The 52,402-nt window shown below is 47.5% G+C and overlaps 3 protein-coding genes and 1 long non-coding RNA gene across 16 annotated transcripts in view; 2 read left to right on the forward strand and 2 right to left on the reverse strand.

Annotated features, from left to right (window-relative positions):
• Positions 1-12,348, forward strand: part of NDRG3 (NDRG family member 3) — a 69,977-nt gene extending 57,629 nt beyond the window's left edge. For 7 of the 10 annotated variants that reach the window (XM_057701292.1, XM_057701298.1, XM_057701296.1 and 4 more), the window contains 8 exons: positions 191-294; positions 1,662-1,727; positions 1,847-1,898; positions 5,906-5,953; positions 8,284-8,319; positions 8,404-8,455; positions 9,647-9,685; positions 10,761-12,348. In XM_057701292.1, coding sequence (XP_057557275.1) covers positions 191-294; positions 1,662-1,727; positions 1,847-1,898; positions 5,906-5,953; positions 8,284-8,319; positions 8,404-8,455; positions 9,647-9,685; positions 10,761-10,942 — 579 coding nt within the window. In that variant the 3' untranslated portion in view covers positions 10,943-12,348. The remainder of the gene's footprint in view (positions 1-190; positions 295-1,661; positions 1,728-1,846; positions 1,899-5,905; positions 5,954-8,283; positions 8,320-8,403; positions 8,456-9,646; positions 9,686-10,760) is intronic. The other 3 variants (XM_057701295.1, XM_057701300.1, XM_057701299.1) reach the window with 1 other exon arrangement.
• On the reverse strand, positions 669-4,596 carry LOC130832677 (uncharacterized). Its single transcript, XR_009048351.1, has 3 exons — positions 4,523-4,596; positions 1,099-1,154; positions 669-737 (listed from the first exon to the last, which is right to left on the reverse strand). It is a non-coding gene; the product is annotated as an uncharacterized LOC130832677 (long non-coding RNA).
• A 9,863-nt stretch (positions 12,349-22,211) lies between the features above and the next one.
• Positions 22,212-40,285, forward strand: SLA2 (Src like adaptor 2). The gene is made up of 7 exons (XM_057704049.1): positions 22,212-22,293; positions 22,632-22,731; positions 23,119-23,205; positions 24,919-25,022; positions 37,687-37,836; positions 38,595-38,727; positions 39,118-40,285. Exons 1-7 carry the CDS (start codon positions 22,212-22,214, stop codon positions 39,266-39,268), a joined length of 807 nt encoding a protein of 268 aa, XP_057560032.1. The 3' UTR covers positions 39,269-40,285.
• Positions 40,278-48,758, reverse strand: RAB5IF (RAB5 interacting factor). Of its 4 annotated transcripts, none has more exons than XM_057702193.1 (5): positions 48,404-48,758; positions 47,102-47,131; positions 46,800-46,903; positions 42,027-42,156; positions 40,278-40,825 (listed from the first exon to the last, which is right to left on the reverse strand). In XM_057702193.1, exons 1-5 carry the CDS (start codon positions 48,515-48,517, stop codon positions 40,784-40,786), a joined length of 420 nt encoding a protein of 139 aa, XP_057558176.1. In that variant the 5' UTR covers positions 48,518-48,758; the 3' UTR covers positions 40,278-40,783. The 4 variants fall into 4 exon arrangements, with proteins under 4 accessions (XP_057558176.1, XP_057558180.1, XP_057558177.1 ...); XM_057702197.1 differs by lacking the exon at positions 48,404-48,758 and adding an exon at positions 47,868-48,359; XM_057702194.1 differs by lacking the exon at positions 47,102-47,131 and having other exon boundaries at positions 48,389-48,758.
• Between the last annotated feature and the right edge of the window lie 3,644 nt (positions 48,759-52,402).

Below are 52,402 nucleotides of genomic sequence, written 5' to 3' on the forward strand. Positions count from 1 at the left end.
GCACTGAACCACTCACATGCAAATAAATTAAAAAGAAGCCATTCAGCCTACCACTACATCAGTAGGCCCCCTGGCTCTGCCCCATCCCCCATGATGGGCAGGGAGCTTTGGCTTTGGGCATTGAGAATGCAAACTAAATAAAATAGACTTGTAGCTCAGAAGTTCACCTGTTTTCTTTTCATTGTTCTAGGAAGAGTTGCAGGCCAACCTGGACCTGATTCAAACCTACAGACTGCATATTGCCCAAGATATCAACCAAGAAAACCTACAGCTCTTCCTGGCTTCCTATAATGGGTGCAGTTGTTTCTATTCCTTCATTTAAATGTAGACTAGGTCTAAAAAAGATAATGGATATTTAAGAGAGAAGGGGAAGGGAAAATACACTACTTCTTCCAGTATTGTGTGATGGGATTGCTTTCATACTTTTCACCACAGTAGAAGAGGAAGGGCTTTCAGACAGATATGAAAATAGCTGTCTTTTTTTTTTTTTTTTTTTTTTTTTTTTTTTTTTTTTTTGCTGTGTTGGGTTTTTGTTGTTGCATACTGGCTTTCTTTAGTTGTGGCCAGTGGGGGCTATTCTTCATTGCAGTGTGGTGGCTTCTCTTGTTGCAGAGCGTGGGCTCTAGGCATGTGAACTTCAGTAGTTGCAGCACGTGGGCTCAGTAGTTGTGGTGCATGGGCTTAATTGCTCTTTGGCATGTGGAATCATCCTGGACCAGGAATCGAGCCCGTGTCCCCTGCATTGGCAAGAAGATTCTTAACCACTGAGCCACCAGGGAAGTCCCAAAAACAGCTTTCAAGAGGAATGAATGAAGGCCATTTTAGGCATGTTCAACTACCAGCTGTACTTTTAAGATATTTTGAGACCTAAAGTACCTAAAGTTATGTACACACACAAAAACATACAAGTTGAGGTGGCACAGAAAAATGCATGTAGAGGAGACAAAGTATAGAAGCCTTGGGTCTTAATTCAGTCTCTCTGCTGATATCCTGTCATCAGGCAGAAGTGACACATGAACAGTAGTAAATTTGCTTTTGTTTGTGTATTCCCAAACCTGTCACATCTTCCCCAATCACTGAGAGAAGCCTAATTCTTACCTTGGGACCAGCTTCTCCAAGGTGAAAATGTTAGTTTCTTCTAGCTTTATGGGTACCTGGAAAAAGATGGAGGAAATGGGTCAGCTGTAACTTACCCAGAGTTAACACAGCTAGTCAGGAGCAAAGCCAGATTTTGAACCCAGTCTCTCTAGTTCTTTCCTCTGTATAACAGAGCCTCCTTATTTTTAGTTGAAATCAGAAAGGTTATTAAGTACTGCACTAAACTGTTAATTACCAGGAAAACATTCCCCCCAAAAATTCCCCTTAAGAAATTATTCCTATAAACTAGTCGGAAAATTAAACACTTAGGACTTGAGGATTTCAGTAGCATTGCTGTTAAATTTGGAAGTTGCCTCCTTTTAGCATTCCACAGAGTCCCTTTTTCCTGCTCTGTACCACTCAGGATGCCACTGACCAAAGGGCACAAGGACCCCTTTCCTCATCGGGTATGAAGGAAAGATAGTTTTCGGATTCCTTGATACATTTTGGTTTTCACAACCAGGAAGTAACCGGAGTTGCCATGATTTTACCTGAAAAGTGTATTGTTTCCTTTCTTTCTCTAGACGCAGAGACCTGGAGATCGAAAGACCCATTCTGGGACAAGATGGTAACAAATCAAAGACATTAAAGTAAGTCCCTCAGCCTTCCCACTAAGCTGCTAAACATCTTTGCCTTTCGTAGACAAAGTCAGTGTTCAGTGGAGTACATGTGCTGCTTGCTGAGTGTCCTCTTATTTGCCTTTCCCCAGGTGTTCTACTTTATTGGTGGTAGGTGACAATTCACCTGCAGTTGAGGCTGTGGTAAGTATGACCTGGTGTTGTGAAGGTGAATAAGATGAAATGCAATAAAGTGTGTGCAGCTGATGCGCTAGAAACAGTTGGTAGATACTAGTTTTTGTTATTTCTGATTACACATAGCAAGGTTTGTGCTTTGTTATGCAGTTTGGAAAAAGACTTCCTAATTGATCACGAGGTTTCATCAGAAGGGATCAATATTGCCCTTGACTGCTTTGAGTGGTGCGGTTCACTCTGTGGCAAGTAGTATAGCTAAACACCATTTGCTTATCGTCAGATTTCTCACAGCCTTGGCCTTCTGCATCTACCACAGATATAGAAGGTTGCTGAGAGCCTGTATACTTTTCTCTACCTCCTTCTCAAGCACATAACACGTTGGTAAAAATAATATATGCTCATTGTAGAAAATTGGTAAATAAAAGGACAAGAGGAGAAATCATGATCCCATTACTCAAAGACAAGCCATTATGTTTTTCTTCAACATAGATTGGATGATATTAAATACATAAGGTTTCAGGACCTCATTACTTAACACTGTTGATAGCATTTTTCCATATTATAAAGTATGTCTGTATAATATTCAGTCTTGTAAATGTACCTTTGTTTATGTAACCTTGCTCTCCTGTTGATTATTTCTGATTTTGCACTATAATGTTTCTGTTGAACATCCTTATAGAATCTTTGCCTGAATCTTTGGTCATTTCCCTGGGATGAGATGGAAATAATATTCGTGAACCTTTGTAAGGTTTTTAATACATTTTGCCAGATTCCTTTCCAGGAAAAACTTAACAGTGTATTGCCACTGACACTGTATGAGAGTGCCTGTTTCACAGCATGCTGGTCAACATTAGACTTTCAGATTTTATTAGTAGTTAATTTGATTAAAAATAGTAACCCACTGTTTTAATTTGCACTTCTTTAATTACAGATGAAACTGACAGTTTCTCATAAGTCTTATTATCTGCTTGTCTTTCCCACAGCATATATAACTTAAAAAGTGTCTGCATGAAATTATCTGGTTTTCTTTGGCCACCTTCACTTACGCCCTGCTTAGAGCAAAACACTAGGAAGTAAGGCTTTTGGAAAGGGAATCTAATAATTAATTCAGAGATGCAGACATAGACGAGAAGGTTGGTGGGCAAGGGGAGTGTTTGTAGGGTGAGATAGGTGTGACAATAGAATATATTCACACTTCACTGAGTTACCCTGTAAAACATTATGTGTCTTGTGTGAAATACGTAGTGTGGCTTGAGCACAGAGGCAAATAACTCTCCAACTCAAAAAAAAGAATCCCCAAATGTAATAAAGTTACAGTGATGATCCCAATTCATCAAGAAGGAGTTTTGTAAAGGTCAGTCTGTCAGTCTTTTTTGGGTAAAAAGGTAGATACATGCTACAAAATATCAAAAACTTTTTTTCATAAATGTGTATTTAACACAGGAAAATAGTATCGTTTATAGAAAATACCATTAATCAGAATTCTCTAATAATGTTGAGTTGTTTTTTTGAAATTACATGGACTTTAAAGCAACATTACCAATTACAATATTTTTCAAGATTGTGGGCTTCCTAGGTGGCACAGTGGTTGAGAGTCTGCCTGCCAATGCAGGGGACACGGGTTCAATCCCTGCTCCAGGAGGATCCCACATGCCACGGAGCAACTAAGTGCCACAACTGTTGAGCCTGCACTTTAGAGCCCGTGAGCCACAACTATTGAGCCCATGTGCTGCAACTACTGAGGCCTGTGCGCCTGGGGCCCATGTTCCGCGGTGGGAGAGACCACGGCAGTGAGGAGCCTGCGCGCCACAATGAAGAGTGGCCCCCACTCACCGCAACTAAAAGAAAGCCCACACACAGCGAAGAAGACCCAACACAGCCAATAAAATAGATTGATTGATTAATTAATTAATTTTAAGAAAGAACTTATAAAAAAGATTGTATAAGTTGGCCGATACAGATAAGATCTTTTTCTCTTTCTGATTTCCACACCTTCAGTATTTATAGAGAAGAACTTCAGGAACCCCATCTGTACCACAAACTAGATGTTCCTCTAGACACATTCAGAACTAGGTCCCCTGCCCTAGCCTTTTATCCCCTAAATTGGTAGGGATTAGAGGGCTACCCACACATGGAAGAACAGGAAGAAACTCCACAAGTTCTGGTCACTATTGCTACTAGCTATTCTGCTCACTTATACATTCAGCATCTTTTTTTTTTTTTTAGGATTTTTTTTTTGGATGTGGACCGTTTTTAAAGTCTTTATTGAATTTGTTACAATATTGCTTCTGTTTCATGGTTAGGTTTTTTGGCCTCCAGGCATGTGGGATCTTAGCTCCCTGACCAGGGATCAAACCCGCACCCCCAGCATTGGAAGGCAAAGTCTTAACCACTGGACCACCAGGGAAGTCCCCTCAGCATCGTTTTTTTGAACATCTCCTATTTGCTCAATGCTGTGGAGAATACAAAAGTGATTAAGATGGAGTCTCTGCATTTGGACCTGGGGAGAGAGTAGACATGTCAGAAACCAACTGTTGTTCTTGGCCTACCAGATACTGAGCCTTCTTATAAAGTCACAGAAATTACAAAGTGTTGAACCAAGGAAAGCATGCTTTATTATATTAAGTACCGACCTGGGAGTTCACTCTTCCAGAAGATATTTATTGTGTGTCTGCTGTGTTCTCAGCACTGTGCCTGGCAGTTTAGGGATCCAATTTTTACATCCTACCCTTTAGAGCACATTCTGTAGTAAATAAACAGGTACATTTGTTTGTCACTGCCTGCATTGTCACCTGTATAGAGCAAAAACTTTGATTTGGTGATTCTGGCTTTTAGATCATCCCCTGATTTTAAGAGTTTTGAATACCTACTCATCAGCAATCCCCAGAGTAAACGTTCAGCTGCATTACTGGTTCTTACCTAGGTAATTTTAATAACTCCCTGACTGGCTGCTGCCTCTGCAGTCTGTGTCACTGCTGGTTATTTTCCTAAAACAACTCACATCCTGTCACCTCAGAAACCGTTTCTCTGTGGCTTCTTGCCTTCCACACTCAGTTCAAGTCTCCCAGCTTCTCCCTCACACCATGCTTGTCTCTGTACCCCTCACATGCCCTGAACATTCCCTTCGCATCCCCTGGGTCTTTGCAAGCCTTCAAATGCCCACCCCTTCTTACTCTAGCTATAGAAATCCTACTCATCCTTCTATTCTCACTCAGCTCAGAAGTGAGATTTTCAAGTGGTCTCCTGCCTTGTATTACATGTTTTCGCCCCACTGGATTCCATGCTCTTAGCACAGTGTTTTATATGTGTGCTTGAGCAAGCATGTAAAGAAGAGATCCAGTTGATCAGGTTAACCATAAAACATTGTTGAACCTGGAGATTATCTCCCCAGAACATTTTCTTTGAGATCCCTGCCTTTGTGGATACAAAGGTATGAGATACCAAACGTGTAAATATACAAGATTGTAATTCTTAATTGTGATGACTTCCATGAGAGAGAAACCGTAGAGGGGTTCAACTTTTGATGGGATAGCCAAAGATCTTGAGGCAGAAGAGTCAGGGTGGAGGAATGGCAAACCCACTACCTCCAGGACACAGGAAGGGGGTGAGAAAATGGGTAGGGGGCAGTGTAAGGGCCCAGTCATAAGGGCCAGTTTGTGCTGGGAAATCATCGGGACACCAGCAGGTGAGGGCCATGGTGCAGTTCACTTTTTAAAGAAGTAGGTAACTTGTTCCCCTGTTATGTAGCCAGTTGGAGGAATTAGATTCAACATGTAGTTCTTTAAAGACTCTACTTGTAACAGATTCAGAAAGTGAACTTATTAGCTAGATTTTTAGATCTACTAAGAAATATAAGGTATAAAGTGTGTCATACAACTATATCTCCCATTTTTTATTTTGGTGATTTCTTTGGATGATTCAGCCATCTCCAGACTGAGCTTTTTGAAAGATAATTCTCATGCCAAGCTATTTCTTATTTAGCAATTCATAAAATTCTCTCTCTTTTTTTTTTTAAGGTTGAATGCAATTCTCGCCTAAATCCTGTAAATACAACTTTGCTAAAGGTAATGTGTCTTCTTTCCTCATTGCCAACTTATTAGTGAGTAAATTATATATGGTTCAGATAACTTTATTTCTGGAGTAGTTACCCAGAAAGAAGAAAAGCTTCTTTTTCTCTTTCTCATTCTCTTTTAAAAAAATATATTTTCCTGAACATATTCTCATTATAGAAAATTGAAAAATAGAAAAAAGAATGGAAATATAGAAAGAATAAAATAAGTAAAAGTTACCCCTAATCATACCACTCAAAGGTAACCTCTGGTAAAAATATTGGTCTTTTTCCTATACATTTTAAAATCTTTAAGATCAGAGGCTGTTACTTGCCCCGTGTCTTTCTCAACTTTTTAACATATAAACATCTTGCCATGTCATTAAAAACTTCATAAGCATTATTTAATGTTGTTGTGAGAAATTAGATAATGGGTGGAAACTCTCTACACGCTAAATCCCCTTGTATGGAGAAGGAAGCTTCCAATAACATCCTCATGATGAGGGTAGATGCTATTTTCTTTCTCTTAGGGCAAATGGAGAGCAACTCTTGTACTAAATTTCTAGGAATAGTATCAAGTTTCTCCCCCTTTTGATTGTACCCCAGACTCACATTATCTGGAGCCTGTAGTGAAATATTTAAGGGCCTGACATCCTGGTTTGAATTTGGATTGCAATAGACTTAAGTGCTGATCTTATGTTACTTACTGTTACTTTCTCAGCCTGAAAGATGTCTGCTTCCTTCCCTTTGTCTTTGAAGTGAGGTTAAAAGGAAAGTGCTGCCACCAGAAGCAGCCCATAGTTCCTGGAAATATAACATGAGGTTAATGCTCTGAGGTGACAAAACTCAGAGTGTCCTGGGGTCCAGGTGATTGATGAACTAGTCTAAAATATGAATTTTTTTTTTTAAGTACGTGGTTTCAAATTAGCTTTTTACTGCAGGTTTGAATCAGTTTTCCAAAAGCACAAAACTGAATTTTACAGTAGCCATAGATGTGCTTGTTTCTGGGCAAAAATGCCCATCCACAACAGCATGATGGAACTGATTCTGTGTTTGATAGGTAGCAAGGTTGGAAATAGCCTTTCCCAATATTCTCTCTGCCTGTGGAAACTGTTTTACAGTTCTAATCAGATTTTGACTTCTAAACTTCTTGAAAACACAGCCTGGGTCAGTTCAGTCTGTTTTATACTTAAATCAGGTTAAACGTTTGTTCCTGTTCTTACACTTAGAATTTTCAGGGGACTGACTGTTCCTTGTTAACCTCAAATTCCTGTGCCTCCTGTGGCATTCCCATCTGCTGAATAACAGTCCACCCTCAAAGAAAGTCTTCATGTTAGAGAAGGGAGACCATGAATTTCATGTCTCTTTTTAAAAAATGCCAGTCAGCCTGAATAGGCTACTCTCTGAGTATGGAATGCATAACAGCTGGAAGGAAGAGGGTGGCCTCATGGTTGGCCATCATGCCCTAGAAGCAGTGTTCTCTGCGGATTGGCAAAATATGCATCACCTGGGCTTGTTAGACCTGTACGCTCTTAAGCCCCACTCCAAACCTGTTAACTTAGAATCTCCAGGGCAGGATCTCAAGAATCTGAGTTTTAACAAGTCCTCCTGGTATTTCCAATGCATGTTAACAAAACCCTGCTCCTGAAATCTTTGCACAGGTGAGAGTAACCAACTGTAAAGATTTACGGAGAATTCCCCAGCGGTCCAGTGGTTAGGACTCCACGCTTTCCCTGCCAGGCATCCAGGTTCAGTCCCTGGTTGGGGAACTATGATCCCGTGCCCTATGGTGTGGCCAAAAAAGGGAAAGAAAGAAATCATGAAGTGAGAGAGAGCCTCACCAAATCCAGCTAAGAAGTGAAAGTGGCTGACCAGGCAGGTTGGCTGCATTCAGCATCGGTGCCTGACTGGAGACATCCCCTTAGTCGTGAAGACAGTGTAGAGTTGAGAGGGAACTTTAAAAGCATGGTACCCTGAGAAGTTAGGGTTACAGTGTTTGAGGACTTTGAAAGTAACATACTGCAGGTGGAGGCAGAACCATGGTTGAAGGTAGTGGTTAACTTCACTGTCACCCAAATGGAAAATTCCCTACATGGGCCTGAAAGCCAAGCCCTGCACTACTGCACTACTAATAAATATTGAATACTCTTTCAGAATTATAGCCAAGGTTATTGCTAGGATTTAAGTCTTTTGTATAAGAGTACACTGAGGAGGTGGACACTTGGATGCAGTTAAACATTAAGGAACCTAAAACGTGATCTTGTCCCATTTGAAAGGACTCATGGATGTTCAGAACATTTCCCTAGTGTCAGTCTCAGCTGACTTACCTATTTTTTTCTCTTCTAGATGGCAGACTGTGGTGGGCTACCCCAAGTAGTTCAGGTAAGGAGATTTTTGTAAAAGGACCCATTTGATCCCAGCTCTTTGTCTTTGCAAAGATTAATACCTTCTTGTTTTGTCCCTCAGCCCGGGAAGCTCACCGAGGCCTTCAAGTACTTTTTGCAGGGAATGGGCTACAGTGAGTAGTACACAACTTTCTATACTAGCAAACATTTATTGATAATGGGGTCATTTTAGCATCTGGGGAGCGCTCAGTTCTCAGGGCTCAGTTCTCTGTGCTGGCCAGCCTGAAGTCAAGTAGAAACCAAAATGTTTATGGAACATTCATCTGTGCACGTATAGAAAGATGAGCGAATGCTTATTAAGCACTTACTTTGTGCCAGGCACTCTATATTCTTCACCTTAAGAGGTAAGTTCTGTTATTAGTCCCATTTTATAGAAGAGGAAACTGAGGCTCAAAGAGGCTAAGCACCTTTCCCAAGGTAACAATTCAGCTGCAGAGCCATGATTCAAAGCCTGGCACTCTGACTCCAGAGCCCACATTTTCAACCACTGAAGGTTAGGCAGTCTTAGCTGTGAACCTAAAGAAGTTGTTTGCATTTGAACTCAGCTGCTTAATGACTTCTGGCCTAGAGAAACAAAATGGAGACTCCAGAAGAAAAGGAGTTAATCAGTTAAATCTGCTCCACCACAGGAGATGAACTTGCAGAGTATTTGAGAGTGAATCCAAGGATGTGTTTGTATCATGTGCCACTGTCCCGGTCTCTTGTATTGTGAGACCCTGAGCTTTCTCATTTGTCACAGAATATCCACAGTTGCTCCTTTCTTGGAGTTTTAAAAAGGAAAACCCTTCTACCCAGGTACAGAGCTCTTTATCCAGTAGGGTGATTTTTCTACTATCTTTGGTATCAGTGTGATTAATGACCATTGGGCAGCTGCTCTGGGCAGCAGCTGGGCCCCTGGGTGCAGCCCTGTACCTGGCAAGCAGCCCGTGTATGTCTCGTCTAGAGTGGCTGTGTCATCCCCATCTGTGAGCCACTACCAACCGAGCCCACACCCATGTCCCTCTGGCTCGCTGGGAAGAGCAGAAGTCCCTCTCCTTTCCTAGGAAGCAGCTGATCTTCCAGCTCATTTCTGATCCAAGCAGGTTGGCTATTTATAGTGGAGGGGAAAACAGTTGCCTTTGACTAGCTGAGAGAAGCAACATCCAAGACGTTATTGAAGCATCAGTTGCCCTCGCCTCCTTTCTGGGACCTTAAAATAAAACTTCACCTCTGGCTTAGAGTGTTCTGTCAGTGTCTGCTAGGCAACCGAGGTTGCCACTTGGCACTCTCGGGTCACTAACCTGCCTTTTCCATCCTGCTTTCAGTCCCGTATGTGCAGCTCAGTCACCTGAGCACCGAGTCAGGTACCTTCCTCTGTGCTGGCCCCGCCCCTGCCTCCCAGCCATGCTCTCCTGGCTGCATTGGCTGTCCGCAGCATGTCCGCGGTTTTCCTGTGCAAGTGAGAGCCCGATAGAACGTGGCTCATTGTGCCCCGAGAGAGTTAGCCTGCAGGTTCAGCCCTGGTGCCCCTGGAGTAAAGGAGCGGGTTGTAACAGCCAGGGTCACAGCAGCAGCTGAAACTTTATAGGCAGGGCCGCTCTTCAACCACCACCTACTTTACTGATCCTTGAGTTAACCCCAGACATAGGATTCTCAATTATGAGTGTCAGAGCCTGTGCCTGGAAAATTGCAGGTGATGGCATCTTCTGACTCCAGCGTTGAAATGACAGCTGGAGGAGTGGCTCGTGTTTCAGAAAGACAGGCAGGGAGGTATGCCAGGTGAGGCCCTTTCCTGGCCAAGCCGGAAGGATCTTACAGTGAAAGCAGTGACAGAACAGGAGTCTGAGTTAAACAGCCACTCCCAGTGCTCTTTCTCGCAGGCAGCCTGTACCTCACCACCTATGCAGAGGCCAGCTCCAGGCCCACCTGCCCTCCCTTACACCTCACCTTCCTATAAGTCTCCTCCCCAGGTAGCAAGGGTCACCTGTGGACACGGATGGTAGTCTTGTTGTATCGGGCTTGCACTGTGTTTGTGAAACACCTTCATACATGCGTGATGTGGTTTGTCTTTCTTTGGTTTAGTCTTGCATGCACTTCAGGCTTTGGTTACCTATTTGGGTTCCCAAAGCCTCTGGAATTCCTAATCACTTTACAGGTGGCATGGGCATAGTTAAGAGGCTACACTCTGGACTTAGGTTTCCCCTTGTTCTGTTGTGGACTAGAATCGGCTGAGATTCCAACCAGATCCAGAGGATTAAAACAGCCTTGCCTATCGCCCCTCACCTAGGCCAGTAATGCAAAGTGGGGATGGCTGTGTCTTGTCCTGATGTCACCTTAAATGGGTTGAGAAAGCTAAATGTAAAGCCTTTGGTGAAACTTGTAAATTAGCTGAGCTTACCCAGGGCTCCATCCTATAGTCCTCTTGGTTCTTTCTTACAGTCCCATCTGCCAGCATGACCCGGCTCGCCCGATCACGGACCCACTCCACCTCGAGTAGCATCGGCTCTGGAGAAAGTGCCTTCAGCCGATCTGTCACCAGCAATCATTCAGATGGAACTCAAGAATCCTCTGAGTCCCCTGATGTTCTGGACAGACACCAGACCATGGAGGTGTCCTGCTAAGCAGATGCTCCTCCCCTGGACCATGCAAGTCCATCCTCCTTCAGACAACCCCTCCATAATATTACACTTCATCCAACAAACTGGCATCTGTCTTTAACTCCTGCATGGCCATTGACTCTCTTTCTGGTATCCTGGATTTATCATCCTCTCTGCCTGCCCACACGCCTTTTTGTATGTACCGAGAACCACTTCCATGCCATCACTGTAACATTCCAACATCTTTAGCTGATCAGATCTCCATATCTTCTCTTGCCAGGTTTTCCCTGTGCTTTCCCAACTATGTAGCTACGATTCTTTGATCCTGACGTATGTGTGAGCACGTGTGTCTGTGTTTATGTGTGCATAGTTCTGTGATTTTAGACATGCTTTCTTGTAGAGCTTCTGCAAAGAAACAAAAAAGGGATTTTTTTTTTTTTTTTTTTTTGCATTTTCAGTGGTGTTTTTAGGGGAAATTTGTAGAACAGTTTTCTAGGGTGGGTCGACTGCTGCATTCTCTTTCAGTTCCAAATTGGTCAACAAGATTTGCAAAGTGACTTGAGGAGAGAGCAGCTCTGAGGAATATGGGAGGTGATAATTCTGTTTGGACTGTTGAAGGGAGCCTGTTACGTAGAGAAGCAGGCCGGGTGACCAGCCACCCTCCCCTGTCCAAATGAGTTCACATGTACTATTCTATAAATAAAAGGGAGGGCTATGTTCTCGGAGAAGCCCGTGAACGATGAGGTTCTGATGCAACGTGGAGTTTTTCTCAAGGAGTGAGTATGGCTTAATTACTGGACTCTCTTAGCACAGGAAGGTGAAAAATGAAATTCCAGGCCTCTGCTCTGTCAGAGCAAAACTGATGTCTCTGCAGTTTCTGATACCACATACCAGACGTCCACAGGAAGCGCCTCTCAGGAGAAACACTCTCCATCCCTTAATCCCCCCCAGAAGGGAGAGGTACAGCCTGAAAACCATGTAGATGATGAGAAAATGGCTGTGGAGAGAGGAACAGACATTAACACAATATGATGCTTAATAAGTATAGCCTTGATTTCGGCAGACTTCACGGAACCTGAGTGAAATTCAGATAGAACCCATTTCTCAGCAAGTTAATTCTGTGAACTCTCTTTTGTAGGAGGAAAGGGGCCAACCTGTAAGGGCAGCCTGTCCAGGTAGAACTGTGTTCAGTCCACTACCATGTGAGGGGGTCACAGCCACCCAGAGAGTGTCACCAGGAGGAGGGTGAAAGCAGCTGCCACCCCGTAAGGGCCCAGCTTGGCGATGTCAGCTCAGGGTTACACAGTTCCGATCTTAGGAGGGGCTTTCACACATAGCGTTCGCTTCCTGCTGAGATAGGGAATGCGCCACTCTGCCGGAGTACGACTTTTTACAGATGATGAAATAAAGCTATATATGTCTCCTTGTTACCTGGTGGCTGCTGTGACTTCGCTCAAGCCACTTCCTGGGGGCGGGGGTGGGGGGGTCCATGCTGGGCACACTCACATGCCTGGTGGTTGTCCACCCAGCGACACCGGCCATGTACAGGGAGGAAGCAGAGGCCCGGGATAAATCATTTGCCCAAGGGCATACCAGTAAGCCAGCCGGGCTGGAACCCTGCGTCCATCTGACACACCTCTGTTCCCCTCAAACCAGAAACCGTGAGAAGCCTGACTGTGGTTTGTGATGGGGGAGAAGCCGAGATCTTGGAAAGCCGTCCTGCACCTCGGCTCTGCCCTCTGTGTGCAGGTGCCACGTCCCACCCCGTCGTGTAGTAATCTGCAGCCACCTGCCAGGGCTCCTCCAACAGACCTGGCTGTATTTCTCCAGAAAGGGCCATCTTTGTACCCACCAGGGATAATTTCAGGAGGCAGCCATCTCAGGTCAGTTTAGAGTGGTCCAGGGGCTGCGGCTACCAGTACACCAAGGTTTCTGTGTCTGTGCGAGATGCTTGTAAGATGACTTGACCCGGCCCATCCTGGTAGAGGACAGGAAACGAATGCACGTGAAAAGATACAGGTCACTGCTGAGTTCCTGACAAAATGCCAGAACAGAGTTCCGGAGCTGGAGGTGGTCTGATGGCCCCAGCTGCTCTAAGAACCCACCTTGCTCCAGCTGTCTTGGCTCTTTCCCACCTTGCTCCAGCTGTCTTGGCTCTTTCCCACCTTGACTTTGTGCCTGGAATCGGGCCCCAGCTGACTACACCTGACTGGTCCTTACCACACTCATCCTCCTCTTGTTTTCATTTTCTTTCTTCCTATTCAGTGTATCCAAAAAAATAATAAATTGGGGTGTCTGCTTTGTGAGAGGCAAGGAAGTGGCCAGGTAGATGCTACACAAGATGATTGTGTAAAGCTTTCCCATGTAAATTGTCTCACCCAGTTCTCATGGCAACTCGGCAAAGTGGGCAGTGTGTTTTACAGAGAAAGAACAGCTGAGGAAAGTTAAGTGATTTGGCCAAGGATACCTAGCTAGAAAAATCAATGCATTTTCATATTTTATTAAGCCTTTTATTGAGCACCTACTACAAGTCGAGCCCTTACACCTTCCTTTATGTTCCTCCTACTCCTCCAATAAGGTAGACCCGATTCCAGTTTTATGGATGAGAAAACAGGCCCAGAGGTAACCAGTTTACAAATAGTCAAGAAACGAATAAAGCAGCAGATCTAGGCTTTAAACTCTAAATCTCTGGTGCCTCCCTGAGTGGAACAGGAGAGGATATGGTGAGGTTCTTTTTTTTTTTTCTTTTTTTTTTTTTTTGAGACCAGAGACGGTCATTCCCTACTTCCTTCTTTGTTCATGACCTCTCCTTAAGGCCAGTCTGACAATCCTCTTGTCAAATGAAAAGATGGACATTGCAGTGGTGTGGAGGCAAGGGCAGGGGGGTGGGCCTGTGATCAGTCCCCTCCCAGCCACAGGCCACATCCTTGAGGGGCTGTCACCCACTCTAACATCCTGGTTAGGACTTTCTTAAAGAGGATGTGCCTCTACTCTGGCCCCCTCAGCTCTCCATGCCAGATACCACAGGAGTTAAATCTCAAACCAGGCTTCCTTATGCTCTGGGCCCCAGAAAAGGCTGCATTGTCCGAAATAGCAGTTTTGTATCAAAAGCATGTATCTCCAGGATTGCTAAGCCCCCTAACGGGGAGGCAGCAAGTGGGTGTAGTTATTTAGATACTAACGAGCTGAGATTTTTATTAATTTAAATTTAAATCTTAATGACTGATTTAAACACACCAATCAAACGCAGTTCTATCAGATTCTTTATCGTAGCTGAGTAATTCTCAAGTTTAGCATGTGCATCAGAAGCACCAGGAGGGCTTATGAAAACAGGTTGGCTGTCTCCCCGCGCCATGGAGTTTCTGATTTGATAGATCTGAGATGGGGCCTGAGAATTTGCATCTCAAACAATTTCCCAGATGTTCCTGAGGCTGCTGGCCTGGGGACCACACGTGAAGAACCATTGTCCAGGTCCTGCTACATAAAGTGTGGTTCCCAGACCAGCAACGTGGTTTATCTCCTGGGAGTTGTTAGCAATGCAGAATCTTGATCCACCCAGACCCACAGAACCAGAATCTGCTGTTTAACAAGATCCTCGGGGGGTTCCTGTGCACATTAAAGGTTGGGACACATCACTCCAAGGCAGTGCTTCCCATGCTTGGCAGTCAAAGGAAGTGTTTAAGACACATTTTTGGACTGCTCCTCTGGTGACTTGGATTCAGAAGATGTGGGAGGATCCCAGGAATCTGTTACTAACAAGCCCCTCAGGTGATGACTGTGGTCGGGTAAGCATGGGAAACTGCAGCTCACTTACCTTGGTTCTGTTCCTTGGACCAGACCAAGCCACAAAGCCCGAGAGAATCCTCTCCCTCCAGGATCATGGTGAGGCAGCTACTTCTCCCCCACAAACAGGAACTTGGGGAAGGTGGCTCCTCGATGGTCTGTGATGCCGTCAGAGGAAACGGGTGGTTGTGAGAACCACAGAGCCTGCAGGTGTGAGCCAGGAGCCCCAAGGACCCTGTGACAGCTCAGAGAGCCCTGGGCCTGCTTCCCGGCCTGGCTGTGCTTGGGAGAGCCACCCCGTCGGAGGTCTCTAAGGAGCACGGGGCTCCTGTCCCATCCCAGGGGTACAGACTGCTGACCACAGGCAGATGCCGACCTCCCCAAAGCAGTATCGAGAGCCTCTCCCTGAAGACTCTCGCAGGCCAAGAGGGTTCTAGGTGGCCTGGGACTAAGGACATCAGCAGACTTCCAGAAGGGCCCCCCCCCCCCAAAGCCCTAACCTCTTCAACTTAAAGCATGCGTCTTAGCCAAGCCCCCGCCCCAAGCCTCTGATGACAGGAAACCTGTAAGTATGCTTGGTTTTGTTTTTGTTTTCCGATCGCCTTGGGACTGTGAGGAAGGATGGAGCTCCCAAGACTGGGGGTGGGCTTTACAGTTGGGAAACAAGCTCAAGGAGAAGGGGAAGTGGTTCTGCTGAGGCTGTGAGGGGAGGTTTCTTGAGGGTCCTCTTCTACTCCGTTGCCTGTCCCCTGGGGAATGACATTGTTCCCTCCAGCTGGTCTTCATGCCCATTCTGGTCCCATCTCAGTTACCAACTTGCTGTGTGACTTTGGGACCCTCTGGGCTATAGCCTTACAGCGTCAATGGATAAGAGGAGTCTAGTTTATAATCTCTGAAGACACATTCGGCTCTAGAGTCTACAGACTCAAAAGGGTGACCTTTCTCAGCTGGAAGAGAGGGAGGTCTCCGTTTATGTCAATCCAAATTTATCACTTACCTCCACCGCTGAGAGATCATCTTCAGAAGCACAAAAACACAAAAGACGCAAATTGTAGACCCGGCTCTGCACTAACCAGCTACAGAACAGTGAGCACGGTGTCCGTCTCCCCGGGCCCTGGTCATTGTTTTGAAAGGTATTCAAAGCCTCTCAAAAGGCTCAGGTGCGATGATCAAAACACCATGTGGGCCCTGTGCTGACTTCAGCTGCCTTTAACCCTCCTTCCACCAATGGCTGGGTCCCCCAGAAAGTGCCTAATGTGGAGTAAGTTGTTCAAATACTTACACAATTATGATTACATTCTCTTAAAAGTCTGGGCCAATAACACCGCCTCCTCCTAGGGCTGCCCACTCACGGTCTTCATTTTGCCCCCCTAAGTCTTCCTGACCTTGACCCGAGCAGGTGAAGGTTGCTGGCAGAGTGCTGGGGGGCTGCCAGCCTGAGTGCAGTGTTCTCCTGCCTCCCTCGGGCCCAGCCCCCAGCTCCACCTGCAGCGGGGAGAAGTCTTTGGGTTTAGTGTGGTTGGTGTCTGTGGTGACTTTGTCTTTTGCTGAAGGAGGGGAAAGGAAACTAACCTTTACTGAGCATGCACTCCATACCAGGCGCCTTGTCTTCTCTCAACCCTGTGGAGTCAGTATTATCCCAGATTCACAGATGAGACTCAGAGAAGCTAACATGCTTTGCCAGAGCTTGGTTGGTCTGAATCACTCATGCTACCCGGGAATAATCTCTCCCAGGGCTTTTCTGGACCCACGACTGCATAGTTAAGCATAGAGCCTGTACCTCATGCCCAAGGGGGAAAAGAAAGGCCGGGGACTAGCAAACCTGACCATGAAGGGGTGCCTTGGCCTTGAGGGAAGCAGAGACTCCAGGAGGCAGCAGCACCATCTAGGCTGCCAAGGCTTCAGGATCCTGAAGTCTGAGGTGAAAGTGGCTGCCAGGAGCCATTCCTAATTGGTGGGCCTGTTTTGTATTAAAGAGGTCCTGTCCCGTGAATACTGAACTCCCTGGGAGGCAGCAGCAAACAGACACTTTTATCCGCATGTCGATGGCACGAGACTACAGATAGTTGTTCCATCCTCTAAGACTGGATCTTTACTCCTCAGACAGGAAGGCCTGTGAGGCCATGGGAGTTACTCCGTGATCCTGACGGACACCCGTCCTCACCCAGGGGTGGGAAAAGGTTCAAAGGCAAGGATGGAGCCTGCTGTCCCTAAACTGGTGTAATTATGCCTTCTCTCTAATGAAGAGACTGAAAACCGTCTGAAAGAATGAAACTACTTCCCTACAACATTTTAATATATATAGTGTTGAAAAAACCAGCATTACCCTGGAAACCTGGGAATTAAATTATTCTAAGGATAAAACACCTGTCCAAAGAGCTGATCATGACTTTGTCCTTTTAGAAATTGTGCATCAAGAGCCTTCTCTGGGTGAAATGCTGAGGAAATGGGCACAGAGGCCCTTTTTCTCAACAAGCTATCAAACAATGGCTGATTAAACAAGCACCCCATAGGTGAATAATTAAAACTTGAGGAGAGCACAGCAGGGAGCCGAGAGGGAGAAGCGGGAAGGCCCCCAGGAACGGCCTCCGGTGAAGTGACACTTGGGGCGTGAAAAAGGAAAAGCAGGCCCTGGCCAGGTTCTTCACATGCGTTCTCTCTCAGACCCGTATGATGGCAAGTGTTATCCCCATTTTTCAGATAAGGGAATGGAGGCAGGGAGGGAAGTGGTTCCGACAACCAATCCTATAAAGCCTTGCAAGTCATCACTGCGTCATACAGTCTCCCAGGCATCTTACTTTGCCCTGCGACACCAGTAACTGTGTTCCGTGTCACCTTAGCTTGTAAGACATGCCAGCTCCCAAGCCCCATTCAGATCCCCTTGCCCACCTGGCCATGGGTCCTGGTGTGCCGGGTGGAACTCTGTCCTGTCATTGGCCCCTGCTACCCAGTGGCAGAATGTGATCCCAGGTCAGGCAATGGTTCTGAGAAGCCATAGGAATGATCGCTACGGCTGGGGGATTCAGGGAAACGCTTCCTGAGGACAAGGAGGATCCAGACAGGCCCGAAGTGGGAAAAGGGTCTTCCAGCCAGTGGGAGGGGGCTTCACACACACAAAGGCCCAGAAAAAGAATGGAGCATGGCTGCAGCACAGAAGAAATGGGATGCAAAGAAAACAGGGTCTGGTTTGCAGAAAGCGTTCAGAGTCTGGCGGAGGGCCTGGAGCCTGCTCCTGATGGGAGGGGTCTCATCCCCTTGGGTCAGCAAGGTCAGCAGGGCTGAGCTGGGGAGGGAGGGTGTCTGGGCACCAGGCTGGGAGCCACGGCTCTGTCCCCATCACAGCATCTCTTTCAGATTTCTCTTGGTGATGCGCTTCTGAGTGTTCTGCCGAGGAACGATGGGAAGTCAGCCCAGCAGGGGGAAAGCCCTTCCAAGCCCAAGCTTGAGCCCCTGTGTGCAAGGCCAGGGTCCTGAACACATACAAGCAGGTAGGCCATGGGCCCCGGGGCAGCCAGGCCCTTCCTGACCAGCCATTCCAATACAGCTTCAAGTATCAACGAGGACCTGCTGTGTACCAGGCCCTCCCCATGAACCACACAGCCAGGGTCCCTGCCCCTGGGGAGCTTGCATTTTAGTGGTCAGAACATTAAACCAGAGAAACTAGAAAATGTGAGAGTGACAGGAGCTAACCAGGAGGGCGTGATGGTCCGCCGGGCATCTACCACGGCTTCTCTCCTCCTAAACCAGTTTACCCAGAGACTGAGGTGTAACCCTAAGACCAGCCCACTTCCATAGCTCTCCAAAGTTACGATAGCCACTACCCTTATGCAGCTATTTCAGTTTAAACTGAAACTAATTAAAAAGAAATAAATTTAAATATTCAGCTCAGTCACACCCGCCATATTTTTTTTTTAAAGGGGACAGGGCTGTGTACAGCAAAACTGGCACAGCAGTGTAAAGCAATTATATTCCAATAAAGAACTTAAAAGAAAAATAAAGGGGACAGGGCTGGTGGGTGGTGAGCTGACCTTGCCTGCCACACTTTTTTTTATTTTTTTAATTTATTTTATTTTTGGCTGTGTTGAGTGTTTGTTTCTGTGCGCAGGCTTTCTCTAGTTGCAGCGAGCAGGGGCTACTCTTTGTTGCGGTGTGTGGGTTTCTCAGTGCAGTGGCTTCTCTTATTGCAGAGCACGGGCTCTAGGTGCATGGGCATCAGTAATTGTGGCACACAGGCTCAGTAGTGTGGCTCACAGGCTCTAGAGCGCAGGCTCGGTAGTTGTGGCGCACGAGCTTAGTTGCTCCATGGCATGTGGGATCTTCCCGGACCAGGGCTCGAACCCATGTCCCCTGCATTGGCAGACGGATTCTTAACCACTGTGCCACCAGGGAAACCCACACCAGCCGTATTTTAAGTGCTCACCAGCCACATATGGCTGGTGACTGCCTTATTGGACAACACAATTACAGAACATTTCCATCATCACAAAAAGTTCTACTGGATGGTGATGCTCTTATCCTGAGAGGTGCTGTGAAATAACTTGAAGCAAAACAGCTATGATGACTGGAAAAAATGAGTTCATACAATGCATGGGCTGAACCGATAATTGTGGTTTTAGTCCTGACTAAAAATGCCAGTTTTTAGGGCGATTAGACAATCAAAATATCCTTCAGTATCTCATACTTTGATGGTAGAGCTATAGCCCCAAGTTTGCTTCTTGTTCCTTAAAGCAGCCCACAAATCCTTTCTAAAATCACTTTCTGATCCGGGGTTTTGATAATGTATTTGTCAGCGTTCCCCAGAGAGACAAAACCAGTAGGGTGTGTGTGTGTGCATGTGTAAGAGAGAATTTATTTTAAGAAATTGGCTCACACAGTTGTGGGGTGGCCAGTCTGAAGTCTGCAGGGCAGGCCAGCGGGCTGGAGGCCCAGGGAAGAGTTGATGCTGCAGAATTCCAGAGTGGAGTCTGGAGGCAGGCTTCCTTCTTCCTTGAAGGAGCTCAGTCTTTTTCTCTTAGCCTTCACCTGACTGGAGAAGGTCCACTCGCATCGTGGAGAGTAATCTGCTTTATTCAAAGGCTACTGGTTTAAATGTTAATCTCAACAATAGCATCACAGCAACACCTAGCCTGGTGTTTGACCAAATATCTGGGCACTGTGGGCTAGCCGCATTGACACATAAAATTAATCATCACAGATAACAAGACTACCCTAAAGCAAGCAGCACTTTGAGGAGGAAGAACACGGCCACACAGTGAAACAGAAGTAGGAGATGCAGAGCCACGAACTGGATATCTGTGTTTGGCAGGTGCTGTCCCCAACCTGAAAAGCCCTCTACAATGGCTAGGGCTTCCTTTCCACTCCTCAGCCCCCAGCTCCAGCATCCTCATTTCTCTCTTTTTTTTTTTTTCTTTTTAAAAAAATATTTTTTATTATTATTTTTTTCTTTCTGGTCGCACTGCACAGCACGTGGGGTCTTAGTTCCCCTACGAGGGATCAAACCCGCACCACCTGCATTGGAAGCATAGAGTCTTAACCACTGGACCACCAGGGAAATCCCAATATCCTCCTTTGTTTAATACCAGCCTCCCCCAGGCCCCACAGTCATCGACACCCTGGGCCCTGTAGACTCCTGTTGGGGAGGGAGTTGCCTCCTTTTAGCCATTCGATGTGCACCAAGAGCCTGGGGCCCAGCAGGCCCTGCAGGAAGCGATCTGGAAACCACACAGACCTTCACCTCATTTCCTCTGAATCTATCCACAGGCAGCGGCCCCAAGGCTGCTCTGAGTCATGCCCGGGCTGCTGAGGGGGTGACCCCCCGGCAGTTGTCCTGGGGCCCTCCCCGCCTGTGGGAACTGAGGGGAACTGTGTTCCCCCCTCTGCCAGGCTCTCCCGGGGAAGGATGGGCCTCTCTCAGTACTTCTACCCCTGATCCCAGCAGGAGCATGGATTTTAGGCAACTCCTTTGTCCATCAGCCTTGCATCCATCCAAAATCTACCAAGGCTCTACCACAGGCCAGGCCTTGTGTCAGGACTAGGGGACACAGCAGTGGACAAGACAGGCACATTCCGTGTCTTCAGGGACAGTCAGGCCCCAGAGACAGGTGCTAAACCAGTAATCAATTACAATTGTGTTAGATTTTTGTGGCAGTGTTTTAAGGGACTCTGACCAAGAATGTGTGCTGAGGAGCTTGTCAGGGAAGGGACATTTCATCCGAAGAGTGAAGGATGAAGGTCACTTGGCCACCGGAGGGGACCTGTCAGGGAAACAGCACATGCAGCTCGGTGGTTCCTGGGGGTGCAAGGCCAGGGCTTCCTTCTGGCCACCTGGTTCCATTCTTGTCACTGGACTTGCTAACACCGTGTACTCGGGCATCAGGCAACTCCCTGCACCGTGGGATGGCCCGGCCCTGAGGTCTGAGGAGCTCCAGCCTGGGGTCACCAGAGGAATCTCCACGTGTGTCTGGGAGGCCATGTAGGGACCAGTCCATTTCCAGAATCCCAGTCTCATTCTGCCCATGTCCTATGAAAGCAGAGGCCCTCAGCCCACAGAACGTCCCCTGGGTCCTTGTCTGTCCTTTCGCTCTCCCTTCCTCACCTCCTGGGGCCCCAGCTCTGTGCAGAGGGCCTCTCAGAGGTCTCTCAGGCTCTGAGGAGCATCTGTGAGCCACGTAAGCCTTTCTTGTTGACCTCGATTTCTTCTCATCGCTCAGTGCAGAGACCCCTACTGAGATGGGATGAGGAGGAAGAGAAGGGAGGGCGCTGGGGTGTGGTGAAGGGCTCTCAGCCGCCCGTGTTTTCCCGGGACAAGCAGGCCTGGACACACGTCAGGAGGTCGAGAGAGACGGGCCGGGCTGGTCCCTGAGTGTGGGACCGGGGGATGGGCTCCCCATGCTAGGGGAGCTGCTTGCCACCTGCTCTCCAGCCTCAGATTTGGGCCTCTAGGCCCCCACGTGCTCAGAACCAGCACTGGTGTGATGGGGTGGGGGTGAGGGTGGCGTGGCGTCCTGTTCCTTTGACTCCCTCACTGAACGTCAGCCTCCCAGGGAGTCTGGGCCTTTCAGAGGTGTGCCGCTGCTGTCCAGGGCCCGTGAGCAGTGCCCCAAGGGCGGAGAGGGACAGGGAGGTGTGGCCTAGAGCGATGCCCTCCCTTCCCAGGGGGAGTCCCCGCGGAGCCTCGGTGGCCTTGCCGTGTGATGGGGCTGAGCACAGACGACGCATGCAGCACCCAGGCAGGGCCTGGCACACCACAGGCGCTCAGGAAGAGGTGGCAGGCGTGTGACCGGGACACTTGACTGAGCCACACGCTCCTGCTGAGCGCCTGCTCTGGGCCAGGCCTGTCACAGTGGGCCCTGGGGCTGCACCTCTTCTTAGGGGGCAGCACAGTCCTATACCTGCCGCTCTGGACAAACGTCACGGAAGAGCCACTCTGCCCACGTGCACGGCTCTCCAGGGCTACAGAGCCCGTCCAGGTCAGTGATTTCCTGGGCCCCTCCAGGAACCCTCCCCCGCCATGTGCACCTCCCAGCCCCTCAAACCTAGTGCATCTGGTGGCCACCTCATCAATGCCTTTCAGAAGCTGAGCTCAGATCCAGGCTGATACTTGCTTAGAGCCATCCGTTGTAAGTTTGCTGAACAGCAGAATTCCTTTATCAAAATCTCCTGTGATGATCTGTATAAAAATGGGATTGTAGCCAGGAGCCCCACTCTTCTTGCCACATCAATCCTTTCTTTAGGGGACCCCAAGAGATGTCTGGGCACCCCCAGGGCTCTCTAGAGCCCTATGAGAAAGCATCAGATTCCAGGTTGCCAACCTGGGATCCCAGCAGACATGCCACCCTAGGGAACCTGTGGGAGGACTGATGGTGGGAGCCCAGCCTCCACTGGCACGCATGTCTGGCCAGAGGGTGACCATCTCTGTCCCTCCATCCAGAGAGCAGCAAGGCCAAAGCTGTGGCCTTGGGCAGTTTCCCAGTAGGCGAGCAGGCAGAGCTGTCGCTGAGACTGGGGGAGCCACTGACCATCGTCTCTGAGTAAGTCCCTCTGAGGGTGCTGTGTGGGGTGCTTTGTCCCCTCCCCCAGTCCCTTAAGATACATTAATGGGAGGAGGGGCCCCTTCCAGGACAAAAGAGCACGGCCTTCAATGCCGAGCTCACCCTGGGCTCTTATGGTGGGACTTTAGGCAGCTTGACAAACCTGCAGGGAGAAGCAGTGGGTGGGCAGGGCCTTGCAGGGGGCCCTGAATCAGGCCATCCACCACCCAGGAGGGATCCAGACTGGCTGGCGCAAGGAAACCTGGGAAACTCAGGTGGGATAGGTAGCCATAGGACCCAGCCTGGAGGGTCCTTGTGAATCCCAAATGAGCAGTGCCCAGGGCCTTGGCCCTGCTGAGAGGGGTCCCCTCACCCTTCTCTCTCCAGGGATGGAGACTGGTGGACGGTGCTGTCGGACGTCTCAGGCAGAAAGTACAGCATCCCCAGCATCCATGTGGCCAAGGTCTCCCACAGGTGAGTTCACACCCCAGGCCCTGCCTCGGGGGAGCTTCCTGCTTTCTCCTCCCGCGGGTGTAGTTCTTTACACCCAGTCTTATGCTGAGCAAAGCTGGGGGCAGGGGAGAATCAGGCCCAGACCCTGCCCTCAACAGGAGCTGAGAACTGACTCTCTCAGGTCAGCCTTTGAGACTTGGGAGCCCAGAGGAGGGGGCTCAGGAAGGCCTCACGGAGACGCGTTGCCCAGGCTTCAGAGGGTGGCCGGGACGCTGGTGGTGGAGAATGCTGAAAGGGACTTGCAGGAGGCGGGGGCAGCCGGCATAAATGTCCCCAGGAAGTCCTCAGGCTGCCCTTCAAAGAAGCATTTCCTCTCAAGGGCTGGACTCAGGGACGCAGCATCTCTTACAAAGCTGAGCCATCTCTTGCCAAGACTAAGTGACAAACTGACTCCAGAGCAAATTCTATGTTGAGAGAGAAAGGCAGTGAATAACCTGGAGCCAGGAACGTGTCGCTGTGTGTGCTGTGACAGCCGCTCTTCAGTTCTGAGCAAAAGCTCGACTCCCACACTGGATGGCCTTCCTTTCTGAAGCTCACGGTGCACCTGGCTCTGTTGAAAGTAACACAGGATCTTCGGACATGTGGACACCTCACAGAATCGGCTCACACAGAGGTCATGTGTCTCCCAGTGGCCTGGGCCTGCTGGGCAGAGGAAACACTGACTACCTCTAAGAGTCCCCTTTCCTTGCCACTGCTTCTTTTATAGCCTCAATTTTCATGAGTCATATGAATGATGTGTTTTATTTACTATAAAACTAGGCTCAGTTTGCGGCTGGCACCAAGAGAATCACAGCTTCTCTACTTTATTTACTCGGAATCAACTCAACCCTGACTCTGGCTTTGACTGGAATTTCACAAAATGACAGGGAGGCAGCCATTTCCATCAAACTGGCTTCTGGAGGTTTTGCCTGGGACCCCAGGGCGTGACTCTGGAGACAGTAAGAGGCTGATGGACTAGTAAGCCAAGAGATTCCTGCACAACTTCCTTGAACTTTCCATTGCAGTAAAGTCCTTCATGGACATATACAGGAGAAGGATTAAGTGAAGAAAGGAAGGAAAATGTGGGCTCAGAGTTATCAACAATCCCAGCATTGGAAGAGGCGCGTACGGCCATCGGTGGGGCACATGATTTTTTCCAAAGTTTTGGAATGTCTTGAACATTCTAGTTCCAAACTTTCTACCCACAGATAAGCACCAGTGGGAGTTAGATTTCAGTGATGGCGCGTAAATGTTCACCTGCATGCCTTTTGGCTACAAAGTTAAACTTTAAACTGTTGAAATAAAATATTTACTAAACTTTTTTTTAAAAGTAGGGGCAATTCCTGGAGAGGTGGAGGCTTGGAAATGTGAGTGGATGGCGTAGGGACGCCGGGGGAACGGGGCAATGATAGGAAAGGGTCTGGGATCACCTGACCTGCCCCCAGACCCTGGCCACTTTGGAATGAGGTCTTCAGTCGGAAAAGGCTGGGGCTGACCCCATCAGATTGTCCTCTGAGGCCCCTGGAGTCAAGACCAGGACAAAGCTGGGGGGCTTGAGAGACCCCAGGCCAGCTCTTTATGGGACACTGGGAACTCTGAGGCCCACAGAGAGAGGAGAGTTTCCAGTAAAGTCTTGGCCCAGCCCCCCCCCAGGCTGACCCCTGACCCTCTCTGCTTCCCACCCCCACTCCACAGGTGGCTGTATGAGGGCCTGAGCCGGGAGAAAGCTGAGGAGCTGCTGCTGCTGCCTGGAAACCCCGGAGGGGCCTTCCTCATCCGGGAGAGCCAGACCAGGAAAGGTGGGTAGGCTCAGCCCCACTCTGGGCTCGTCCCTTTCATGCCGAGAGCCGGGTGTGATGTGACTTGGGGTAGAGGTAGGAGGCCACATGTGAAGGGCTGGAGACCTGGCCTTGAACTCAAGCAGTCTGGCTGACCAACCACATGTTGCTGCCATGAGAACCCATCAACAACGGGGCAAGAACCTGCATTTCTAAAAGTGGGTGTGAGTTGCCCACAGGAGGAATCCAGGCTCCGCCAACACTTTGGCAACTGGGACTTGTAATATAGTCGCAGGATTTCCCTGCCTTGACCAGCAATGATTTCTCCCTCCCCAAGACACAACAGCAGCCTGATCTCTTGGCAAAATGTTGACAAGGTCTCTGTGTTTTGGGTCACCAGCCAGTGACCAGAAAACTAAGAGTCACCTCACGTTCTTCCTCTCTCTGCTGTGCAGATGGGGAAACTGAGGCCCACAGAAGGATAGGGACATGTCATCCTGCATGTTCATGTGGGACTTCTCCCTCCCCAGGTGCAGGGCCTTTGCAAACAAAATACAAAGCTGAGTCTGTCTCTGTGCCCCTGCTGCTCTTTGAGTTGCCACCATGAGTCTCTCTCTCACTTTTTAAAAATATTTATTTATGTATGTATTTATTTGGCTGAGACAGGTCTTAGTTGCGGCACTTGGGATCTTTACTTACGGCACGTGGGGTCTAGTTTCCAGACCAGGGATCAAACCCAGGCCCCCTGCATTGGGAGCATGGAGTCTTGGCCACTCGACCACCAGGGAAGTCCCCGCCCTGAGTCTTTTACAGCAGGGACAGAGGGGACATTGAAGGGGTCGCAGTGCCCATGTTTATGTGAGGCCCTTTACGTGCCTTCAAACAACACCGTGGGGATTGTACTTCCAATGGCCCCATTTTACAGATGGGGAAACTGAGACTTTGGAGAAGAGAAACAACTTGCCTGGGGAGACACAGCTAATAAGTACAGAGCTGCGATTCATACCCAGCTGAGGTTCATCTCACTTCAGACACCCAAGAGAGCCCCACCTGTGACGATACTGGTGGCATTATAATCACAGGGGTGGACTAGGGAGAAGCTATTCAGGAGTGAGGACGGACCCCCTGTGCCTGCCCTAAACTGAACTAACTTTGGTGCGTTGTTCTACTCAGCTCTCCACTCAGTCTCCCTGCTGGGGTCTTTGCCTCTCCTTCCCTTCCTTTGGGAGCCTTGGGGTTGACCTCTCCCCAGCCCCTCCTACCATTTTCCAGGCAGCGCCCGCATCCCATGCTCACACACACCCGTATGCTGGCCAGGGTGGGGGGCTGGCTCAAGTGCAGCAGATACAAACAGGAAACCATAGCGGTGCTACTGGGGGCAGAGGTGCTGCAGACCGGGCCCCAGTGAGCCTGAGAAGCCACAGGAAGCGCTCCGAGCTCAGCTGCCCCACCCCCACCCCTTCTCTGACCCCGTTCAACCCCAAGAGCATAGTGACCAGAACTTAATGCCACTTTGCAAAGTTCTAAGAGGGCACATGTACAAGAGGAACTTGTGGAGCAAGAAAGGAGAAAGCAGAGCAGATAAGAATGCATAGGGTGCTTTTTTTCCCTTCCAGTTGTATTGAGACATAATTGATATGCAGCACTGTGTAAGTTTAAGGTGTAAAGAATCCATAGGATCTTTAAGGATCCACAAAATTGCTGGGATTAAGATTAGATTTGACTCTGAGGTTCCCCATAGCAACACCAAAAGGGGAGAGAACAGAATGCAGCTCTCATTATCAAAAAAGGAAGGAATTTGCCAATTCTGCAGGAGAGGCAAGTCTCCTGACACTAATTTCTAATCTCTTCAACTGGGGCTTCCTTTCAGAAAATGTTTGTCAAGTTTCAGGTCACGACCCATTGTGGACCAAGAAATCGGGTTAATGCAGTGGTTATAGACCAGTGGGTCTCGAGCCTGGGTGGGCATCAGGATCACCTGGAGGGTTGGTTAAACCTGGTCCAGCCAGTTCTCATTTGGTGAGTCTGGGGCCTGAGAATTTGTCTTTCCAACAAGTTCGCAGGTGATGCTTGCTGCTGTTAGTCTGGGGACCGCACTTTAAGAACCACGGATCTAGACCTTGGCTGTGTGTCTGAATCACTTGGGGAAGATTTATAAATTACTGATGGATGCACCCTACCCCCAGAGTTTCTGATTTAATTGGTCAGGGGTGTGACCTGCGCCCTGGAAGCTACAAAAGCCCCCCAGGTGACTCTGATGTGCAGTCAAGGTTGAGACCCATTGATTTAGTGGATCTGGACCAGTGAGTGTTTAAAGTGAAATACAGGACTTCCTAGGTGGCGCAGTGGTTAAGAATCTGCCTGCCAATGCAGGGGACACGGGATCGAGCCCTGCTCTGGGAAGATCCCACATGCCACGGAGCAACTAAGCCCGTGCGCCACAACTATGGAACCTGCGCTTTAGAGCCCGTATGCCGCAACGAAGACCCAACGCAGCCCATAAGTAAAATAATTTATTTAAAAAAAAATAAAGTGAAATACAGCTGAAAACATTAGGGTGCATCACTGGAGTTGGGGAAAATATTGCTTCATCAAACTTTTGTTTTTGATAATTTTAAGTGTGTCCTGGGTCACAGTGTAAAATTTCATACTGTGGTTTGTGGTTAAAAAATGTTTGACACTATAAGAAGCTGTAGGGGCCCGAGTGACGCCATAGAATGGTGGTTTTGAGACCTGAGTGTACAGGAATTGTCAGGGGAACATCTTGCCAACGCACTCTTGGGCCCCACCGCAGATCTGCCGAATCAGACTGTTGGGCACAGAGGTCAGAAATCTGCTTCCTTCACAAGCTCTCTGGATGGTTCTCATGTTCTTTTAAGTTTGAAAACACAGTTCCAATCTAGGGAACACAAAGTCAAGGAATGAGAGACGTTTTTCATGTTTACATAATGCATCTTGTCATATATAACAGTAATTAACTGTTGACTGAGTGTGTGATATCAGGATCAATATTTCTTTGGCCCAAGATCCAGATGTACCTCTGGGAAGGGAATTCTGCAAGGGCTTTGAGACTGTGGGTGGACCAAGGAGGAAGGCCTGGGGCCACTGAGCTCCCCAAAACACTCCTCAGAGTCTGGAGCGGAGAGGGGACGATCCCCCATCTTCCCCCGAGTCCCTCTGACATACCTGATTGTGTTCTAGGCCTGGGGGGAACCATGGCAGGGCCCAAGTCCAGCTGAAAACCTTGGTCTATGAAGGAGCATGAAGAGTTTGTGGAGGTCCCAGGAGCGCTCCAGAGGTCAACACCAGGGCCAGACCCCAATAGCATCACCCTCTTGCCTTCCTGATGTCCTACTGTGTGTGTATACTGTGTTGAGCGTGAGCGAGACCTGCTTCCTGCCCCTGAGGGGCTCACCTCTGTCCTTTCTGTCAGCTGAGAAACACTTAGAAGCATCTCCTCTGAGTCAGGCCTGCCAAGTTGTGTTTCCTATCCTCAGGCTTCAGTCGAGGGTCCAAGCTGCAGCATCCTTGAGGGTATCAGCTTCTCAGAGGTCTTAGTAGACGTTCAGAGGGTCCTGCTTGGTCTACCTCCCGTGCAGAGTTTTGGGGTTTTTTTTTCTAAATTTATTTATTGGCTGCATTGGGTCTTCGTTGATGTGCACGGGCTTTCTCTAGTTGCAGCGAGCGGGGGCTACTCTTCATTGCGGTGCACAGGCTTCTCAGTGCAGTGGCTTCTCTTGTTGCAGAGCACGGGCTCTAGGTGCATGGACTTTAGTAGTTGTGGCACACGGGCTCAGCTGCTCTGTGGCATGTGGGATCAAACCCATGACCACTGCATTGCCAGGCAGATTCTTAACAAGTTTACCACCAGGGAAGTCCCCCATGCCCCATTTTTAATCTACTCCCTCACACCACTGTGGACCCCTCTCCTCCTCCCCTCATCACCATCAGAACACCTGAGAGGATGTGGTGCCGGACCCCACAGGTCACTGCAGGCCAAGGTGTGATATTGGCTAAGCCTGCTGGGCTTTCTGGAATCTGGGACCTAGTACTTTCCTTGCCTTTGTTCCAATGGTCACCCTCTAGGCCCTGCACGCAGCCACAGCTCCCACCATTCCTTCCCACAGCCTGCCTTCTGGCCCACTGCCCACCAGAACACTCCATGAGTGAGCACACCTTGTTCTTTCCACTGCTGCATCCCTGCATACGAGCTTCCCTCAGCCTAGAAAGCCCTCTCCTCCATTCCTCCACTTGGCCAACTCACACTGATCCTTTATGACCCATTGCAATGTCACTTCCCCAGGTTATGTGTCACTCTTTGCTCTTACCTCCCATAGCATCCTCAAAAGACCCCTTCAGTAGCTGCAATAAATGTATTCCTTAAAACAAAGTCAGGGTATGTGGTCTAAGAGCAGGGGAACTAAATACTTGAGAATGAGGACCATAAAGGAAAATTCTGGCTGAGGGATGTGCTGGAGGGACAGGACTTCTTTCTTCAGAATACAAAGATATGATTACCTGTCTGGAGCTAGTGCAGTGCCAGCTTGTAGCTAGTGCTCAACAGATGTTTACTGTATACATGGGTAAGTGGATGAATTCATGTATGTACACTGAGGGGAGGAGAGAGGATGAGGAGCTGGGGTAGGGTAGACTGGCCCCCAACATCCTCTGTGTTCACAGCAGTAGGAGTGCAAATGGTGGCAAAGACTCCTCAAGTCTGCTTGTAATCATGGCTGTGTCCAGTGTTTATCACAGAGATTCGGTAATTCATTCAACAAATAAATATTGCATGGTGACTCTGCATCAGCTACTGTTCTAAATGCTGGGGATTCAACAATATAAAAAGCAAAATCCCTGCCCACAATCTAGCTGGCAGTGTGGACAGTGAACAAATAGTAATTAAGCATCTGATCATGACAAGTGCCACAAAGAAACAATAAAGCAGCAGTTAAGAGGAAGAGAGTTAACAGGTGCATCCTCAGCAGGAGGCAGGTGTGCCTGGAGCAGGTCCAAGGTCACCAGAAGTTGGGTCATGCAAGGCCTTTCCAGCGGGGGAGGGCTTTGGATTTATTTTATATGTGACAGGGAGGGTTCTAAGTATGGGAGTGACATGATCGGATCCCTCTGCTGTGCAAAGAGAGGATTTGGCAGGGGATGAGGCGGAAGTGGGAAGCCACATGGGAAGTTGTTGCAGGGTAAGAAGTGGTTGGATTCCGGATATGTTTGGAATGTAGCCAGTAGGGTTTTCTGTGGGGCTGGATGGGAGGCGAGAGAGAATGGAAGCTGTCAGGGATGATGCCAGGGTTAAGAGCTTAGTAATGGATGAATTGTGCTGCTGTTTTCTGAGACAGGAAGATGGTGAGCAGATAAATTAGAACCATCCCCCGTGAGGCTCACAGTTGGTTGTATGGTAGGGTGGGGTAGTGGTGAGGGACAGACGATGGGAGAATAGGACTTTTGGTGCTAGCATTTGTGTCTGGGCAAGCCTGGAGCTGGGGCTTCACCCAGGCAGAGAAGGTGCTCTGGAGAGGAGCTGTCTGAGCAGGAAATGGGTTGTGAAAGAAAGGCTGGTGGTTACTCAGGTGGAAGAGTGTTCCACATAAAAGGAACAGTGTGAGCAAAGGACCAGGGAACTGACGAGGAGTACTAGAGGCTTGCTGCATGTCAGATGCTGCTAAATGCTCTACCTGCTCTACTACCTGAATCCTTGTGCTAGTCTACTGAGATGGCGACAATAATTATCCCCTTTTACAGATGAAGAAACAGATCCAAGAGGTCAAATAATGCATCTTAGAGACACAGCCAGGGTTATAGTATGCAGGGGTGTTATAGTGTGTGACTCTGTGTGGGATGTGAGCCCAGGGAGTCTGAGTTTAAAAGAAGATGTCCTGGGACTTCCCTGGTGGTGCAGTGGTGAAGAATCTGCCTGCCAATGCAGGGGACATGGGTTCGAGCCCTGGTCTAGGAAGATCCCACGTGCGTCCGGAGCAACTAAGCCCACGAGCCACAATTACTGATCCCATGTGCCGCAACTACTGAAGCTCATGCTCTAGGGCCCAAATGCCACAACTACTGAGCCCACATGCTATAATTACTGCAGCCTGCCCACATAGAGCCCGTTCTCTGAAACAAGAGAAGCCACCACAATGAGAAGCGCATGCACCGCCACAGAGGAGCCCCCACTTGCCACAATTAGAGAAAGCCCGCATGCAGCAACAAAGACCCAACACAGCCAAATTAATTAATTAATTAATTAAAAATAAATAAAATAAAAGATGTCCTGGAACTGGGAGACAGCGGCAGATGTTTGGGACTGGCTGGAGCATGCAGTGAGAAGGAACAGCAGGATACCAGGCAAATAGGGCAGTCACAGATGGCCTTGGTAGGTGACTGCCCCCACAATGGGATAGACACCCCCACATGGGGCTGACAGAGCTTGCTTATCTCTCTGAGTCTACCAGTCAGATCCTCGGTGTAGCTGTGTGGACCCTTCCTGGTTCTAGTAACCGTAGTGACAGTGGCCGGGGGGGGGTGGCTGGAGAACCAGGCCCCATAGAGGGACCTGGTCACTTCATTCAGCTGATTAGTTGGCTGCCAGGGCCTATGTTCAGATATGTAGCCCTTTCCCAACCACAGAGCTTTTTCAGGGTCACAGCACATTTCCAGAAGAGATTCTTCTTAAAGGTACAGAGTCAAGGGGTCTCCAGAATCAGGTAGGCAACAAGGAAAAGGAAGCAGGGACCCTACCCCAGACTTCTCAAAATATATTGACTTTGTATCCTGTAGCCTTGCTAAATTCACTTCTTAGTTCTAGTAGCTTTTTTGTAGGTTCCTTAGGATTTTCTACGTGTGGTCACACATTATGTATAGATATAGTTTACTTATTTTCCAGTGCAGATACCTTTCATTTTTTTCTTGCCTTATTGCACTGATGTTATACTCTAGTATAACAAGTAAAGTGGAAAGAACATTCTTGCTTTGTTCTTTTTTAATTTTACTTTATTTTAAAAAATTTATTTTTTTGTTTTTTGGCTGTGTTGGGTCTTTGTTGTGCGCACAGGCTTTTCTCTGGTTGCAGCAAGTGGGGGCTACTCTTCATTGTGGTGCATGGGCTTCTCACTGCGGTGGCTTCTCTTGTTGCAAAGCATGGGCTTTAGGCGTGCGGGCTTCAGCAGTAGCGGCATGCGGGATCAGCAGTTGTGGCGCATGGGCTTAGTGGCTTCACGGCATGTGGGATCTTCCCAGACCAGGGATTGAACCCGTGTCCCCTACATTGGCAGGCAGATTCTTAACCACTGCACCACCAGGGAAGTCCCTGTTCTTTTTTTAAGTTTTTTTTTGATATGGACCATTTTTAAAGTCTTTATTGAATTTGTCACAATATTGCTTATGCTTTATGCTTGTTTTTTGGCCTTGAGGCATGTGGCTTCCTAGCTCCCTGACCAGGGATCAAACCTGCACCCCCTGCATTGGAAGGCGAAGTCTCAACCACTGGACTGCAAGGGACGTCCCATGTTCTTAATCTTAGAAGGAAAAATTCAGTCTTTCCTATTAAGTATGACGTTACTTACAGATTTTTCACAGATTCTCTATGTCAGGGTTAGAGGCAGTACCCTTCTGTGGTAGGCAGGATAGCCCCCCAGCGATGTCCAGGTCCTAATCCCTGAAACCTGTCAATATGAACTATCTTACATTGCAAAAGAGAGTTTGTAGACATGATGAAGGATTTTGAGATGGGGATTACCCCATCTGGTCACTTAGTTCAGCGGGTTAATTGGCCAGCTGATGGATTACCCAGATGAACCCAATGAAATCACAAGGGTCTTTTCAAGAAGGAGGTAAGAGGGTAAGAGTTTGAGAGAGATTGGAAGATACTACGCTGCTGGCTTTCAAGACGGAGTAAGGGGCCAAGAGCTAAGGAATGCAGGTGGCTTGTAGAAACTGAGAAGGCAAAGAAATGGATTCTCCTCTAGAGCATGTAGAAGAAATACAGGCCTGCTGATACCTTGATTTTAGTTTAGTGAAACCCATTTCAGATTTATGATCCCCCAAATTGTAAGATAATACATTTTTATTTTAAACCACTAAATATATTGCCATTTGTTACAGCAGCAATAGGAAATTATTACACCTTCTATTTGTAGTTTTTTCTTTTTTTACAAATCATGATGGGTGTTGAATTTTATCAAATTATTTTTCTACATTTCTCTAGGTGATCATGTTTTTTCTCCTTTATTCTACTAATATAGTGAGTTAACATTGATGTTCAAGTTTTAAATCAACTTGTATTTCTGGGATAAAGCCAATTTAGTCATAATGTATTATCTTTTTTATATATTGCTGGATTCAGTTTGCTAATAGTGTGTTAAGGATTTTTTGTGTCTACATATAGAGAGATACTGATCTATAGTTTTCTCATAATGTTTTTTGCCTGGTTTTTATAGCAAGTTAATTGCTGGCCTCAAAAATGGGTGGGGAAATATTACCCTCTCTATTTTCTTAAAGAGTTTCTTTAAAATTGGTATTATTTCTTCTTTAAATGTTTGACAGAAAGCACTAGTCAAGCCATCTGGACGCAGAGCTGTCTTTGAGGCAAGTTTTAAAATTATGAATTCAATTTCTGCAATAGAAATAAGTCTCTTCAAATTTTCTATTTCTTATGTCAGTTTTGATCACTTGTGTCTTTTAAGGAATTTGTCCATTTCATCCAAGTTGTGGAATTTATTGGCATAAAGTTGTTCATAATATGCCCTTATCCTTTTAATGTGTGTAGGAAATATAGTGATGTCCCCTCTTCATTCCTGATATTGGTAATTTGTGGGGTGGGGGTGGGGGGTTGTTTCTTGATCAGTCTAGTTTGAGCTTTATAAATTTTCTCAAACTTTTCAAGATTGATAAAAATCAGCATTTGATTTTTCTTTACTGTTTTCTATTTCTTTTATTTTCGCATTATCTTTATTTCCTTCCTTCTACTTAAATTTATTCTTTTTTCAGCTTTTGAAAGTAGAAACTTAGGGACTTCCATGGTTAAGACTCGCCCTCCACTGCAGGTGTGGGTTTGATCCCTTGTTGGGGAGCTAAGATCCCACACGTTTCCTGGCCAAAAAACCAAAACATGAAGCAGAAGCAACACTGTAACAAATTCAATAAAGACTTTAAAAATGGTCCACATCAAAGAAAGAAAATCTTAAAAAAAGAAAATTCACTTCATGCCTTTTTTTCAAATGTAAGATTTTTTTTCCAAATTTATTTATTTATTATTGGCTGTGTTGGGTCTTCATTACTGCACACGGGCTTTCTCTAGTTGCAGTGAGCGGGGGCTACTCTTCATTGTGGTGTGTGGGCTCCTCATTGTGGTGGCTTCTCTTTTGGAGAGCACAGGCTCTAGGCACGTGGGCTTCAGTAGTTGCAGCACATGGGCTCAATATTTGTGGCTCATGGGCTCTAGAGCACAGGCCCAATAGTTGTGGCACACGGGGTTAGTTGCTCTGCAGCATGTGGTATCTTCCTGGGGCAGGGATTGAATCCATGTTCCCTGCATTGGCAGGCAGATTCTTAACCACTGCGCCACCTAGGAAGTCCTAAATGTTAAGATTTAAAACTACAAATGTACCTTTAAGTCCTGATTTAGCTGAGCTCACAAATTTTTATTATTAGTTAAAAATATTTTCTAATTTTGTTGGTGATTTCTTCTTTGATCCCTGGGTTATTTCCAAGTATCAGATCTTTTTGTTATTAATTTATAACTTAATTCTGTTGTGGTCAGAAAACATACCTTTGTTTCAATCCTTTTAAATTTCTGTTTTTACGGCCCAGTCTCTAGTCTGCCTTGAATATTCCATGTGCACTTGTTGAACCAATGTTTGTTAATTAAGGGCTGATTGCATTGTTGAACTCTTCTATAGCCCTACTGATTTTTTTCTTTTTTAAAAAATATATTTATTTATTTATTTATTTATTGGCTGCGTTGGGTGGCCACAGGCACACGGGCTTTCTCTAGTTGCGGTGAGCGGGGGCTACTCTTCGTTGTAGTTCACGGGCTTCTCATTGCGGTGGCTTCTCTTCTTGTGGAGCACAGGTTCTAGGCACGTGGGCTTCAGCAGTTGTGGCACATGGGCTCAATAGTTGTAGCTCATGGGCTATAGAGCACAGGCTCAGTAGTTGTGGCACACGGGCTTAGTTGCTCCAAGGATCTTCCTGGCTTAGGGCTCAAACCTGTGTCCCCTGCATTGGCAGGCTGATTCTTTTTTTTTTTTTTTTTTTGAGATTTCTCTTTTCTTGGCAGGCTGATTCTTAACCACTGTGCCACCAGAGAAGTCCCTAGCTTATTGATTTTTCTCTCCTATCAAGTACTGAGAGAAGAGTGTTGAAATCTCCAGTTATAATTATGCACATCTATTTCTTCTGTTAATACTGTTGGCTTTGCTACTATATTTTGAATCTCTGGGTGCATACAAATTCAGGATATCCTTTTATCTCTGGTAATACTCTTGGTCTTGAACTCTACTTTTCTGATATTAACATAATCATTCCAGCTTTCCTATGATTAATGTTTGCATGATACACATTTTTCCATCTTTTTACTTTTAGCCAGCGTTTTAATATTCAAAGTGTGTTTATCACGTACCTGGGTCTTGCTTTTTACAACAGAGTTTGAAAATCTCTGCCTTTTAATGGAGTATTTAGATCATTTCCTCAAAGTAAAAGCTTCCTAAAACTGAGCAGTACCTGTGGTTTGGGAAATTGACTCCTGAATTTTGTCAGCATCCCACAGGGAAAGGTAAAGTGACAGGGTCGCTGCCTCTTCTTCCAGGTTCTCTGTGCCAGCTTTGTTATCTGTAAGGTGGGGATAACTGTATCCGCGTCATGGGGTGGCAATGAGAGTTAGATGAGATAATGCATGTAGAAAGCGCGTAGTGGCGCTCAGTAAACCAAAGCTGCAGGAGGCCTCAGGTCAGCAGACGGTGATAACAGGCCATTACTATCATTTCACCAAGCACCCTTTTCCCATTCGGCTGTGATGAAGTGTTGACTTAAGAAATGAATCCCAGTTTACAGTCATAAAGAGCTCTCATGTGCATCCTTATCTGCTGAAAACTACTATTGGAGGCCTAGCTTTATATAGTTATATAGTTATGATTTTATTTATTTTTTTAATTTTTTTTTTTTTTTGGCTGTGTGTAGGCTTTCTCTAGTTGTGGTGAACAGGGGCTAGTCTTTGTTGTGGTGCACAGGCTTCTCAGTGAGGTGGCTTCTCTTGTTGCAGAGCACAGACTCTAGGTGCTCAGGCTTCAGTAGTTGTGGCAGGTGGGCTCAGTAGTTGTGGCACACAGGCTTAGTTGCTCCATGGCATGTGGATCTTCCCAGACCAGGGATTGAACCCGTGTCCCCAGCATTGGCACGTGAATTCTCAACCACTGGGCCACCAGGGAGGTTCAGTTACGATTTTATATAGTCGTTTTTCTCTATTCATTTTTCAACCATGTGCTTTTCCTCTTCTAGCCAGTTATCCTTTTTTTTTTCCTTTTTTTTAAAGTAAAATTTTTGTTGAAACCTATCAAACTGTACAGTTAAAATATATGCATTTTATTTTATACAAATTATACCTCAATAAAGTTGATTTTAAAAACTAAAACAGGGAGTTCTCTGGTAGCTAGTGGTTAGGATTCTAGGCTTTCACTACCATGGCCTGGGTTCAGTCCCTGGTCTCAGACCTGAGATCGCAAGTGACATGGCATGGCCAAAAAAAAAACCAAAAACCTAAAACAAAACTGAAAAATTCTTTCACATGCATCAGTATATATAATATTCAGGTATAGGTTAAAGACTAATAATAAGACCAACATCCATATGCCCAACTACCAGCTTAAGAAATTGTGCAACAGTCCCTTTGAAGCCCCGGCCTGCTTCACTGTGTTAATTAGCTATTTTTCTTCACAGTTTTGCCAAACATGCATCTCTGTGCAATAGCCTTGGCTGCCTCTGAGCTTCAAATAGAATCATACTGAACATACGCGTCTGTGACTTGCCGTTTCTGCTTATTATTTTAAACATTTATCTGTGCTTGTGTGTGTGGTGGTTATTAACTTTTACTGCTGAGTAGTGTTACATTCTAGAATCTACCATTCTCTTGAGTGCATATGGGCTGTTTGCAGTTTGGGGCTTTTCTCAACAACGCTGCTATGAATATTTTTGTTCGTGTATTTGCAAGGTGTCATGCTGGGATGGAACTGCTGGGTTGTGAGGTATGAGCATGTTCAACTCGACTAGTTGGTGCCAACTGTTTCCAAAGTGGCTTATACTAATTTATCTTTCCACCAGCACGGCAAGAATTCCTCTTTCTCCACGTCCTTGCTGACGTCTACTGACACATGTTCACATGCCAACACTTCTGTCCACTTGAGTCTCTATAACAGCAGCCAACACTTAATGGCCACTAACGTGAGGCAGGCCCTGTTCTGAGTCCTCTGTGTGCGTTATCTCATTTCATCCTCACAAGAGCCCTAGCTATTATGCATGTGTGTCATTTACGACCAAGAGAGCAAGTCTTTGTCCCGTCCCCTTTCCTTTCCATCTGGGCCCGGTGGCCACTCTCTGTGGCCACTTCATGTCTTCCTTCTTCCATCCTGGGCTGGGCTGGGTCTCAGCAGGGCCTTAGTCCTACCCCAGACCCTTTCCTCCTCAGGCTGTTACTCCCTGTCAGTCCGCCTCAGCCGCCCTGCATCCTGGGACAAGGTCAAACACTACAGGATCCAGCGCCTTGACAATGGATGGCTGTACATCTCACCACGCCTCACCTTCCCCTCACTCCAGGCCCTGGTGGACCATTACTCCGGTATGGCTGTCCCCTGCCTCTACGAGAGTGGGCTGGGATGTGGGGTCTGGGGGGGGGCAGTTAGTCATGCCCTTGGACATTTTGCCTGCTGGACAATATCCAAACAGGAGAAGGCCCTCCCCTTTCTCCATGCCAGTCCCTGTGCCAAGAAACACAGCCTGGGAGCCCTAACTTGATCTCATGCCCACAGAGCCACACAGATGTCCCGTGTAAGTGCAGGCCAGTACCTCACCCACCACTGTGGTTCTGAGTCAGGGTCCCCGGTGGCTGGCACAGTTCTCTCCACAGGAACTAGGTCCAGAGCTGTTGCTCGTGTGGAATTCAGTTGATCCTCAGCATTTTCTGGCGCCGGTCCTGTACCAGGCACTGGAGGATGCAGCCACTGCAGCACAGCGTCAAAGAGGCAGCGAGCAGAGGTCACTACTGGGAAAACTGATCAGGGGATTTCTGCATGGTCATTCCATGCAGCAGATACTGACAGAACAAGTCATTCCTTAGCTTTCTTCTTTCTAAAGCACTTCCTTAACCAGAAACCGGGGCTCAAAGAGGTCCAGCAATGTACCCAAAATCACACGGTAAATTTAAGTCTCCCCAAACCTAGCCCAGAATGACCTGTGACTGCATCTCAGCTCCCAGATTAACAGCTTGGAGTGCAAGCTCTCACCTGCCAAGAGTAGAAAGCTGTCAGTGTGAGGGTAGGTTAGGGAGGAAAGCAGGGCTGGAGTCAGCCATGTCAAAGGTCTAGGTCTCTTCCTCAGAGCTGGCGGATGACATCTGCTGCCTCCTCAAGGAGCCCTGTGCCCTGCGGAGGGCTGGCCCACTCTCTGGCAAGTCCATACCCCTACCTGTGACTGTGCAGACGACACCACTCAATTGGAAAGAGCTGGACAGGTGAGGGGCCCCTGGAACATGCAGGCAGAACAAAGGAGAGTCAGAAGGACCCACCCCTGGGAACCTGGAATGGGCTTGTCACCTTCAGGGAGGTCATCTTCCTGGGAGCCAGTAAGCACAGACTGAACTCATACAGAGCCAGCAGTTCTGCTGGGGTGGGCATGGATGTAGGGCATGCCTGGGCACCAGGGTGGCCAGGGTGGAAGGCCAGACAAGATGGGGTACAACAGAGAGCACCAGTCCTGAGTGAAGTCAAGGAGGGGTCTGATTTGACATGGAACAGGGAACCACTGTGAGTTTTTCAGCAGGTTTTGGGAACAGGGAACTGTGTGGCAGGGACAGGGAAGAGGGTGAGGCTCCCTGACCCAACTCTTTTCCCCCTCTCCACAGCTCTCTCCTGTTCTCTGAAGCATCTGCCACAAGGGAGGAGTCCCTCCTCAGTGAGGGGCTCCGGGAGGCCATTAGCTCCTACATCAGCCTGACTGATGACAACTCCTTGGACGATACCAAGGCCCAAAGCAGAGGCCGAAAGGGGAACTAAGGCTGCAGCACCTAGAACCCCAACTCAGCTCAGCCTGACTGAGCACCCCAGAGGCAAGGCTGCACAGAGCGAGGGGAGGGCTGGGACACAGAGGCACATCCAGAGTCCCACCTGTATCCTCTGTTCCTTCTCTCTCAGCCCTAAGAAGTCACTTAACCTCCTCCCAGTGCCATGACCCGACCTATAATCTCTAGTTCGAGTATGGACCAGTTAAGAGCAGGGCCAGGACTCCAAAAAAAAAAGACTCCTCAGTCTGACCCAGTCAGTTCCTGAGTTTGGGATTCCCAGTACCATCTTCCTCCCTCTGCCTGTTGAGAGTCTCATTCTACATCCCCACAACCCCTCCCACAAGGTAGAAAACAACCACCTGCACCAAGGAGAAAAAAAATAATCATTTAAAGAAAACTGACCAGTCTCACTCAGAATGCCACCACACCTCAGAAGGTAGGACTCTGGCCTAGAAGGGATAGGAAAGCAGAGGGGATGGGTGGCTTAAATGGTAGCAGAACCTGGGCTGTCAACTTCTACCTGACCGCCACAGCAAAGAGCAGGACCTCTGACGGTCCAGGTCCTCCACGCCCCCATTAAGCCCCTTCTCTGGACAGTCCTAGCTCAGATCTTTCATTCTGTGGCTCACTGGACTCTGGCTAAGCTTTCCTGGCTACAACAGCCTCGCCATCTTGTGGCCAAATGCAAAATGACACCATTTGAGCTAGCATGCTGCAGTGAGGTCCGTGATGGCCCTCAGTGCTGTGCAGGGGCAGCAGGGCACCAGAAGGTGGTAAGCCCTCTCTCCACAAAGCCAAGGCCACAGCCTATACCAACTCCAGCCCTCGATTTCCCTGCTGCCAGTTAAGGGAAAGAAGCCTGGCTGGAGCTGCTAAGGGAGCATGGAGAGCAGGGAGAGGGAGGAGGGAAGGGGAGGGGAGGGCGCCACCCCTATTGCTCCTACTGGGTTCTGAGGCTAGAGGTGAGGTGGGAAAGGCTTCACCAGGTATCATCAACAGGGTCTCAGTTAAAGATCTGATTTATTCAAGTATCTGAAAACATTCTACAATGAAAACTGTTATTAGATGCTGCTTGTACTGTGCTATGGACCACGCACATACTGCCATACTGTTTTCAGACGACTTGAAATGCCAATGATTGATAGTTTAAAAACTGTACACCTGATGGAGAAGGAAGACAATTTAATGTTTCATCCGGATCCAGAGGTGCACCAAATTATAGGACAGCTCCAGTCGGCAAACAGGTGTTTCATGATGGTATCCAAGAAGAAATGGTTGGTGATGGACGATTCAGAAATGCTTCCCCAAAAGGTGGATGGTTCTTTAAAAAGTTTCAGGTCACAACCCTTGCAGAAAACACTGACGCCCAACACACTGATTCTTGGTCCAGGAAACGTGGGTCTTCCAGGTTCCATGTGGCTGGGCTGCCCCTAATAATCATGTTTCCGTGGTGTAACTAAGAGGGTCCTTTGGAGCGGACCGGGAGCAGGTGGGGGCCATGCACCGATCAGTCATAGTGGATGGCAGTGTAAAAGATGATCCAGATGACCTGGAGAGGAAACAAGCAATGTTCACAGGTCCCCTCACCAACAGGGTCAACACAGGCTCTTATTCTACAAAACAAAAGCGTCCTAAGAACGTGTGCACAGTGGACTTCCTGGGGGCTATCCAATGCCTAAGCTGCTTGGAGGCCTACATCATTTCACTGAATTCAATCTAATAGAGCCCAGGACCACCTTCCTGTGTTCCCAAAGGGACCCTGGACAAGTCTCTCTCCCTGCCAAACAGTGACCAGAGGGCGAGGGCTTAGACTTATAGGTGTGGAACGGATATAGGTAAAGCAAACTGTACTGCAAGTGTTAGTATTAGCAACAAACACGAAAATGAAACCACTGTCATGTCCTGTCAGCTTTCATATCAAATAAAGCAAAGGTTCTCAAAGCTGACTGTCCTTTGCAGTCTCGGGGGACCTTTAAAAACATACAGAGAAATGCCCGGGCACCACCTCCCAGAGATTTTGATTTTATTGGTTTGGGCTAGGGTCTACAATTTTAAAAAATTAACTTTGAGATACAATTCATATTTCATAAAGTTTACTCTTTTAAAGTATACAATTCAGAGGTTTTTAGTGTACTCAGAGTTGTAAAAACATTTTGGAGCATTTTCATCACCCTGAAAACAAAACCTACTCCCATTTTCCCATTTCCCCACGACCCCTGCCACCGGCAACCACTAATCTACTTTTTATCCATATGGATTTGCCTATTCTGAACATTTCACATAAATGGAATCACACGATTTGTGGTCTTTTGTGTCTGGATTGGTTCACCTAACATCCTTGTTGTAGCATGTACCAGTACTTCATTCCTCTTTATGGGCAAGTAATATTCTACTACTTGGGTATACAATATTTCATCTAGCCATTCATCAGGTGATGGTTGTTTGCATTTTTTTGGCTATTATGAATATATTTTTAAATGTTTCCCAGTTTTTAATATGCAGCCAGAGTTGAGTATTAGATCTAGAAACTGACAACGAGCCTTGGTTTTGCACACTACAGGGAGGCTACACAGTGTATCACATCACACCTTTTGGGACATTAACTCAGGAAAGGATATGCCCTTCAGCCTCAGAAGTCTTGAAAAATGGTACCCAAATCACATAGTGTAACTCAGTCAAGGGGCTCCCCCTGAATAACTGATGTCTCTGGAAATGCCAAAACTTGCTGTAAAATTATCAGCTACACATACCATGAACAAGGCAAACGATGTCATAAACCCTTCTTTTGTGAGCTCCCACGTGCCGCCATATTCTTCCTCATCTATCTGCAGGTAGTTGCTAAAGTAGAGGTACAGGACGCCTGCATTGATCAGGCAGAATCTGAAGCGAGAGAGGACAAGCACTAAACATACATTGTAAGCTTGGAAGACTCACAACTCCCACCAACATGATCCAGCTCTATGGGGCACCTGCTGTTGCAGTTAACTGTTTGTATTATGGGGGCAAACGAAATAATACGTGAAAACACCTAGGCCCTCAATGGAGCTGCCCACTTAGTTGTGCTAGAGATGTAAAAAAGGAGCAACTCTTTTTAGTTGACCAGCAAAAGCAAAAAATAAATATAAAGCACACCTCAGTTCTCCAAGTCCCCTTGAAGTAACAGAAGGCTGCTGAAAAATCCCAAACAGGACCAGTACCTGACATGGGCCTCCAGGTAGCTCCAGCTTGGGTAGGGGGTGGCCATGGGAAAAACACATGTTAAGTGGCTGCTTCATGGCCTACTTAAGCAAGCAAGAGCATAGTAAAGCAGCCCCTGCATAATTCCCAATGGGAGACAACTTCTGAATGTCCACTGTCCGCTAGTGAACTTGATGCAGATGAACATGACAGTTCCTGCCCTCAGCCCACCATCTATCAGGGCGCCAACAACAGCAATCAGAGTGGAATTGAAACCAGAGGTTTATGAACACTTCCAAGAAGGTCTTTGGTCCCCATCATGTATGATTTAACTGATGCAGGAATCCAAATACCATAAGGAGTAACATATCACTCTTTCTACTGATCTCTTGGTACTGTCATTGTGTAAAAGTAATATAAAGTGATCAAAACTTTCTTCATAATCTTTCCAGGTACAGCACCTAATCTAATGGGAGACTTTGATGCCTTAAGCCACATCCCTTCTGAAGGCTGCAGTGGAAAATGCAAAGAGAACAGGCTCCTCCTAGTGGATGAAGTGTGGGCTAGTGCAGGGCAGGGCAGTAAGACGGTGGTGAGGAGTGTAAATCAGGATGGGGCAGGTGGGTGGCAGAACAGACCCTGAGGCTGTCTGAGCAAGGTAACAATGAGGTAGGGTGTGCATACACCAGGAAGTCTAGTGTAGACAGAGTACGGGCTTTCTCATGAGTGGAAGGAGCAGGAGCTGGGACTGGTTTAAACCTGTTTCGGGACATAAGTACAAATAAAGTTTGAGGACAGGGACTGGGAAAATGGCTGAATGGGGAGGCAAGAAGCCCCAAAAGCTTTAAGTCTAAGGGCCTGGGAGAACCACAGGTCCAGTAACAAACAGGGAGTCAGGAAGGACCGACAGTTTTTCTTGGATTTCACACGAAATACAGTCCTTGGCTTGGCTATGTCATGGCCACATCCTTATTGTCTACTAGAAATCTTGGGACCCAGCCAATCTGACTACCTCCCCCTGATAGGAGTTCCATTTTGGACAAGCTGAGTTAGTGGCTCTAGACAGAGCCTGCTAATGGGATTTAGAAATGTCACTCTGGGGCTCAGCTAATAAGCTACGGCTGGAGAGTGACTGGAGACTCATTGAGAGTCTCCAGCTGTAAAAGTGGTTGCTTAGCGAGATGGGAAAGGGAAAGACATAAAGGATGACAGGGAGAGAGAAAAGGGCTGACACAGGCCCTGCCTTCCAAGGTCACACATTAAGTAGAAAGTGGTCATAGAAACAAATGCATTTAAATGCCTGGTGGTCAAGGGGGAGGGGTCAGGAAAGGACTGGAAGGGCTCACATGAAGCTTTAAGGATGGGCATAAATTCTATATTGTAAACAGGAGAACTACACAGCAAATGTGTGGACAAAGAAATGAACATGCTGGGGAGTTCCCTGGCGGTCCAGTGGTGAAGACTCTATGCTTCCACTGCAGGGGGCCGCGGATTCGATCCCTGGTAGGGGAACTAAGATCCTGTACGCTGCGCAGCCAAAAAAGAGGGCGAAAAAAAGACTGACTCTCAAATGGATTTTTTTTTTCATTGTTCATTTATTTAATTTTTGGTTGCATCAGGTCTTAGCTGCAGCATGCAGGATCTTTGTTGTGGCATGTGGGATCTTTTGTTGTGGCACACGGGCTTCGCTCTAGTTGTGGCCCGCATGATCAGTAGTTGTGGCGCACGCAGGCTTAGTTGCCCCCAAGGCACGTGGGATCTTAGTTCCCTGACCAGGGTTCGAACCCATGTTCCCTGCACTTAAGGCAGATTCTTAACCACTGGACCACCAGGGAAGTCCCTCAAATAGATTTCTAACAATTCTATCTTAAAAACTCCAGTCAAAATTTTAACAAAATAATACATCTCTAACAAGTACTGACTTCAGGGCTGGAAGGTAATATACGAATCTGCTTCCAAGGGTCAATGGGAATTTGTTTCAGCTTTTCAAAAATTTTAACAAGCATTCACTGAGCACCTCTTAATCATGTGCCAAGCTCTGTGGGAGACAGAGAGCCAGAGATGGAGGAACAGAGCCCCTCTCCAATAATGCAAAACCTTAGCAGACAGAGCAGAACCATCACACTCAGTTCCCAGACAAATTTTAAATAATGATACCCAAGGAAATGGCTTCACCTTAATAGGCCCTAACTGGTGGCGACACCAGAAACGAAGAGAAGTCAAGCGGGAGTCCAGACAGGGGGCAGCGAAGGCAGGAAGTGAGGAGGAGATGGTCACCAGAACTGAGCACCAGGCAGCTGAGTCAGACAGATGGAGGAGAAGGGGTGTGTGTGGAAAAATCAATGTCCTTGGGCACTTTCCAAGAGCAGGGGAAGAGGTGCCAACCAAAGGAGGGAAGGGATTCCTCTGGAGTGAGAGAAACGCTCTGGCAGGACAGAGTGGGACCGAATCCTAGAAAACAGGTAGTCCTGAGAAAGTGGCATGATGGGTAAGCCACTCCAAGGTGAATTCACTACAAACACCCCGTTTGTCTTCTCAATAGCCAGCCATACTTTATCACTCTTTGTAAAGCTAATCATATGATTGCAGTTAACCCCTGATGGAGTACCTATGATGTACTAAGCCCTACATTTAGCAATGTACTTGTACCATCTCAATTAATTCACACAACAATCTCACGAGGAAGGTACTTCTCTACTGCCCCGATTTTAATGAGGAAACTGAGTCTCAGAAAGTGAGCTCCAAATTACATAGCTTGAAAGTGGCAGAGCTGGAACTTGAATCCAGAGCTTTCTATAAAGTTTAAAAAAAAATCTGTTTGGGCAGCCTTACCCATTTGCCACAGTGGGAAGGATACTAGATTAGCTCTAGTCTTTGCAATATTATTCCCAGATTAGGTGACTTCAGAGAAATCCCGCAGGACTCCTGCAAGACCAGATAGGTGCAGGGGGTTTGAACCAGTGTCATCCTCTCCTAGAAAAGTGATCTGGGGAAGATAGGAGACTGACTACCTTTTGCCTTTAGATTGCCTTCTGCCTTCTCTGGCATCTTCTTTGTATCTGCCTCTTTTCTCACAGAAAAGCTCAAACAGGGTGACCAACGTTCTAAAAGTGTATCTACATACCACTTCCACCCCGAGAAGACCTCTGTGAACCCCAGGTCCTGCCTGTGTCTCATCACCCTCAATGAGTCTTCATCAAAAGTCCACTCCATGGGCTTCCTAGGTGGCGCAGTGGTTAAGAATCCGCCTGCCAATGCAGGGGACACAGGTTCGATCCCTGCTCCAGGAAGATCCCACATGCCACGGAGCAACTAAGCCCGTGTGCCAAAAAAAAAAAAAAACAAAACAAACAAACAAAAGTCCACTCCGTCAAAGTCAGTCAGAGGATAAACCCTTATGGCTTCCTTGGACAAACACTTTGCTCAGCAACATAAATCAAAAACCTCCTTTTGGGTTATCTTCTGAGCAAACAGGCAACTCAAATGGGTTTGAAACGATTTCACACTTTTCACCCCAGAGTAAGGGAATAATAAGAGATGTGATCACGGTTAAAACAATCTATGTGATTTTCCATGGATGAGTATGACAGTTTGTATTCTCTGTGTGAAAAGAGAAAAGGCCAGAGGCCTGCCTGTCCATTTGTATCACAACTTGCCCACAACTCCTATCATAAGACAATTCCCACAAATCCTTTTAATTCAACCTGGCAGGCATGCAGACTCACTTTTGGTGACTTGTTAACAAGCTTACCCATGACCAGGGGCTGGTGTCAACTGCTGCCACAGTACATAATAAAAAGACGGAGGGCCCAATCTCCTACTTTTTCACTGCCTTTAAAGTGTAGGGACCTGAGACTTCCCTGGTGGTCCAGTGGTTAAGACCTTGCACTTCCACTGCAGGGGACACAAGTTCAATCCCTGTTCAGGGAACTAAAGATCCCACACGCCAGGAGGTGCAACCAAAAAAAAAAAAAGGCAGGGACTTAAAACAACTTCTGCCAAAGCCAAGATTCAGGACATCCAGCACAGAGCACAAGGAAGTGGTCATCAAGCACAGAAGCTCTTCCACTTTCCAAACTTCCATAGGCAACAAAGATCACGTCAGAACTAGATGCCTGCTACCAACAGGCAACATGACAACCTCTCCTATGAGGTCACTATGGACCCACGAATGAACAAACTAACCCAGATCTCCGTAAAGGTAGCATGCCTGACCCAAGATGCTCCCAGGCCTGTTGAACTGAGAAGTGCTGCATCAGACCCAGGAGTGCCATCATGGGGCTGTTTTTTTCACCTTAGTCATTACACACACACACACACACACAAAACCAAAAATCAAGACTTACCCTGCTATTCCCAAGAAACCTCGCAACGGTAACACTCCCCAAATGACACCTAGGACCACAGCAATGATCTGTCGGAACCAGTAGATCACATCTAAAAATTCATCCTGTTGAAAAGAGAGAGAATGTGTGCATTATCTGGAGTGGGTGCCACAAAAGAACCTCTCGTAATAGGTGTGGAACAGAAAAGCTTTCTGCTAAATGCATCTTCCAGAGAAATTTTCCCCAAAAGTAATGATATATGGTTCTCAAATCTCCACATCTTCTTATACTAAAATATGGTAAAAAATGATGTATTTAGTTACCTTAAGTGATGACTTCCAGGGTGTTGTGCTCTACATAAAAATTTTTAGAAAAATCATTTTTTTCAGAAGCTACAAAAATGACATTGCTATGATAGTAATTGAGCTACTGGCCTGTTATCTGACCTGGGGAGACCTGGACAGACTATCTGCAGGCAGAAGGGCTGACTGTTAACCATTTCAGAATCACCTTCCCACACACTGAATTTTGAGTAAGTCACAAAAGAGAGATCAGATTAGAAACAAAAATGCTGGAGGCAGGTGCCAGCATATCTAATTTTCATACAAGAACACGGAAGACTCAGGTTTCTGACCTCCCCTGGACTGCAGAAACCAGTCCGTCCTTACACAAGAAAAGAAAGAAATGACACAGCAAATCAGAAAGGTTTTACAAGAGCTGGGCAGGACTGGGGGCAGGACAAAGGGCACCTTCAGGAAGTGCCTCCCATCCCCCCTTACAGGAGCTCCAGGAACACCGACTTCATCAATCCAAAACAAACAAACAAACAAGGAAAAGATCGCAAATCTAACATTCTTTTCAGGCCCACTGGAATCAAGCTCTGTGTGATGGTTCCTTCCACACCATGGAGCAGGGCTGGGGAAGTGCTTACACGCAGATCTTCTGAATGCGTGTGACCAGTAAGGACATCCTGAAGTCCCCCCACCATTCCTCACACACATTCGCTGGTTTCTCCCCCGCTCCCTCGCGCGCACACACGCTCACCCCTGACAGGCGGTCTCCGTCTCCCCTCTCAACTCTCACACTTACCAGGGTAGTGGGTTTTCTCATTCAGCGGCGAAGCGCTGGCAGCTCACCTCTGGCGAGCCTCGCGATGCGCTAAGCGCTCTACCGCACCTCGGTACCCCACATCACCGATGCACAGAGAGCGCCTGACACACAGCAAGTGTTCAGTAGAAGTCTGCTACCGTCACCGTGCGTGCTAACCACAGGGGCAAGTAGTTAACTCGACAAGCTAAGTCACTTACTCAAGCTCCCCCTGGCAGTAAAAGGCGGAGATCTACCCGAGTCCAGCCCACTCTCGCAGTTGAGGCGCCCGACCTGCCCGCGGGGGGCAACTCCTCCGCCTCCTCCTTGCTGTTTCCTGCGTGACCCAGGCGACTTCACCCTTAGGCCACTCCGTGCTGAGCCCCGAGCCCGACACCCCCGGGCCACCCGCCCCACCACCCCGAACATTCGGCCGCGCCCGGACGGGGGCAGGGGCAGGGGCAGACTCGGGCCTGTCCATTCGTCCCCGAGTCCCAGCCGGCTCCTCGGACGTGCGCCCTCACCAAGCCCCACCGCACCTTGTCCTCCCAGGCCGCGTCGCTCCGCAGCACCTTGCTCCAGACAGAGACTTTGAGGGCCCCGTTGGCCAGCTGCGGCTGAGACGGCTCCTCCTTCCGCCGCCCGCCGCTCATCCTCCCGCCGCGCCGCCCGGACCGGGCTTGGGGCGCGCGGGCCGATCGGAAAGGGGTCGGGGTCTGGGGTCGCGGGTCACGGCGCACGGGGCGGCGGCGGCGGCGGCAGCAGCAGCAGCAGCGGCGGCGACTGGCTCAGCGGATCAGTTCGGCGGCGGGCCGAAAGCTGCCCCCACTTGGCCAATGACCCCAGTTCTGCGGGCTCGGCCGAGACCAGGAGCGCCGGGGGCGGAGCAACGCAGCGCCGCGCGTCTTCCCGTCGACGTGCCCACGCAGCCAATCGGCGGCCGCGCACCCGTCCGAGCGCAAGAACAGCCGTCGCTTTGGCGCAAGCGCTCTACGCGCGGGGAAGTGACGGCGCGTTTCCGCCAGCCCCGCGGTAGGGTGAGAGGGAAGGGACAATCTTGGTAGGGACAGCGACACGAACGCGGGGAGGCGCTGCGGAGACGAAAAACCGCTTCTGAGGCAAAGAACCGCTTCTGAGGCAAAAGCGGAGGTTGGAGCGGAGCGTTGTCCGGGTCGCAACAGCTTGTCCACTCCAGCGGCAGGGCAGAACGCGACCCTGCCTTCCCCGCGGCATCCTTTAGAGCCCAAACCTTGCTCCCCGGGAGCCCCAAGTTGCCCCCCAGGATTTAGTCCTTGCTCGTTTTGTCCCCAACCCTGCAAGTCCCGTAGGACCTTGCTCACAAAGTTGTCTTTTGTGTCATAACTTAGTATCTCCTCATGCCTAACACCCTCTTTTGACAAATGTGAGCCCCAAGAAGGGAAATGACTTTTTAGGCTATACATATAGCATGTTGGAACCAACTGAGGACTCGTCAGGGGAGTAAAGTGGCGAGCGTACTTTACTGGGTATCAGAATATCTGGGTATTCATCTATTGTGTCCTCGCCGTGGGCTTGGTTAGTGGTTCACAACGTGTGTTTCTGGACCAGCAGCTGTATCATCTGGGAACTTGATGATAGATTCAGATTCTCAGACCCCATCCCAGACCTACTGAATCAGAAATTCTGGGGGTGCGGTCCATAATCAGCGTTTCGGTCAGCCCTCCAGGTGGTGCCTGGCGCACTGCGCTGTGTAACAAGACCCCTGAATGCTGCACGGTGGGTTTATAGAGGCAAAGTAACTTGCTCGGAATCACTCAACTAGTACCTGGGTCTGTATGACTTCAAAATCTGCACTCCTGGGAGTTCCCCGGCGGTCCGTGGTTAGGGCTCTGCGCGCTTTCATTGCCATGGCCCCGGGGTTCAGTCCCTCCCTGGTCAGGGAACTAAGATCCCGCACGTTGGCTGATGCGGCCAAAACAAACAAACCAAAGCAAAAAAACTGCACTTTTTTTTTTTCTTTTAATTTGCACTCTTAACCTTATGCTTTAAGTCTTACAGAGCATAAATAAGGTCAAAACAAACTTTGCATACCTGTCAGCATTCATGTGTAGTTCTCTCCACCTTAGGTGAACAATGGAATCTCCTAGGAAACTTTTTGAGAATACCAGAGCTGTTGTTTTCTCCCACAACCCAATCCCAAGATCCTGTTTCAGTGGGCTGAGTGGGGCTGGACCCCAAAGATGATACACACCACAACAGACAGTACTTTCTCTGGACCAGGTGGGCCAGCCATATACCTGACATGGATGTACATCTTTAACTTTAATGTGGATCTTGTTCTTATCAGCCTTCCCTCTCCTGAACCAGTTTCCCTCCCATATGCAAAACTATGGTAAAGCCTAACCAGCTCACTCCAGTTTGGATGTGCACCATTGATATAAAACCTATTTTACACACTCCCTGGTGGCATGCAGTGCTGGAAACAGACTGACCATTCTAACATAGAATGCTGGAAGAATACCTAGCCCGGGGTCAAAGACAGAAAAGGTAAGTTTTTAGTCTGCTGGGTCTGGTGGCAAAGGTTTGTAATGGGAAATCTGATCTGGGGGGTTAAGAAAGACTGAACTCTGAGGGAAGAGTAGGAGTTAAGCAGAGGAAGAGAGAGGGGAAGGGAAGAGGGCATTCCAGGAGATGAAACCATGTTGGCTAATGGTGAGAAATAAAGCCACAAGTTGGGAAAAAAGGAGGAGAAACATGCTAAATAATTTTTTCAAGTTTTATTGAAAAATAATTGATGTACATCACTGGAAAAGTTTAAGGTCTACAGCCTGATGGTTTGTACATCTTATACATATATTGTGAAAGGATTTCCACAGTAGAATCAGCTGACAACCACCTTCTCAGATAGATACGATAAAAAGAAAAGAAAGAAGAATGTGAAAAAGGACAAGAAAATTCTCTGGTAATGAGAACTCTTAGAATTTACCCTTTTAACAGCTTCCCTATACATTGTATGGCAGTATTAGGTACAGTCATCATGTTGTATGTTACATCCCTAGTATTTATTTATTTTATAACTGGAAGTTAACCACCTTCCTCCACTGCCCTCTCCCCTAACCCTCTGCCTCTGATAACCACAAGTCTCGTCTCTTTTTCTACGAGTTTTTACATTTTTATTTTATTTTTTTAAAGATTCCACAAATAAGTGAGATCATACAGTATTATTAGTCTTTCTCTGACTTATTTGACTTAGCATAATGCCTTCAAGGTCCATCCATGATTGTTGCAAATGGTAGGATGTTCTCTGTTTTATGGCTGAATAATATTTGTGTGTGTGTGTATGTGTGTATCTGTGCATCACAACTTCTTTATCCATTCATCCATTGATGGACACTTAGGTTGCTTCCATGTCTTGGCTGTTGTACATAACGCTGCTATGAAGATGGGGTTGCAGATATCTTTTTGAGTTAGTGTTTTTGTTTCCTTTGGGTATATTCTCAGAAGTGGAATTGCTGGATCATATGGTAGTTCTATTTTTAATTTTTTAAAATTAATTAATTAGCTAATTTATTTATTTATTTATTTCGGCTGCGTTGGGTCTGTGTTGCTGCGCGGGCTTTCTCTAGTTGTAGTGAGGGAGCACTACTCTTCATTGCGGTACGCAGGCTTCTCAGTGTGCTGGCTTCTCTTGTTGCGGAGCAAGGGCTCTAGATGTTCTGGCTTCAGTAGTTGTGGCTTGAGGGCTCTAAAGTGTAGGCTCAGTAGTTGTGGTGCACAGGCTTAGTTGCTCTGCAGCATGTGAGATCTTCCTGGGCCAGCGATCGAACCTGTGTCTCCTGCATTGGCAGGCGGATTCATAACCACTGCACCACCAGGGAAGTCCTATTTTTTACTTTTTGAGGATCCTCCATACTGTTTTCCATAGTGACTGTACCAATTTACAGTCCCACCAACAGTGCACAAGGATTCCCTTTTCTCCACATCCACACCTGTATTTGTTATTTCTTGTCTTTTTTATAATGGTTATGAAGAATTTGTTTTTATCCCAAGGGTGGAGGAAGTCACAGAAAGGATTTGAGCAGGGAACACTTCACTTTTCAGGTTTGCATCTTGACAATATCACGCTGGCTGCTATTTGAAGGATTGGATCAGAGTGGGAGACTAGTTTAAAGTTATCCAGGTGAAATTTGGTGGGGGCATTGAAGATAGAGAAAATTGGAATAAAACTGAGTTAATTCTTTTTTAAAACTTAAAAAAATTTTTTTAATTGCTATAAAATGTACATAACAAAATTTACATTTCAGTGTATAGTTCTGGGCACAGTGAAATACATTTACTTTGCAGTGTGGCCATCACTACCATCCATTTTCAGAACGTTTTCATCTTACCAAACTGAAACTTGGTACCCGTTAAACTATTAACTCCCCATTCTCCTCTCCGCTCAGCACCTGGCAATTACCATTCTACTTTCTGTCTCTGAATTTGACTGAGTTCCTCATAAGAGTTTGTCTTTTTCTCATTGGCTTATTTCACTTAGCACACCATTTTCAAGGTTCCTC

Source organism: Hippopotamus amphibius, chromosome 12 (assembly GCF_030028045.1).
Source record: "Hippopotamus amphibius kiboko isolate mHipAmp2 chromosome 12, mHipAmp2.hap2, whole genome shotgun sequence".
Classification (NCBI taxonomy): Eukaryota; Metazoa; Chordata; class Mammalia; order Artiodactyla; family Hippopotamidae; genus Hippopotamus; species Hippopotamus amphibius.

Bases quoted from the DNA above. Each gene is read 5' to 3' on its own strand.
- SLA2 (XM_057704049.1), top strand. From the start codon at position 22,212: ATGTGCACCTCCCAGCCCCTCAAACCTAGTGCATCTGGTGGCCACCTC. The intron at 22,294-22,631 runs GCTGATACTTGC...CCCTCCATCCAG, and splicing joins GAAGCTGAGCTCAGATCCAG to AGAGCAGCAAGGCCAAAGCT. The intron at 25,023-37,686 runs GTGGGTAGGCTC...TTTCCTCCTCAG, and splicing joins GGAGAGCCAGACCAGGAAAG to GCTGTTACTCCCTGTCAGTC.
- RAB5IF (XM_057702193.1), bottom strand. From the start codon at position 48,517: ATGAGCGGCGGGCGGCGGAAGGAGGAGCCGTCTCAGCCGCAGCTGGCC. The intron at 47,132-48,403 runs GTGCGGTGGGGC...ATTTTTATGTAG, and splicing joins ACGCGGCCTGGGAGGACAAG to AGCACAACACCCTGGAAGTC. The intron at 46,904-47,101 runs GTAACTAAATAC...TCTTTTCAACAG, and splicing joins CCTGGAAGTCATCACTTAAG to GATGAATTTTTAGATGTGAT.